Below are 72089 nucleotides of genomic sequence, written 5' to 3'. Positions count from 1 at the left end.
ACTGACTGTCTATGATGGAACACTTGGACTGAACCCAAAGAGAGAGAGAGAGAGAGAGAGAGAGAGAGAGAGAGAGAGAGAGAGAGAGAGAGAGAGAGAGAGAGAGACTTATACAATAAATGAATGCAAGAGACCAATAAAATCCAAAGTCTTATCATAACTATCTATTCACGAGACAGCACCTCTGAGTCAATATGTGGTGGAAATATTCTCCTAGGAGGGAGGATCCGTGAAGGTTTTGTTGGGGGCATGAATAAGAACTTCCATTAATCGTCAATTTAAAACAAAAAGAGGAAGGGTAAGAAGTCACTTGGTCTACTCTGCATGCTGGTCAGAACATGAGGACGTGTGTATGGAATATTTTCTCTTTTTGTGGAGTTCTTTATCTGTCCCTTCCTACACTTGCCTTCCATCGTTTTTATAATTATTCCTCCTTTTATTAAAGTTTCGGTTGCCTCTGAAGAACGATAACAAATATATAGACAGACAAACTAACATATAACTTCACGTATCACCCTGATTTGTGAGGGGCCAGCCACTCACCCTTCATCAGTACTGTAACGTCAGGAGGACCTTCACCGTGTATTAGCTACGCCACCGCCGGCGGATTAAATTCACCAGGACCTAGAACCATTGGGAAGGGAAGAACTACGTGATAACTATTCAAGTGTGTGTGGGTGTGCTCGTGCCGCTACATACATGAATCTTGATGACTTTCCGACGAACTTTTTACTTCAGATACAAATATGATGATCACTGGGGTACTACCGACTCTTATGGGGGATTGTTTGGTAGAGAGACGGAGAGGCAGGCTGGTTGGCCCTCTTAAACTTTGACGACGATGGTTTAAACCTTTGAGGACGATGATTTACTGTGACGGCGATAGTTTAAACCTTTGACGACAATGGTTTAACCCTCCAGGACTCCAAGGGTTAAAGCAGAATATCCCAAAATTAAGTAAAATGATAGTTTCTTTCCTTCGCCGTGTTCAAGATGTTTACATACTTGGGTCTGATGGGTTAGTTTTCGGTGCGCAATATAAAAAACGTAAGAGTTGTTTAAGTATCCCCCCCCTTACCTCACCAGTCAGGCACCCCCATCTCATAACTGTGAAGTGTGAGGGCAAGCACTCATATACTTGCTGTAACTCATACCTGCACCTCATATTTCGCCACACCTCTCACAACACACTCACAGTATTACATATGACCCAAAATTATATTCTTGTTTACTTTGTGTTGCATGACGTCACTAAAACATTCGAAAAAGGATAATAAAATAAAAATAAACTAATATTGAAAGACTGGACGGACGAGATTCATATTTAACATGATTTTCCCTTTGTATTTCAAGAAGGAAAATGAAATTATTCGAAACTGTATTGGAAATGAGTTTAGTAGTTTGGGTTAATATGTTGTTTTATGACGTCATTCAAATATTCCAGTCAGTAAGAAATATTCTCCGGGGTGAGGGCGGGAGGAGGAGGAGGGGCTGTGGTACGCTGCCCTTCACTCCCTCCTTCACAGGCACACATTCTTATAAATTCGCATGTAATTTTTTTCTCTTTCTTGTTAATTAGAGAACTTTTTCTTTATCTTCAGCTGCGACACAAATCTAGATTCTCGAAGATCAGTACAAAGCGTATCTCACTACCTCACTTCGGCTACAATATCAAACTACCTTAATCGTCACTACTAATGGAGATGAGCGAACACATCTACCTAACTTACTTAAACTACGACAAAGGAACTGTTAGTCTACTCTACTGGAAATATAAGATGATGATCCAAATTCCTAACTGAACCTTGGAAACAAATACAGTATATTCTCAATTGCTCTCCTGTTAAAACTACCCCCGTAATCTGACCTAACCTAACCTAACCTAACCCCATAAATGCAGATATAAAACATCTAACTCAAACAAAACTACAGAAACCCCAACCAGAATCACGTCTAAAATAACAGTAAGACTATCGAAACAAGCTGCGTTGTCTTAAACTCTAATTAGGGATGAAAATTGGAGGTACAAATTGCTAAGAGTTGGGGCCAGGGGCGGGGTCGGGGGGTGGGGATGAAGGTGGTGGTGGGGGTGGGAGCAGGGAGGCAGGGGGGTGAGAGGAGCAGCACCTGTACCACACACACACACACAGGTATTCTTCGCACACCTTCCCTCAGCCGACGGTCGGTTAGTTCTCCTCAGCTGGCTGGACATGTTGTTACCTAACCTAAACCTAATGAAGTAATTAGGCTGAGTCACCGACCAACACCGCGTACACATACACCTATACATACATACATGCATACATACACAATCATTAGCCCATTATAACACACACATAACAGACACACAAACACGCCAGGGTCGAGTCTAAGAGGAACCTACATTAAGTTTTCTCCTTAACTGTATGTATGAGAAAGTATGTAATTGATTCAATTAAGTTACGACACAAAGCTGGAAAGCGGGAATGACATTATTGTTTACAGGTTCAGTTAAGAGGTCGTCTTGTCCTCATTAGCGGTGCCAAGATCAGAGAGAGAGGGAGATCCTACACCAACCTCCCAGCGAGTTCCACCATTCGCAATATATCAGTCATCGGCCACCCGCACACCCCCGACAGAGAGCGCGGGTGTGAACAAGTAATTACGGACTGAACACTGACTATCTCACAATACAGGCCGTGAGGTGGAATATCTTCAGGTGTAATGGACAGGTGGGGGGGCTCTAGCTGGTGGTGGGGGGTGGAAGGGGCTTTGGCTGGTGGGGGTGGAGGGGGGCTGTGGTAGGGTGGGGGGGGGTGGGAAGGGCCTGGCTGGTGGGGGTGGAGGGGGGGGAGGTGGCCCCTGGCAGGTGGAAGGGCTTGGCTGGTGGGGGTGGAAGGGGCTCTGCAGGGGGGGGTGGGAAGGGCTCTGGCTGGTGGGGGTGGGGGGGGCCTGTAGGGGGGTGGGAAGGCCCTGGCTGGTGGGGGTGGAGGGGGGCTCTGCAGGTGGGGGTGGGAAGGGCCCTGGCCGGTGGGGGGGGTGGAGGGGGCCTGGTAGGTGGGGTGGAAGGGCCCTGGCTGGTGGGGGTGGAGGGGGGCTCTGGCAAGGGGGGGGGGTGGGAAGGGCCCTGGCTGGTGGGGTGGAGGGGGCTCTGTAGGTGGGGGGTGGGAAGGGCTTTGGCTGGTGGGGTGGAGGGGCCTTGCAGGTGGGGGGTGGGAAGGGCCTGGTTGGTAGGGGTAAGTTTTGATGCTTGTTGATGTACAATATGTAATAATAATAATAATAATAATAATAATAATAATAATAATAATAATAATAATAATAATAATAATAATAATAATCATAACATTGATAATAATAAAAATATTATTAATAATAATATTAATAATAATAATATTAATAATAACATTTACAAGAAATACGAGAAATTGAAAACAGCTGTGAATACATAGCTTTAAGAAGAGGGAGAGGGGGGAGGAGGGGGAGGGGGGAGGAGGACTGGAGAGGGGACGGGGGGAAGGCTCGGTCCATTTATCACAAGTGTCAGGTGGAAACAGCAGGAGCACGCCCACACGCCAGGCCTCAACACCTACCACGCCCTCCTCCCATACCACCCACGATTATCACCACCACCCACACTCACCGCCCACTGAGGCCACCCATGACTACCACCACCACCCACACTCACCCCTACTGAGGCCACCCATGACTACCACCACCACCCACACCACCCCACTGAGGCCACCCATGATTACCACCACCACCACACCACCCCACTGAGGCCACCCATGACTACCACCACCACCACACTCACCCCTACTGAGGCCACCCATGATTATCACCACCACCACCCACACTCACCCCAACTGAGGCCACCCATGACTACCACTCACCACCCACACTCACTCCTACTGAGGCCACCCATGACTACTACCACCACCACCCACTCACCCCTGAAGCCACCCATGACTACCACCACCACCACCCACACCCACCCCTACTGAGGTCACCCACGAGTATTACCACCACCACTCACAACTACCGTCATCACCCACACTTTTCCCCGCCCCACCCATACCTTCATCAGCCCCCTTCATCTATCTATCGAGCTCACCTTAATTACCCCATGTATAATAATTAATAAAGCATGGACGCCCATTGGTTAATTCACAGGTTAGGTAGTCAGTTCTCTCCGATAATTGGCCACCGTCAATGATTCTCCACGCTCATTGGCTGCCTTATTAGGGAGTCTGGGCGCTCATTGGCTGCCTTATTAGGGGGTCTGGAGAGTCATTGGACGGCTCGAGAATTGTCGATGCTGTCTTGACGTTACATTACCAGATTGGCTGTCTCATGATTAACTGGGTTCTTATTGGCCTATACAAATTAGCTAACTTCTCATTGGTCTATACAATAAACTAACTTCTTATTGGTCTAATCACTGAACTTACTACTCACCGTTTGCTACATTTTTCTGGAGTGTCATTGGCTGGATTATTTTTCAAGACTCTCATTGGCTGCTGCACTGAACTGGATTTTTATTGGAAGATAAAATATCTTGGTTTCTCATTGATAAATACTATTTACAAGAGTCTCGGTGACTGCTAATGATCTACATATTCATTGGTTATATCATTCCTGGATGCTCATTGGCTACCTCACTGATTCTGTACACTCATTGGCTAACCGGACCTGACATATCTTAACCTAATCTAACTCAACCTAACTTTACCTAACTTAACCTAACCTAACTTTACCTAACCTAACTCAACCTAATCTAAAATAACTTAATCTAACCTAATTCCTCGCCCCCCACAAGTAGCGTCAGGGTGATTAAGCTTCAGGTAAATAAGTTGGGGTGTATAATCTTCAGGTGATCCATTAAACTGAACATTATCATGCCAGAGTGTCATATCTGAGCGAGTGTCATGTCAGAGAGATATGTCAGGGAGAGTGTATCATGTCTGAGAGTATGTCATATCAGAGAGAGTGTCTGTCAGAGAGAGAGTGTGTCATGTCAGAGAGAGAGTGTCTTGTCAGAGAGAGAGAGAGAGTGTGTCATGTCAGAGAGAGAGTGTGTCATGTCAGAGGAGAGTGGGGTTCGAAGCTCAGAGAGAGAGAGTGCATGCCTGTAGAGGCCATGTCAGAGATATGTCAGGGAGAGTGTATCATGTCTGAGAGTATGTCATATCAGAGAGAGTGTCTTGTCAGAGAGAGAGTGTACATGTCAGAGAGAGAGTGTCTTGTCAGAGAGAGAGAGGAGAGAGTGTGGCTGCGTCAGAGAGAGAGTGTGTTGCGAGAGTGTGTCATGTCTGAGAGAGAGTGTGTCATGTCTGAGAGAGTGTGTCATATCAGAGAGAGTGTCTTGTCAGAGAGAGAGAGAGAGTGTGTCATGTCAGAGAGAGTGTCTTGTCAGAGAGAGAGAGTGTGTCATGTCTGAGAGAGTGTCATGTCAGAGAGAGAGTGTGTCATGTCTGAGTGTCATACTGGCCTATGTTATGTGGTGACTGGAAGACAAAGGAAGGTGAGAAAGGTGACTTAGTATAATGAAATAAAATATACTATAATAAAAGTCGACTATATGAGCAACCCTGTAACCCTCCGTGTGACTATGGCAACACTGGCTACTACCCTTACCTGGTTAACAACCCAATAACCCTCCGTGTAACTATGGCAACACTGGCTACTACCCTTACCTGGTTAACAACCCAATAACCCTCCGTGTGACTATGGCAACACTGGCTACTACCCTTACCTGGTTAACAACCCAATAACCCTCCGTGTGACTATGGCAACACTGGCTACTACCCTTACCTGGTTAACAACCCAATAACCCTCCGTGTGACTATGGCAACACTGGCTACTACCCTTACCTGGTTAACAACCCAATAACCCTCCGTGTGACTATGGCAACACTGGCTACTACCCTTACCTGGTTAACAACCCTGTAACCCTCCGTGTGATTATGGCAACACTGGCTACTACCCTTACCTGGTTAACAACCCAATAACCCTCCGTGTGACTATGGCAACACTGGCTACTACCCTTACCTGGTTAACAACCCTGTAACCCTCCGTGTGACTATGGCAACACTGGCTACTACCCTTACCTGGCCAGATTGACCAGATCTTTACTTTGCTCCTTTTGTTATTACTATTACAAAAACATTTATAATAATAATAATAATAATAATAATAATAATAATAATAATAATAATAATAATAATAATAATAACTTTAACAATAAATACAATAATAATAATAAATTAACAATAATAATGATAATAATAATAATAATAATAATAATAATAATAATAATAATAAATAAACAATAATAATGATAATAATAACAACAATAATAAAAATAATTATAACAATAACAAAAATAATAATAATAGTAATAACAATAATCATACCAACAACAATAATAATGAACCACTATATAACTCAGTAATATTAACCATCAGATCATAAAGCACCAGCTGACATAACTCCCCGTGTTTATAGGTCATCTCCCATGCTACACCTCTAATGCTACACCTCTAATATATAACTCTTTATTGTCTCATATAATGTATCCAGCCTTGTTTGTTTGATGTCTCAGTTTAGTAAGAGGAAAGGGTGTATGTTAGTCTTGTTTGTATAATAATTTAATGTCTCTGTTTAAGTGTGTATAAATATGTCTTTAATCGACCTTTGTTTTGTTTTGGTCAATATTTAATGGTTCAGTTTGTCAGGTAAAAAGTATTTATACGAATCTGTTTTATTTAACTTTTTGGGGTAAAAATAGTCTATGTTATCCATATTTTTAATGTCTAGTTTCTCAGCTTAACAAGTGAGATAGCTTTTTCACATCTTTAAGCTTACGTCTCAACTTAACTGAACCAGATATAATCTTTCTCGTATTTCTGGCAATGAGGAAAACTTCACGTAAGAACCTTTGAGAATCACACTTTGTGTCTCAGCTTAAGTGAACCAGACACAAGCTATTGGAGAAAGTTTAGATCTAGCATTTATCTATCAGCTCCGTTCGTCAACTAGAGAGGTGAGAGGATAGCTCACCTGGGCCACAGTAGCGGACATAATGGAGGGCCACACTTAAACACAGCCCTATTAATGGTCATCTTGAAGCAGAGCCACAGGATAGCTTCACATTTGAAGGCCACGGTGGAGGGTCACACAAGAGGGCCACACTAGAAGGCCACACAAGAGGACCACAGTGAAGGTTCACATTGGAGGACCACACTAGAAGGCCACACAAGAGGACCACACTAGTGGGCCACAGAGAAGGGTCACCGTGGAGGGCCACAGTGGAGGGTCACATTGAAGGGCCACACAGGAAGGCCACAGTGGAGGGTCACACAAGAGGGCTACACAAGAGGGCCACACAAGAGAGCCACAGTAGAAGGCCACAGTGAAGGGCCACACTACATGTCTGGTGGATGATTCAAGGATCATGTCCACAAAATGAACGTCCGCAGCCCACGGCGAACGGCTTCACTTCTCTCTTGTTAACGTTCAACACAGCCGAGGGAGGAACCCGCGCCAAGAACGGCAGGAGATAATGTGGTGATGTAAAGTGAAGAGGAATACTGGAAGAACGGGAGAGAAGGAACGTCACTAACAACCAATCATAGTGAAGAACAACCTTAGCTATCGTTCACCAGGAGAGAGGAACAACGGTGAGAGAACGGTAAGGGATGAAGGTATCTGGGAAAATTGTGAAGAGCAGTGGTGGGTGAGCGAGCTGGACCACCATGAAGGGGCGACGTGTTGCATCAAACTGGCGGCCGCTTGTGACGCCTCGCCCTGAGCCACCCCGCTGCCGGACCTACGATAACATCTCCCTAGTCCTAGCACCTGCCCTGCTCATTATCTCAACAAATTACTAATATTAATGTCTCCTTATATCTCGACGAATATATGTTTTCTTCTAAGTTATTGAAACCTCACAATTGTTACGGAAATTGGCAGATTGATTATAGTTAATTGGCGAGCTAAATAGGTATCAATTAGCATCTCTTCTCACTCAACTAATTGTTTTCATTATCTTAACGAATTATTGATATCGATAACTTTCTTTTGACAACGTATTCGGATAATTTAGTTGTGTTATTGATACTTATAAAACATATCTGACAAGGACGAATTGTTTAGATAATACCCTTATTAATATGCATCATTTAACACATCTCTTTGCTCAACGAATTCATCTCATTACATAGTTTAATTACATATATTATGAGGTCATTATTGGTATGCAAATTGGAAGAATTATTTTTGTTTGGGTTAACTAATTAGGTATTCAGTAGCATCTCTCGTCAAATAAATTTATCTCCTCAACTAATTATATCTTGTTAACTCATATTTGATTAGGTAATTTGTTATCTTACATATATAATTCGTTTAGTAAATAGTTACCAACAAATATCGCTTTTCACCCAACTAATTATATCCATTATCTAATTATTGATATTCACAGATAAGAAAATTAAACGTATTATAATAAGGCATCACTAAACACATAACTCCACTAAACAAATCCTGATAACATCTTTACCAAATAACTAACGCCAATGAAGACTTAGTTATGTAATTTACGTATCAAATAATTAGCAACAAACCACTTTTTTTTTTCACTCAACAAATCCGTTTTCTTCATATCAAGCGAATTGTCGATTGTAATAAATTCATAATTAGTTAAGAATTAGTATGTTTGACTTCAATTATGTACTGATATTATATACATGATTAGTTGGAAAATTGGACGTTAATTAAATAGGTACCAATTACCAGGTATCTCCCTACAAAACTAATTACCCTCAATATCTCGCCTAATGGGTGATAATAATAACTCATCAATGGCATGGAATTAAGTCGATCCTATTACATAATTGGCTTATTCATAGAGACTTATAAATGGATTTTAAAAACTTAGAAAGACTAATTAAGACTTAAAGGCTTTAGAGATGAATTTATAGACTTAGGCACATAGAAAGAGCAAAAAAATAACCTAAACAGATTAATAAAGACTTACCTAGAACTTATAAAACTGAAAAAAATTAATAAGAATTTAAATCTATCAGAAAGAAAAATAAGACCTTGAACACAACTCACCACACATGTTATAAAGTCTCTAACGTCATTCTGTTTATTTTAGTTAAACGTTTTCCTGTTGTAAAGTCACAGACGACATATTTGTCAGTTAACTTTGTGTGGTAGTTTAAGTTTGTGTGTGTGTGTGTGTGTGTGTGTGTGTGTGTGTGTGTGTGTGTGTTTATATAATTATTTCACTTGGAGATTTCAACGGAGTGAGGAAAGGAATCAAACTTATATCTTTTCAGCACGAGCAATGACAAGTGCCTGGCGTTCCTTCCCTTCTACCGCCTGACGTTCCCTGCTACCGCCTGACGTTCCCTGCTACCGCCTGACGTTCCCTGCTACCGTCTGACGTTCCCAATGTCTATATAAGAATCTATAGACCTCGTGGCTTTCTCTTGTACCTCCTGGCGTTCCTTGCTACCGTAAAATAACACGACCATTGAAAATACACCAGGCAGAGGTTCGTCCATGTCCTGCTGTTGTGGTCGCTTACAATACAAACATTAGCAGTCACTCGGAAAACACAATAATTAATCAAAATGCTCAAATCACTTACGTACCTGAGCCAGTGTAGTAAGGATGTGTGGTGAGGGTGTGTGGTGGGGTGTGTGGTGAGGGAGTGTGGTGAGGGTGTGTAGTGAGGGAGTGTGGTGAGGGTGTGTAGTGAGGGAGTGTGGTGAGGGTAGTGGTGGTGATGGTGTTAGGTGCGGATGGTTGGTGATGAAGGTGTGTGATGAGGGTGGGTGAAGAGGGTGTGGCGGGAGTGTGAACACATTAAGATGAGACACATGATAGTGTACCTAAACCACACCCACCCACTACACCCCAGCACCCACCCACTACACCCCCGCACCCACCCACCCCTGCACCCACCCACTACGCCCCAGCACCACCACACCCCCAGCACCCACCCACCACCCCAGCACCCACCCACCACGCCCCAGCACCCACCCACTACACCCCAGCACCCACCCACCCACCACTACACCCCGCACCCCACCCACTGCACCCCAGCACCCACCCACACCCCAGCACCCACCCACTACCCCCCAGCACCCACCCACTACACACCACCGCACCCACCCACACACACCCAGCACCACCACTACCCCAGCACCCACCCACACCACCCACACCCACCCACCACAGCACCCACCCACACCACCCACCCAGCACCCACCCACTACACCCCAGCACCCACCCACTACACCCCAGCACCCACCACACACCACCCACTGCACCCCACACCCACCACTACACCCTACACCCACCCACCCACACCACACCCACCCACCCACACACCCACACCCACCCTACACCTGCACCCCTGCACCACACCTACAGCACCCACCCACACACACCCGCACCCACCCACTACCACCCACACCCACCCACTACACCCCTGCACCCACCCACTACACCCCGCACCCACCCACTACACCACCCCGCACCCACCCACTACACCACCCCAGCACCCACCCACTACACCACCCACTCCCAGGAACAAGTGTGAGTGAATCGCTAAACTGTGGAATGCATATTAGAATACTACTGGATGATCTAAGTCAAAGGGACAATATACGATGATCTCATTTCAGGGACTAGCGACCATAATACCATTGTGGCATAGCACTGCCTTGCCCGTCGGGTAAAATTGTTCAGGTCAGAACCCACCTGTACTGGACGACCTTGCCAGTAGGGGTGAAAATATAGCAGCTTGATTATATGATCCCTGAATGTAATATCAATGTGGTATAGAACTGTGTTGTCTCCCTAATGTAAGCAAACTAATCAGAGTTGCAGGTGAGAGCTCACCTGTACTGGTCGATACTGTCAACAGAGGAACATTGCATTCGCTCTATTATGAGACTGACGACCACAACGCCAATGCGGTTTAACACTGCATTGCCTACCTGTTGTCGGCACACAAATAAGAGCTGCAGGTAAGAGAGCACTTTTACAAACCGACACTTTTAGTAAGAAATAAAATCAAATTTCTATGGTATAGGAAAGTCGACCACGACAACACTATGTTTTACGATGGTAGTCAGTTTAACTGTATGTACGGTAACTGTTTACTTTTAAGACTGTTGACTGTTTATACCTAACTGGTTGTTGTTCTTGTTCCCGAGGTAAACAACCCAGAATAGTGACAGTCAACCAGTTCTTCCAGTTGATAGATTACACGGATACTTTATATAAATATTTACCTTATTAATTTTCCCTGACACCTGACACTTAACACCTGACACCTGACACCTGACACCTGACACCTAACACCTGCCACCTGACACCTAACACCTGACACCTAACACCTGACACCTGACACCTGACACCTGACACCTTGACACCTGACACCTAACACCTGCCACCTGACACCTGACACCTGACACCTAACACCTGACACCTGACACCTAACACCTGACACGTCTAATTTGAAGATAATACATAAAATTTAGTGACTAAGAAAAGGTCATGTTTTATTGTATTTGAACTGTTGGAAGTGTAGTGGTAGATTTAATATAATGATAAACAAGAAACAATATAATGTACTGGTAAATATTTAGGTTTCTTAGAAGTGTTGCCTGTCTGTTGGCCTGTTGTACGGCTTGAGTGGTTCATCCTGTAGATATATATAAGGAAATGTAAACACACACTCACACGCACAAACACACTAAGAGTATTAAATGCCCCCGTGTTCACCCTCACAGCCCCAGCACAAAACAGATAGACAATCCACCTCCCGGTAAGTGGTGGTAGGTGAGGCAGAAGCTGATAACAATCCTCAACAAAAACTGAGGTACCTTCCCAGAACTATGACCCGGATCACAAAGTTTCTTACGTTATAATTTTCCTCCAAGTAACGGGAGCTGTGTGGATACCTAACCTAACCAAACCTTACTTAATTTAACCTAACCTTACCCTAACCTTACCAAACCTAACTCCTTCATCTAACAAGTGTTAGGTGTTATGATACATCTTACTGACTCAACTAAACTACAACATATAAATAACACTGAGACTCAACTAGGTATCTTCTCTTATTCCCCGTCAGGACGAAAAAAAATGACGCTCAGATCTGATCTCAAGACGAGGGGCGGGAGGTGTGTGATACCAGAGCGTTCACTGCCACCGCCGCTGCCCAGGTATCAGGTGCGGGGCGGGTTAGTTGCCTTAGTACCATATCGACTGCCTGATACCATCGCTGTGAGCAGTTCCTGATACTTTATGTCACTGCTGGAAATCAGGCTCCAGACTTTTATTGTTGTGGTCTACAATTCTCAAGGTTCTTTACGGTAATTATCTCCCCACAAGTTTGTACACCATCTGACGCACTCACTAGCTGATTTAAGTAAAGGTAGAATGATGATGGCCACAACGACGTCCAACTTACACTGAGACCTCAATGAAACTATGTGCTGTACGTTCTCTTAACCACAAGTTACGATGAAGAGAACTTATGTACGAATGTTTGATAATTCAGGTCCTTGGCCGCCAGATACCAGCGGGGACATGAACGGCCTTATTTGACGTGTTCCAGAGTCGCTTTAGGGGCTCTGGAACGAGTTTATATCGCACCCTTGTCTAGTACCCCTGGCAGGGTCCTCATGACAGGGGTTACAGGTGTACAAAGGTGTCTGGAGGGGCAGGGCAGGGAGGGGGGGGGGAGGGCGTGGACATACCCCGCCGCTGGGTTGCGCCTGTGATGCCCGGCGCGGGTGGGCATATTTGGCCGCGTCCTACGAGGTGTGTGTTTTGTTGTTCCCAGCGGGGCGTCCAGCGGCGCCTCTGATGGTCGACCCCGGGGCTCCCACACCCATTACTCACAACGCCCACCCCGGAGATCCTACCACCACCACCCCGGAGATCCTACCTCACCACCCCGGAGATCCTACCTGGGAGATCCTACCACCCCGGAGATCCTACCCCACCCCCGGAGATCCTACCCCACCACCCCGGAGATCTACCACCACCATCCCGGAGATCCTACCTCACCACCCCCTACCACATCCCGGAGATCCTACCCCACCACCCCGGAGATCCTACCACCACCACCGGAGATCCTACCCCACCACGGAGATCCTACCCCCACCACCCGGAGATCCTACCTCACCACCCCGGAGATCCTACCACCACCACCCCGGAGATCCTACCACCACCATCCCGGAGATCCTACCCCACCACCCCGGAGATCCTACCACCACCATCCCGGAGATCCTACCCCACCACCGGAGATCCTACCACCATCCCGGAGATCCTACCTCACCACCCCGGAGATCTTACCACCACCATCCCGGAGATCCTACCACCACCACCATCTTCCCACCGCCACCACCACCACCATCTTCCCACCACCACCACCACCACACCACACACCACCACCACCACATCCAATCACCACCACCACCATCCACTACACCACCAGCCACCACCACCATCACCACCCTCTCCCCACCAACACTCACCACCACCACCATCCACTACCACCACCACCACCACCAGCCACCACCACCATCACCACCCTCTCCCCACTACCAACACTCACCACCACTACCACCACCACTCCCACCACCCTCTTCCCACTACACCACCACCACCACTACTACCACCACTACCACCACTCACTACCAACGCTCACCACCCTCTACCCTCCACCACCACACCGCCACCACCCTCCCCCACCACCATCACCACCGCCACCACCACCACCAACACTCACCACCACCACCGCCACCACCACCACCAACACCACCACCACCACCGCCACCACCACCACCAACACTCACCACCACCACCACACCACCACCACCACCGCCACCACCCTCTCCTCCACCACCACCACCATCACCACCACCAACCACCCTCCCATCCACCACCACCACCACCTCCCACCACCACCACCACCACCACCACTAACACCACCACCACCACCGCCACCATCCTCTCCTCCCACCACCACCACCACCACCACCACCGCCACCACCAACCACCAACACTCACCACCACCACCATCCTCTCCTCCACCACCACCACCACCATCACCACCGCCACCACCCTCTCCCTCACCACCACCAACAGTCACCACCACCACCACCATATAATTATATATGTACCACTTATGTCGTATGTATATTGTCAACTTATGACAAAGTTTAAAAAGTACGAAATAGTCACTGAAAAACTTTTATTAAATTACTGAAGTCAAGTCGAGACAACAGTAGTAACAACAATGACAACAGTAGTAACAACAGTAGTAACAACAATGATAACAGTAGTAACAACAATGATAACAGTAGTAACAACACTGACAACAGTAGTAACAACAATGACAACAGTAGTAACAACAATGACAACAGTAGTAACAACAATGACAACAATAGTAACAACAATGACAACAGTAGTAACAGCAGCGACATATATAAAAGTGACTAGTGCTGAAGGCCTGTTGGTGTCACACAGTGTGGATACAACACTGTACTAAGCCTTCTATACACAGTGTGACCACCTTCACCTATCAGGTAGGTACAGTATGTATCCATTTACAGCTGGGTGAATTGGGAGTGCCCCGGGATCGAATGAGCGACCCTGAAGCATTTTCGATGCAATCATTTTGGAAATTAAGAAGTAAAACCAACTACGTTATCAAGGGAATGATACAAATATTTTTGGTGTTCATCATAAGGAGTCTGAGTTATAGCTATGACAGAGAGAGAGAGAGAGAGAGAGAGAGAGAGAGAGACCATAGTGTATACAAACGCCTTATTCTCGACGCTAATTTAAACACTATGGGGTCAGGGGCAGCATGAAGAAGACCATCTTGGTACGAATCTTCCAAGTTCAGTTCTGCCCTTAATATAAAAAACAGCGTCAGCACGAGCGAGCAATCAACAGCGCCTGGCGTTCCCTTCCATCTCCGTTGTGATATACGCTCACAAGAGCCACGCCTTCTGCCAGTAGTGACGTTCTTTTGTGGCACGAAAATTTACGTCATTCTTAAAAGGCCGGTTCAGGTGTTAAGGCTGGCGTGATAATGGTTTGGGATACTGTGTGTCCAGAAGATGTTTGTGTGTATATAGGCTGTGGAATGCTAATATAAGCTGAGGGAGGGTACTTAAGGCTGGCAAAGGGTGGGGAAGGGTAATAGGCCAGGGAGGGTTGATACAAGCTGTTGGTAAAGGCTAGTACAGGCTGGAAAAAGTTAATACAGGCCAAGAAGAATGGTAAAGGCTGGAGAAAGCGAATACATGACCACTACAGGCTAGGGAATGTTGGCACAGGCTGGTACAGGCTGAACAGGCTGGAGGGAAGCCGTCAATAGCAGGCTAAAGGATAAAGGTGACTACAATTCACCATGACGGAGGGGGCCAGGGGGGAGCCGAGCCCTTTATACTGTTAAGTTAGCGTGAACACTCTACCCTCTCTCTCTCTCTCTCTCTCTCTCTCTCTCTCTCTCTCTAATGTTGTGTCAAGATAACTATATACCACGCCTCTGCAAAGGACGTCACAGCTCTGCAACGGACGGCACAGCTTTGCCACGGACACCACAGCTCTACCACGTACGCTATGGCTCTGCTGCCACCGCCCGACCTCTGCTCAACCCTGGGCTCCTCCCCTCTGGCCAATGACGTCATACTAAGCTAAGGGACGAAAGGCAGTGAATGGAAGGGTGAGAGAAGGAGAAGGAGAGGGAGAAAAAGGAGATGGATAAAAAAAGGTAGAAAAAAGAAAGAAAAAAGATAGAATATGAAGAAAAACTAAAGCGATAAAGTACAGAGGTAAAAAAGAGAAAGAAAATGATAGATATAGAGAGAAGTCGGGAAAAACCAATAAATAAAAAAATATCGAGGGAACAGATAAAGAGAGAGAGACAAGAGACGTAAACAGCTGTTAGTGTCTGGGTGTGTGAAGAAGGAACCAGAAGCTGTATGTAGGGGGCCATGATGTGTATGTAGGGGGCCATGATGTGTATGTAGGTGCCATGATGTGTATGTAGGGGGCCATGATGTGTGTATGATGTCTATGTAGGGGCCATGATGTGTATGTAGGGGGGCCATGATGTGTAGTGTATGATGTGTATGTAGGGCCATGATGTAGGTCCCATGCCATGATGTATGTAGGGGGCCATGATGTGTATGGGGGGGCCATGATGTGTATGTAGGGCCATGATGTGAAATATGATGTGTGTAGGGGGCCATGATGTGTATGTAGGGGCCATGATGTGTATGTAGGGGGCCATGATGTGTATGTAGGTGCCATGATGTGTATGTAGGGGCCATGATGTGTATGTAGGGGCCATGATGTGTATGTAGGGGGCCATGATGTGTATGTAGGTGCCATGATGTGTATGTAGTTGCCATGCTGTGTATGTAGGCTTGTAGGGGCAATGATATGTTTGTAGGGGCCAGAGTGTGTATGCAGGGGCCATGATGTGTATGTGGGGGCCAGAGTGTGTATGTGTATGTGGTGCCTTAGATGATAGCTGGAGAATCGTAGATGACAATTGGCAAAAAAATTAAGGTTGAAAGACGTAAAGGAATTTGTTATCTAATAAACATATTGACTCCTTAAGTTTATGATGTCCAATTTTTTTTTAAATTTTACACCTTGATTTTTTTGGAGTCAATATTAAATCTTAATTAAATTATTTGAGCGAATTTTCACAGACAAGGATTTTTTTTTAGCCTCTTTATGGGTTTTTTGGGGTTAATTTCTACATCTTTTTTTTCAGTCATTTGATTTTGGGGTAAAAAATTTCGAGGGAAGAGAAAATAAAAAAAATGATAACTGAGAAATGTTCATTGGTCTGATCCTCAGCACTTCCAAATATCCTTCACGCGGGGGAAGGTTTAATCCGTCAAGTCCGTAAAGATGAACACTCAGGAGGTCGTGTGGGTCATCTTCCTCACACGACGATAAGGCTCAATAGATGATAAAATATTATTACCTCTTTCATTATCTCTCTCTGTATCTTTTTTCTCTTTTTCTTCGTAGCCCCTCGGGGGTAGGTTGTAGCCCCGAGGCTAGGTTGTAGCCCCGGTGGTAAGTTATAGTCCTGGGGGTAGGTTGTAACCCTAGGGGTAGTTTATAGCCCCGAGGCTAGGTTGTAGCACGGGGGTAAGTTATAGTCGTGGGGGTAGGTCGTAGCCCTGGGGGTAGGTTGTAGCCCCGAGGCTAAGTTGTAGCCCCGGGGGTAAGTTATAGTCCTGGGGGTAGGTTGTAACCCTGGGGTAGGTTATAGTCCTGGGGGTAGGTTATAGCCCTGGGGGGGTTGTAGCCCTGGGGGTGCAGCCCTGGGGGTAGGTTGTAGCCCTGGGGTAGGTAGTTGTAGCTGGGGTAAGTTATAGTCCTGGGGGTAGGTTGTAACCCTGGTGTAGGTTATAGCCCTGGGGGTAGGTTATAGCCTGGGGTAGGTTATAGCTCCGGGGGTAGGTTATAGCCCTGGGGTAGTCCCAGGGGTGGGTTATAGCCCTGGGGGTAGGTTGTAGCCTTGGGGGTAGGTTGTAGCCCCAGGGGTTGGTTGTAGCCCCGGGGTAGGTTATAGCCCTGGGGGTAGCCTCGAGGTTTGTAGCCTGGGGGTAGGTTGTAGCCCCGGAGGTAGGTTATAGCCCTGGGGGTAGGTTATAGCCCAGGGGGTAGGTTATAGCCCTGGGGGTAGGTTATAGCCCTGGGGGTAGGTTGTAGCCTGGGGGTAGGTTGTAGCCCTGGGGGTAGGTTGTAGCCCTGGGGGTAGGTTGTAGCCCGAGGGGTAGGTTATAGCACCGGGGCGGGCACGTGGGGGCCGTGGCCGCCATTGGTCCCCTCAGCAGCAGCTGGCGTCGCCATTTTGTGTACATTATGACATTCATCAGTCGGCGGCAACAGTGGTCCTGATGGGCATGAAAATTAATTCACTAGCGGGTCGGCGCCGGTATGGGAAATGCATTAGCTCCTCTCTTCCACAGTCTCTAAAAGTAGGCGAGGCCATAACGTAACGGTGCGCGCGGCTTTGTATCAACCTAAACCAGCTTGGGAAACTCTCCAGCCACGGCAATATAGGCTGTAGGGGGGCCAGGGGTAGAGCCTGGTGTCCCCTGCCAGGCAAAGGGGGGAGCGTAGCGAAATACGTAATCCGTTTACGTCCATAATTCACATGAAAATGACCCTTGGGCCGCGGGGATACAACGTCGCAGCTAGGAGGGTTCAGGAGGGGGGGTAGGGGAGTCGTGACCCCCTCAATGAGGCGAATCAACAAATGAGCATCAGAGTTTGGCACAATGTGGACGACCAGGCGAGGCTACCAGAACCGTCACCACCGCCACACTAGCGGACCAAATTCTGTTCTCCCCGCCTGGGTGAAGGGCGGCACATCCAAATACATCTCTAACTCAACCAGACGAGGAAGATGAGCATTTTACGGTGATGCTTACGCTTATTATCTGGCCGAAATCATTCACTAGACGTAACAAGGTCGTAAGGTAGTTGTGAATGGGTCAGATTTAGTCGCTCCTTGACGACATCTCTCACTAAAACCAGACGAAGAAGATGAGCATTTTACGGTGACGCTTACGCTTGTTATCTGGCTAAATCACTCACGTAACAAGGTAGTTATGAATAGGGGGAGGGGGGGGGGGACAACCAGGCGCTCCTTGACGACGTATTGCATTATAAACACCGCATCGTTATCAATTTTGGCGGGTCGTTTACTATGGCGCCAAGTGTGAGATATATAGTACACCTGAGGTCACGGTGAAGGATAACATAATAATTGATTTACTACATAAACACTGTGTTTATCCTCCACCATACTCTCCCCGATAGACACGGTCGGTCACTTGTTAGTAACACCATTGTTGTTTTATTGGTTCAACACTAAGAGGTACAGATACGAAGGACACAAGTAAATACTGAATACAGATTTAGGACTGATAACAGCACACTTCATTACAAACACAGGTACAGACACAGGTAAAGTTATACATAGTCACCAACTCTTGTGTGAATGAATTCAATGAAAATACTGGACTGATCACAAAAAAAAAACAAAAAAAAAAACAAGAAATTATAAAGATTTACTTTATGAGAAACTAGAAGTATATATGTTAAAATTTACTGGGTATAATAAGTTCAGGTAATAAATAATCATATAATTTAACTTGATAGAGTTATGTTCCACCCGGCCACAGGTCTACTGATAGCACGCACGGATGACGTAATGATGACGTCATTCATCACACTCAGGGATGACGTAATGATTGACGTCATCAATCAACAATTACTGCAGCTCACTTACGTTTATGTTCACTGAATATTGCCAAATGATACTAATTAATCCACGCTTCCTATATGAAATAAATATTAGTGGGTGATTATTATTATTATTTCACGCATTAGCTCTATAGTTAACGTGACTACCAGGCATTAATAATATAACATTACTACATGTATGCGTCAGACTCCAGAAACTCAAAGCTGCATACAGGAGTAGAATATAGTGTTACGGAATACTCACAGTGCAATTTCACGCCATTTTGTCAGTCAAATCTATGTCCAAGTTAAAGGCACTGTACGTATGTGTAATTTCCCTCTGAACCATGATGACGAAATTACACTTAGACTCTAGAACTGATCGACACCGTTCTTAAGCCTTCATTAATTTTAAGAATGTAAAGTACAATATTATAGTTTACTGACTAACACCTGCTGCTTCAAGACGACATAAAGTGGTTGAGGGTTTTTTTTTGGTGTAAGATTAACTGTGTTGAAGTTTTATGAGAATATTCCATCTTTTTCTACTTATTATTAATATACTTTTGTTACTGTATTATTATTATTATCATTAATAATAATAATAACAATAACAATAATAATAATAATAATAATAATAATAATAATAATAATAATAATAATAATAATAATAATAATAATAATAGTAGTAGTAGTAGTAGTAGTAGTAGTAGTAGTAGTAGTAGTAGTAGTAGTAGTAGTATTTCTATTATTACTATTAATATTATTATTTTCGCTATTATTAATATTAATATTAATATTATTATTATTATTATTTTGTCATCAATATTATTAATATTACTTTTACAGTACTGTTTTATTATTATCATCGTTACAAGTGTTATAATTATTATGGAAATTATTTAACTGTTCTCTTTTAACAATTGAACGAGCAACATGAGAAGTCCTAAGGGTGACTAATATTTCAATCTTCTCACTTAACAACAATTAATAAATGAAATTGACACTCTTACACACACACACACATATCTGTGTATGTGTTTTGCTAAATAAGATTAACTGCTTAATAGCTTTAACATCTATGTCCCTTTTCGGAAACTTTTGACTATCATAGACGATCATATAGATAATCATAATACAAATAGCTTCATACCTAACTTAACTTAACCTAACATAACTTAATCTAACTTTAATATACTTTGGGCTATAACATATATAATTGGTTTTCCTATGAAATGAAACAGTAATTTTTACCATTTATGTATCGCAGCTTTAACGTATGTAACACTCCTGGTAATGGATCACAGTTATAAAACAAGTAGTGACTTAAAATGTTTTGTTCCAAGAGTAGATGGTTTGATAAGAATATTTTCGTGTATATTATACATACTGGCATTTTTCTAGTGAATGATCCACCACTTTCACTCAATGTAAAAATGAATATGTAAGTTTAGCAGCCGTGTGTGCTCCCGGCAGATGGGGAGACACAGTCCCTCCTCCACCTTTTAATTTTCATTGATTTAATATTTATAGTAAACAATGGTTAACCCAAATGTATTCAATTTGCTTAAAAAAAATAATAATTCGGGAAAGAGAAGTGTCATTTGTGTTAGTTGTAAAAAGATTCCTGACAAAAGTTCAACAACTTCCAACTTCGTTTGGACTCTCAAAATACATCGTTAGAGGTAAGTTTCACTATGTTTTCGAATGAAACTAACATGAATATTGTAATGAGTTTGAGATGAGAGACAATCAAACAATACGTTTACGAGTGTTAAGATACAAAAAATAAAATAAAAGGACTTGTCGTTAGTTGATATATGGTTTTATTTTAGACTCTAGCCTAACCAAATCTGGTCACTGTCCTCACACCTATGCTAGGTAAAATTACTTCACAAACACTAACATACGAATTAGCCTCGTAACCCGACAGTGGCATATGATTTAGGCTAATTTGCCTATTAATTACATTATGTGACCACACTGCATTGTCACTCATTCACTAATGCACAATATTCTGCTGTACGAATTCACGACATACGTGATGTAGTTAATCAGTGGTGGAAGATTGTCTCTGCTACAAGTTTTGTGATTATTCTTGCCCTTTTTTTTAACGGGATTAGCCCACCAGGGCACAGGTCAATGACCCACATTAGTGCCTAGGGGCAATTAATGTAACATATTACAAAAATTGCAAGTATTTTTTAATGATAGCCACATTTTTGGGTCTGCATTCTAATAGCAGAATTACTTGGAAAGTTATACTAAACAGTAAAAGAATAAATGAAGTAAATAATCAAACGTAAAAAAAAATATTTAACCCACTTTGTAAGAGAACCACATCAAGTATACAGGCTACGAACAACACGAGGCTATCCAAATCACATTCAGTTCAGATATAGTATATTTACAGACTATCAAAAAACGATACAAACTAACGACGATACAAATCATTTCACGAAGAAACGAAGACCATTGAGATAATGTGAAGGTAAATAATCACTCAAGTCTATACAGAAAACTACTAATATTAGGACGCGAGAACATCAATCTTGACTTCTGAAGATTCGTGGGAAAACACATCCAGATATGTTAAATCTTTGACGCTAAACTTCGCCGCCATCTTATTGACGAAATGTATGGTAACGTGAGACATGTGGTGAAAATTTAACTTAATAAACCTATTATAACCTAACCTAACCAAATCTAGTCAAACCTGACTTAACCTAATCAACCCTGATTTATCCTAATCAACCATAACTTTGCCAAATCTACTATAACCTAACCTAACAAAGCTTAACCCTAGCTTAACCCAACCCATCCAAACTTAACACAGTATAACCTAATTTAACCTAACCTTATCAAACCAACCAAAACCTAACTTACTTTATTATCATTTTTATTGTTATTATTTTTATTGTTTTATTTTACTATTATTATTATTATTATAATTATTATTATTATAATTATTATTATTATTATTATTATTATTATTATTATTATTAGTAGTAGTAGTAGTAGTAGTAGTAGTAGTAGTAGTAGTAGTAGTATGTAAATTATGATTATTACTATTAATATTTATTATAATTATTACTGGCTAAAATTCCGATCATAAATAAAAATTTATTTGCGTGGGAACATTTCCTCCTGTCTGACGCCTCACACCAACAGCCAATCGTAATCAATTCCTCATGGCCGGAACACAAATAATTGGTTGAGAATTGTGGGTTGTTGATGACAATGGAGTGTTCGTGATGTTGGCTCCTCTATGCTTATTGGTGCACACAGCGGGACACACACCAACACGCCTTATCCCTGATTATTTTCATTCTTTCTCTTATTACATTTTTTGTCTCACTCACTTCTTCGACCTGTTTGGTTTGTCTACATTGTTTATTATTCGTTGGAATGTTGTCTGCCTCGTTCATTTGCGGTCTTTCTCACACTGTATTTACCATTCTCTTTGTATTTCTCTCACATAAATTAGTTGGAATAAATATTAATCTGAATGATTGCAGAAAGGGCAAACAATTGGTTAAGGTAATGTAAACAAAACAATCAAGTGAAGGACCTGGGTAACACTAAGAGGACACAACACTACACGAACACGCAGCCTACGGTACACTGGAAAAGAAATACAGTGCTTATTTTTAAGTTTCCTTATATTGCTCATAATCTTTTTAAAGTTTTCGGTAATAGCTTAGGTTAGATTTGGTTATGTTAGGTTAGGTTACGTTAGCTTGGTAATTATGAAACGTAAGATTGGCAAACACGAGCTATACAACATATGACATATAACAACCGAATATTTCACTACATATTATGGGTTGTGGTAATGTAACAGAAAATATGGCCACAGCTGTAGCAATAAACACAGATATTAATGGTACGAAATAAAAAGGTGTATTATGTCACAAATCTTACAATTGTTAAATAACCTCTACTAATACAGTACTTACATTCACTGCTGATGCTCCTCCTTTTATTAGTGTTGCTGGTGGCGGGAATTAGTGTCCTACTTGGCTGCGGCTGCGTCTCACATCATTGAACTCTTGATTGTCATCCTTCCCGGAGCTATAACTCACCACAAGTAGTTTTCCCGCCAAATTGATTTGAGCTAATTTCCGAAGTCAAGTCAAGATCCATACTTGATAATGAGAATAGTTACATAGGATAAAATATCAAGCCACGTTAAAATAAACAAATTTGATTTTAGTCTATTTTCTATCACATTTTAGTAAGTGTATATTTTTTATTGATGTTGATAATCCTAAATAACATCTGATATGTTTGTTTGCATTATCAGCGTCGCCTAGTGGTGGTTCTGGTGCCGCCGTCTCTAAGGCAATACTGTATTGCCTTATGTCTACCCTCTATAGATAACATTAGAACTTCAGTAGGATAATGACCAGCAGCGGGTATCATTCTCTATACATTACTGCTGTACAAGGGTCTAAAGAATTCATGAAAGTCTGCTTACCAGTGTACGAAAATGCGCATGTCACACTCCCCCATGAGTAGGTATTGAAAGTACTGTATACAGCAAACGTGGACTTGTTTCCTTTATTAATACCTGACTGCAACTGTGGAGTTTAGAGTGAGATTATAAACGTGTGAGATCATGGCCAGTAAATGTGCAGTGTCAGGTTGCTACTCAAGGGAGATTCTACCTTTCTCAAGTTTCCCAAGAATGAAGAGACGAAAAGGAGAGATGGTTTACCTCTGCAGAAGACAAGATTCATTTAATCTTAACAAGGCAGTAATATGTCGCGTACATTTTAAACGTAGTGCGTTCAAAAGAAATTAAAAATATGAACAACTCGGTTAACTAAAAACTTTAGTGAGAATTAAGGAAAGTTCAATCCCAACACTGCAACATCCTACAATACGAGGTAACTATATATTTTTGTACTAATGTCATGCAAAAAAAATGCTGCAACTCCATTTGTATTATATATGGTACAAGTATATGATGAATTGTGTACAATGAACAAGGATGAGTGAATGTGCTCACTTTAAACTTAAGTCCATCAGCGTAAAATATCTTATTCTTGTTTTTAATTTTATTGCATAGCCTATTCAGATGTTTGTGATTCCTTTCACACTGCAACGCACAAGTTTTGCCCAGTTTATTTTGTCTACAAATCTTCTTCTACTTAACTAAAGTCTCATTTATTTGGCTTCTATACATTGTGTTTATCACATGTAAGCAGTATTATCTGTGTGGTTCCTCTTTACTTTCATTTGTTTGCTTAGTTTATTTTCCTTTATCCAATTGTATATATTTCTACATTCTTGCAGTCGATTGTTATTTTTGTCTACATTCCATAAGCCAATTGTTTTTGTCTACATTTAGCTTATCGTTTTTGTCTACATTTAGCTTATCGTTTTTGTCTACATTTAGCTTATCGTTTTTGTCTACATTTAGCTTATCGTTTTTGTCTACATTTAGCTAATCTTGTTTGTCTGCATTATTTTGTCTAGTTATTTATTTACATTCCTTTAGCCAATTATTTGTTGCTTAAATTCTTTTGAACCACTGTTAACATCTTGCAGTAAACAGCAACCACAGAATTCAGGAAATTCACTACACTCAATCGATAGAACTATTTTTCTATGATCATTTTCTTATATTACATTAGGTTAGGTTGGGTTAGGTAACACTTTTTTTATCAGATTCTTTGGTTGCTGTAATCTGCAATTTTACCACATCTTTTATCTTCTTTAATGAATTGAATACAGAAGAACGGACATGTCACCCCGGAGCGAGGTACACTTTAAGTGTGAGTGAACTTGTGTGTAGTCAGAGTTTAATAGTTTTTTGTCTTACAAAAGGTGGCTCTTCCTCGCCGTCTCTGAGTCATATTTCACGTTAAGAATATCCGCTGTGCTGTTATGTATTGACTCACTATTAATAATCCTTACTTCCTTCCAAGGTACTGCCTCTTGACCATCATCTGTGTTACCTCGCTGATAGAAGCAGTTTGCCACACTATGCCACAGTCTAACAAAGGAAGATATAGCCGCAGTTCGTTGATTGGTGGTCTGCTGAAGGTGAGTGTAATAATGCAGTTATCTACATATATACATGCATAAGATCGTTGAAGTAGACTTGCTACAATAGACGACACAGTACACTTCCTTGGGGCACTGAAAGGTGACTCTGGAGGACAGCCTCTCACTCTGAGCGGCGTGATGGCTAGTCTCTCTGTACTCTGACAGCCATGTTGTGTTCAAGTCCTAACCCCGTCCGTCTGAATGTCAGGTTGTGTGAGGACAGTCTTATGGTGTGATGGTCCTACAGTATGTTTCTTTTTTTTTGCGTTCGTTTTACTTGATCATGTACCCAGTCCATTGCTCCATTCATTTATTTGTTGTTTACATTGCCTTCATGGTACAGTATTTAAAAGACACCGTTTTAATTATCTTCCTTAGTTTATTGTGCAAACAATGCACTTTGTTAACGTTTAATGAGAAACAACTTGACAGGAAATAAATTTGGTGTAGTGTAGTCAGAACACACATTCATCTAAATTCGGTTTATTTCATCAGAATTACAAGTAATACATCAATACACTTATATAACAAGTGGGAAACAAAACCTGTCAACATTTGCATAACAAATGTGAATAACTATGCTGATAACAGATGTGTATGATTATTCTAATGAATAACATCATTATGGGCTTATAACTAAATGGTTACAGAGCAGGGAGGTGTAAAGGTGGTCTGACCTGTGTGTGTCAGAGAGAGGATCTTTTTCGACATCAATCCTCACCTCAGATTTTTTATGTTTAACATGAAGTATAACTTTTATCAATACTGTATATACAAAATTATGAATTAATACTAGCTGGCTACTCTAGACTAGTGTGTGCGTGTAAACTAAGCAACACGTGTTTCATGTTGTTACTGAGGTCAATATTTATAAACAAATTAGCACGTGTTACTCTTATTGTGATCAGTATTTGTAAACAATATAACACGCGTTGATGGTGGTGTGACAAGTATTTATAAACATTCTATACGTGTCGTAGTTGTGATCAATATTTGTAACTAAAAGTACATGTTTTTTCTTGTTGGTACGGTGATGGTGTACATTTGTGGTACACCTGCGTTGTACATCTTCTGTACATAACACCACTGGAGCATCAGTACGTTCATATAAATAGATTATGTACGCTTGAGTTATGTTTTATGGTGCAACAAGCACAAGCAGTTATCACGGAGATGAACTGTGTCTTGTTGTGTGTGAGTGACAGTGGGAGTACCTTGAGTACATTAATACTGGCAAAGTTTTCCTTGCATGTACTGTACATGCAAATTTTTGCACAAAAGCCAACTCTTCCGTACATGTACACGTGCAGAGGAAATATATTACCCACTTCTACATACATGTACATGTTCAGAATAATTTATAAAAAACATTTACAAAGTGTGCAATTTGTATCCATGGATGTACACGTTGAGATAAAGTAACAATGCATAAGGAGAGGTGACTCACTAGACGACGTGACGTAACTTAATTACACTAATATTAACTTTGGCTAAGATCATTACTGACAGCTACAAGGCTCGGCCAGTATACGGAAGACTTATAGTGTCTGTCTGTCTGTTTTTATGTCTGTACAGAATAACACTGACTCGTGGAGGTCTGTACAGCAACAGACAAGAACTCCTATCTGTACATGAGATAAAACAAACTAATATGTACAGGAAAGATGGCCCAAGATGTGCCAGTACAGAACACTAGCTGACTGAGCACTAGCTGGCTGAGCACTAGCTGACTGAACACTAGCTGGCTGAACAATAGCTGGGTGAACACTAGCTGATGGGCGTATACTAGAACACCAGCAATGTGAGCACCAGCCAGGTGATGTGTATTAGATGAACACAAGTAAACACTAGCTAGGTGATGTGCACTAGGTGAACAATAACTAGGTGAATACTAGCTAGGTGAACTATACAAGGTGAACACTAGCAATGTTAGGTGCTAGTTAAGGCACTAATAAAGCAGAATAATAGCTAGTTGACCACTTGGGCGAAGGTAGGTCTGGTGGAGTACTGGGCGGCCACAGTGATGGCGGGGTGGAGTGGGTGTTGGGTGGCGGAGTGGGTGGAGGAGTGGGTGGATCGGTCACACACGCCCCTCTGTCGCCCCTACATGGTTGTTGGCACCACTGAAGGCACTTGTGGACGGGCGTAAGAAAAGGAAGCACGCCCACTATGAAGGTGGTGAAACATTAATTATCAGGGGTGCGGGCTGAGCACGAGAGGACAGTGATGGGCGTCAATGTGTTAATGGAGGGCGTGAGTGGGGAGGGCGGGTGGGCGGGGACTAGTGCACACGCCCACACATAAGACTGGAGGGGTCAGTAAACTGGGGGAAGTAGGCCGGAGGGTAGGCGGCTGGGGTGGAGGGCGTGTGGGCGTGGGTCTTATCTGTCATAGCATGGGCGGGGGCGGGCATGGCATGGCCACCCATGTTGTATCCTTGTCCACCTAAGAGGCCGCCCAGCTGGTCGCCGCCCAGGCTGGAGAATCCAGTGTTCCAGCCGCCCATGGGTGTGGAGCCCATAGTCTTCACAGTGCTCCAGCCGGCCTCCGTGGAGGGCGTTGTTACTCCGGAGTTCATGGTGGGCGTCATAGAGGTCACAGGATACGTCATGGCGGTCATTGGTGTGGTCATGAGGGCGTGGGCGGAGTTATCGGTGGTGAAGGCGGCAGCGCTGGCGTAGTCGTAACCGCCGGAACTCTGCCAGGCACTGGAAGCTGAGGGAGAGAGAGAGGGTTAGTTCTGTATAAGAGTACAGTATTGTCTTAGTTACTGTACAGTCAGTCTTACGTTAGCGACCATATTGACTTTGGATGATCCCTTGTGAGTAAACTTCAATTTAGTAGTTTTGTTTTGTTTCCGGTTTGTTATGAGTATTTTAGTATCTATTAAAATATTTGTGGCCAAACATCAAGCTCTAACACATCATCTATTATGGCTCACAGTTCCCTTATATTTTACACCTAAAGTTTAAAGAGACATAATCCTTGCAAGTGCATTAAAATATTTTGAGATTGGTTTACGTTTACGAAGTTGATAACAAAGTCTGCTGCAGAACTATAGTTTGTTCTCCGCCATTCTCTGACTCACGTGAACGCCGCCATACTTTTTGACAACCTCCAGGAGGAGACAAACACCTTGTTAACATTTTCAATATTTTGTTAATGTTGCAGGAATCATAGGTCACCAGTGATAGTGGGAGAGAGAATGTTGCATTCACTCGTGAGGTCTTACTGCCCGCCCATTAAACTACATCACATTAGGCGTTGAGCTCTTTACATCAATATTACTTTATTTTGCTAAAACATTAACATTCACTGAGCTGCTCAGGCTGTTGTGAGTGTTCATGACCACACACACACACACACACACATATTGTATTGTATTGTGTGTGTGTGTGTGTGTGTGTGTGTGTGTGTGTGTGTGTGGTCATGGATACTCACAACAGCCTCTCCCTCTTACGTCATCATTATCACTTCTTTCTTTTAATAAAATATACATTTTATGGTGGATAATGTTCCACTGTTAAAAGATCTACAAGTATTGTGTTAACAAGAACGAACATTTTCCTTAATGTATCTGTTTTCAGAAAGTTCTCTTAATGTATGCCTAGACACTTACAATGGTAGGCGGCGGCGGCAACAGCTGTGTGGTCGCCTGCGGGAGGGGCGTACTGGTTCATGTAGGAGGAGGCTGCGGCTGTGGGCATAGCAGCTGCAGCTGGCATGGTGGAGGACAACCCTGCTAGCTGCTGGCTGCTCAGGTGCTTCCGTAGACGAGCACGACGATTACTGAACCATACCTGCACCCGCGCCTCTGTCAGTTTGGCTCTAAGGGGAGGAGAGACATGGGGGGGTTAGTACAACGTCTCTTACACCTGTTGAATTACAGTTACCAACCCAGTGAACAACAGTCAGCTCACACCCAGGTCCACAGTCACAGCTGAGTCGACATAAACGACCAGCTCAAAAGACCGGGTCTTCACTTCCACAAGTGTCTCGATAACAAACTTGGGTCTTACGTCACTGTCTGGTGCAGGGTTGGAGTAATGGTATTTGTAATTTAATTGAAATTAATTAATTACAAGAAAATAGGATTTGTAATTTTAATTACAAAAGTTATCAGTTAATTGTAATTATAATTGTAATTTAATTGTAATTGTGAACTCAGTCCCCCGATTAAATTTTCAAATCAATCGCCATCATGACCATTGGACCAGTGATTCAGGGACTTAAACATTCACTGAAACATCTTAGATCTGGGTCTTCCAGCAACAGCCAATTGCAGCACTGTGAACCTTTGGCTAGAGTCTTGCTGGACTCTGTGAAGAAAAGGTTTGGTGGGCCCATTCGTAGAAATGAGGGATGTTAGAGCAGCGGTTTTTCTGGATCCCAGGTTCAAACTGGACTGGCTGTCGTCACAGGAGCAGAAGGTCCAGCAGGTACTGATTGATATCAAGGAAATGTTGGAAGCATCGGAGGCAGTTCAGGAGAGGTCAACAGAGGAAAATGACAAAGATGATCTAGCAGAAGGATTACCTGAATCAAAAAGACCCAGACTTTTCTCCTTCATACCACCATCTTCAACTAGGCCACAAAATCAACGAGCATGACATTTTCAAGCAATCCAATGTTCTACTGGAAAGAAGTGTCCCCAACTTTGCACCCACTGAAGAACCTGTCAAGGGAGCTGATGGGGTGTACTGCAACATCTGCTCCATCCCAGCGAGTTTTCAACATTGCTGGAAATTATTTCACAGCCAACAGGGCCCAACTTGGTGTCGCTTCTTTCCGGCCATTGTTAATGATAAAGTGTAATGGTGAATTATTTGAAAAACTCCCAGCTTTGTAAATATTATGTGTAACTTGCAGTATGCATGGACTGCACTGGAATCTTGATAGCCTATGTCTGCTTTTTTTCACAATAGTTTTAAGTGAAACATATTCATCAATACGGATTTAGCCCTTATAGCTAGACAGCATGACGGTTTTTTTTTCAGAGTGAGCTAGCATGTGGAAACTTGTAATTGTAATTATAATTGAACTTTTGATTTTCAAATTGTAGTTGTAATGTAACTGAACATTTGAAATGTAATTGTAATTGTAATTAAAAATTCAGGCAAGTATTTGTATTCGTGATTGTAATAGATTTAAAACGGTGTAATTGGTCCAACCCTGGTCTGGTGTTGTGTGGTGCTGCCGCCTTGTGTCGCGTGAGTAAACTAGTGGAAGATCTTGGTCGTGGCCACAGTAGTTCTGTCATAATCAAATCTTCCGTTTTCAAGGAAGAGCCAGAGTCGCAATATGACGATTTGTTTCAGTTTTATTTCTGATCGATATTTGTTAAAGTACTTTCATGATGATATGTCTTTATGATGTCTTATTGTAATACTTGAAATGACTGACACTAATAATCACGAGCAGCTGTATGTTGTGTTAGTGACGATCATATGATAAGTATTTTAGATCTATATAAGGAAATAACACCCGAAGGCTTTTATTATTGTCATCATGAAGGTAAAATTATTCTTCATCGGAAAGAATTTGTGCTGTATTTTTTACTTAAAAGGCTATTCACCTTAATAACACGTATGTCAATAGTTCATTTGTCTCTGGCAGCATTTTACTATAATATATAGTAACATAACAAAACATAACTTACAAATATATAGAAATTAACACACCTATGAAATATACAGTATACAGTGACACCTCTGTTTAACGGACTATATGGAGAGGAAAGTCCGTTATATCGAGGATCCGTTAGATATGAAACTCCCATCTAACGGTGTATATGGAAAGTCCGTTATATGGAGGTTTAACTGTGCGTGTGACAAATTATAACTGTAAAAGAAGCATAAAAAATAACCGGAAAAAACCCAAACATTTCATCCATTTAATTAAGTCTGCGCGGAATGTTAAGTCGCGATAGGGCCGACGAACTAAGTTCTCGCAAAAATAAGATCATATGTTGTGAAGCCTGTCCTGGGATGAGAGATGTCAAAACGCTTGGTTTGTTGGCAAGTGCTGACATTTGCCAACTGAGAACACGTCACGGCTTGTAGTCAGTGCGCCTCTGGCAGCTGTGAGGGGAATATTTATTGTGCGGGTTCCCGTGCCATGTGGCCATGTTTTGTCAAGTTTAAGGTGCATTAACCCGACATAGTGGCCATCAGAGATGTCCAGGAGGGTTACTACAAGAGACGATATTGCAGCAGTGATTGCATTGTACAAAGCGAACCATGTACTGAGAGAAATATCGGCTCAGACTGGTGTGGCATTACGAGTTGTTCAAAATCTTGTCAAACGTTTCCGTGACCTTGGAGAGGACGAGTTACCAGCTCCATTACCTAAGTCTGGTAGGCCTAAATTATTGTCTCCACGGACACTTAAGGTTATTTCTCGACAAGTTCGGTCCAATCCCTCACTCACAGCACGTGAAGTGAAAGAGAGAAACCCCCGTCTTTTGAGTCACGTCTCGTTACGTTGTGTTCAACAAGCCCTGCACGATGACCTGGGATTTAAGAGCTTTCGTGCCCGCCGTAAACCTCTGTTGACAAAGAGACAGAAGGAAAATAGAGTGAAATTTTGCAAGAAATATGAAGTGTGGGATTTAGAGACATGGAGGAGTGTATTATGGTCGGATGAGGTTACGTTTTCTGTGACTGGGAGTAATGGAGGGAGGGTGTACCGCCCCCATCACTCAGACGCGCACCTCCCACAGTACACTGTAAAGACTGTTAAGCACCCTGCCTCGCTTATGGTTTGGGCTTCCTTTACGTATTATGGTTTTGGTGAACTAGTAATCCTCCCTAAGAACCAGATGATGAATCAGTACAACTATCTTGAACTGCTCTGATTTCTTACCTGCATCATTTGATAAAGCTAAGGCAAGCCTTTTCATGCAGGACGGTACCCCATGCCACACTGCTAAAAGTGTCATACAGTGGCTCAAAGACTGTGAGGTACCTTTCTTTAATGACTGGCTTGGCAGTAGCCCAGATCTTAACCAAATAGAAAATTTGTGGTCCATTGTTAAGCGTCGTCTGCGCGACGCTGACACATCATCAATCCCGAAGCTAGAGGCAGCCATCAAGGATACCTGGGCTAACTGGCCACCTGACCTCTTGATAAACCTTGCTGACAGTTTTCCTCGAAGGCTAAAAGACTGTCTGAAGCGCAGAGGAAACACTGCAAAGTATTAATTGAAGTGGTAAGTGTTACTTGACTTTATTTATATAACATAATCGTAAATATCAATATTTTTTCAGCACACGACCTAACATTCCGCGCAGACTATAGGCGAACTTTCTACCTTCCACCTAAAAAGTGTAAACTTCAATAGTGGGAGTGGGTTTGTCATACTCAACAGTGGTGAGTAATACGACTTTTTTTTATCATTAAATTGACAAAATATACAACATCGCTCCCAATCTTGTTTTTAAATCTATTTCCTCAACTTAACCTCGAAACGCGGTCAAAATTGGGTGATTTACAGACAAAACGTATACAAAAACATTTCACGCCCCAGCCACTGTACCACAACCACTACCACAACCACTACCACAACTACTGTACCACAACCACTACCACAACCACTACCACAACTACTGTACCACAACCACTGTACCACAACCACTGGACCACAACCACTGTACCACAACCACTGTACCACACAACAACACTACTGTACCACAACCACTGGACCACAACCACTAGACCACAACCACAACCACTGGACCACAACCACTGTACCACACAACCACTACCAACAACCACTGTACCACAACCACTGGACCACAACCACTGTACCACAACCACTGTACCACAACCACTGTACCACAACCACTGGACCACAACCATTGTACCACAACCACTGTACCACAACCATTGCACCACAACCACTGTACCTCAACCACTGTACCTCAACCACTGTATCTCAACCACTGTATCTCAACCACTGTACCACAACCATTGCACCACAACCACTGTACCTCAACCACTGTATCTCAACCACTGTATCTCAACCACTGTACTGTCACCTGTCGTTCACTATACAACCACTTTGGCTCCATCCCGCCCGGGAATCGAGTCTACGACCTTTTAACATGGAGGGGAGTCTACTAACCACTACACCTTGGGGAAAATCCACACATGAGTACTCCTTACAGAAGACACACGAAGCTCTTGGTTACTGTACTGACCCGGTAGACAGCTGAGAGAGAGTGACGTAGACTGACAGAAACAGAGACACGTGAGTTAGGATAAAGGCAGATGCAGAGAGAGAGAGAGACTCACTTTTGAGCTAATTCCTCCCTCGTGTACACGTCTGGGTACTGCGTCTTCTCGAAGGACCGCTCCAGTACCTCCAGCTGTTCCGCCGTGAAGGTCGTCCTCGAGCGACGCTGTTTGCGCTTGAGTGGGATCCCTGGCTCGCTCTCGATGTCACTCTCGTCGCTGCCTCCACCACCTGGGGGAGAAGGATGAGTTGGGTGAGAGATAAGGTGTGTGGGGTGAGGGGGGAAGTAAGAGATGAGAGGGGGTGTGAAAGGTGAGAGGAATGTGTGTAGATATGGAAAAGTGAGTGGGATGAGAGAGAAACAAAAAGTGAAAGGGATGACAAAGGGGTATTATTGCCTAATTATAAGATAATTTTCATCTATTACATTACCGGCAGAAACGTATAATAACGGAAATAGCATATCCAACATTTTCTCTATATTCTTCCATTAATCTTCCTTTATCGCCTGCCTCACCTCCAATACTGCGTGTCTCCTGCGTCTCATTCATAAATATTTCATGGGCATGCGTTCCCGTACACGTCACGCGGCCAATCAAAAGCGTTTTTGTTTTTGAAACCATTTGAAATGATTTTGGGTTTAATTCGCGGTATATTTGGCCCAATCAAATTTGAGTTTTATTTTAGGTCTCTCGTATTTTGAAATTCAAGTTCAGTTCCGACCATGGAAGTCTGCGATGGGTGTCACTTAAATTATATGGAGCTGATTGCGATTTTTTGGGGAAAAAAAAGAAGCTATAGCTTTTTTTCGATCGCATGGTGTTCTTCCAACCTCAGTAAAGTGTACTAAGAGCAAGACTGAATGTAAATATCGCAAAGACCAACATACAGTATGTGGCGTTGTGTAAGAATCTCAGAATCCAACGACGAACAAGAACCAGGCCAATAAGGTAAGAAATATGTGATTCCATCATATGGTGAGAGTCAGTTAGGTTAGGTTAGGTTTGGTTTTTGTTTTCTAGTGTTTTTTGGTGCATTTTGCCATGATTTTTTTTCGGAAAACGTAAAACGAAAAAAAAATCGATAAAAAAATCCGGCCAATTTCCGCCAGAAATGAAGGTCATATTCGGTTTAAACACACACACATACACTAGAAAAATATGTTTTTGACTTTCTAACAGAGAACGGTGTGACAATGCAAATTTACCGAAAAAAGGGTGAATGGGAGAGTGAGTGGTTAGTGGCGGAAGAGTGAATGGGGGAGAGAGAGGATAAGTAAGAGGTGTAAGAGGGGAGAAGATAAGAGGGTGTGGGAGAGAGGGAAGGGATAAGAGAGAGAAGGAAATTAAAGAAAGAAACCAGACTAAAAACGAGAGAGAGAGACACCGGTGTGATATATTAAACTAAAGAGATCAAAAGACAGACTATAGCATTGCAGAACATAGCATTTCACTAAACCTTCCATCTATACAGCAACTGGATACTTCCTCTAAATCCTCAGTTAAGGGATGAAAAAAAATTAGGGATTTTCAAGACTAGAGTTTGGTGTCATTGTCCAGAGTGACGAGGCAGCAAGTCTCAAACCTTGCCCTGGCCTCGACTTTATTGAGAAATATAAACCTTCTATTCTCGACTTTAAAACTTCTAAGTAATGAGTATAAAACATTTGTCTATATTTCTCACTCATAATTTTTATGTAAGAATCACAGCGATTTTTTTTGGTGGTTTTTGTGAAAATTATTGGATAGTCTAGATAGGTGTTATGACATACGAACACTAAAATTTGTTCAGTTTTTCACGGCTCGAAACTTGTCGGTAATGAAAGAAACAGCGAGATTTTGTGAACCTTCTCCATGTTTTCTGCCGATAAGGATCAGTCTTTAGTTCTCCACACACACACACACACACACACACCTAGGCGTGAATTTGACTTAACTGGTTCTTATAATACGACAATATATTCTTATACGACAATATATTCTTAACGACGCACCTTTAAACTCCAACTGTCTCACTTAAATTACAATATCGAATTCACAGTAGCAGTGCAATATGGCCTCCAAACTCCCCCATTGGCAGTTACCTTATCCTCAGCCCCCCCCCCTCAAGATATATATATATATATATATATATATATATATATATATATATATATATATATATATATATATATATATATATATATATATATATATATATATATATATATATATATATATATATACATAAATGGTGTTCTAAGATCTGGGACCATTAATTACATTGAAGGGCAGCAGCGTGATTGGTCAACAATTTCCCTTCCGCCCGCCAGAGTTGAGAGATGAGTGTATAGGCCTAGAGTGAGTAGTTCACTGTCTACCAGATGAACCATGACAACTAACTGTGTGGTGGGTGGTACTGCCTCACTACCACCGCCATAACTACTAAGACAATCACCAGCACTACCACAACAACTAAGACAATCACCACCACTACCACAACTACTAAGACAATCAACACCAGTACTATAACTACCATAACTACTGAGACAGCATCACTACCATAACTACTGAGACAGCATCACTACCATAACTACTGAGACAGCATCACTACCATAACTACTGAGACAGCACCACTACCATAACTACTGAGACAGCATCACTACCATAACTACTGAGACAGCATCACTACCATAACTACTGATCACTACCATAACTACTGAGACAGCATCACTACCATAACTACAGCATGAACTACTGTGAGACAGCATCACTACTGAGACAGCATCACTACTAACTACTGAGACAGCATCACTACCATAACTATTGAGACAGCATCACTACCATAACTACTGTGAGACAGCATCACTACCATAACTACTGAGACAGCACCACTACCATAACTACTGAGACAGCATCACTACCATAACTACTGAGACAGCATCACTACCATAACTACTGAGACAGCATCACTACCATAACTACTGTGAGACAGCATCACTACCATAACTACTGAGACAGCATCACTACCATAACTACTGAGACAGCATCACTACCATAACTATTGAGACAGCATCACTACCATAGCTACTGAGACAGCATCACTACCATAACGACTGAGACAGCATCACTACCATAACTACTGAGACAGCATCACTACCATAACTACTGAGACAGCATCACTACCATAACTACTAAGACAGTACCACTACCATAACTTCCATTACCATAACTACTAAGACAATCAACACCACTACCACTAGCATAATTAATATAACAACACCACTACTACAACCACCACTACCATAACTACCATTACCATAATTACTAAGACAATCAACACCACTACCACTACAATAAGACCATCATCACCACCACTACCACGACCATAACTACTTTTACCACCCCCACTACAAGCTCGACCATTACTACTACTACTACTACCGCTACTACTACTACAGCCTTTACTATCAACACCACCATCATTACCATCAACACTACCATTATCACTCTCATCACCACTACTACCACTATCGCTATGACTACCACCACAACAACCACAACTACCACCATCCCAAGTTAACAGCCAGGTCAAAGATACGCGACAACTCTTGTCTCATTCAAATTACGCCACAACAAACATGGCGTCACTGTTACACCAACACTCAACAGCACCTCGCTGAGTTCTGTGTACCTCAGGCCAAGACCTCCTCACTGCTCACCTCAAGTCGTCAACCAGCAGGTGAGAGCACGAGTGAGGAGGGAGGGTGGTAGACGGCACCTGTATACTGTGGCCAGGGAGATGCATGCATGGTGTGTGGCCTTGGTGGTGTGTGGTCATGGTGGAAGTGTGGTAAGGAAGGTAGTGGCGACGTGGTAAGGAAGGTAGTGGCGACGTGGTTAGGTTAGGTAGTGGCGACGTGGTTAGGAGGGTAGAGACATGGTTAAGGAGGTGACGGTGTGGCCAAGGAGGTGGTGTGGTCAGGGAGGTGGTGTGGCCAGGTAGGTGGCAAGGCTAAGATAATAATGATGTGACCAGAGAAATAATAATATATGGTCAAGGAGATGAGGCGGCTTGACTATAGAGAAATACTGTGGGTAAGGTGGTATAGTGTGTGGCCAGGGAGATGGTATGGCCAGGATGGGTGGCTGCCCCCTCCCCCTCCCCACACACATAATTTATGACATGTTAACTACCTGGTGACCCTCAGTGACCCCCCAGTGACCCCCAGTCTTCATCACGGGTTCCTCCCTTATCTCCTCTACATTACTGTACAACAATTACCCTTCTTCCCTAAATGGTAATATAGTCTAACTTGCACTATTTAGCTACATTACAAGACTAACAGCTAAAATGGCTATCAAATTACCCAAATACGCTATTATGACTATTAGTATTGTTTCTCACTTACGGGGAAAAGATAACGAACGCATTACTGAAACTATGACTGAAGCAGCTTAAGATGTGATAAGTAATATATATATATATATATATATATATATATATATATATATATATATATATATATATATATATATATATATATATATATATATATATATATATATATATATATATATATATATATATATACATATATATTGTTCATGGATTATCAAGTACACATTAACGTAGTATCGTAGTCATGTAATTAATATATTTTTAGATACAGATAATACAGCTTCTCAGTTAGTTTAGAAGATGTTTGGAGTGTTTCATGAATACAAGGCCTGACGACACTTGTGGTACAGCACACTGAACATTAAGCCTTCTGTAAATAATGATCTTGGTCAAAACGACACTCGACCTCCTTCACTTCCCCAGGTACCCACTCGTGGCTAAATGAACTGCGGATGTCCTGCCTTGAACCAACGCCCAATACAACAGGAGGTGAGCACTACAACCACTCGGCCACCACAGTAATGAGTCACTATAAAATATGCACCGCCGTTACTGGAGCATTCTCTTGTGTTTCGTCCACCTTAAGACTTCCCTTGTGGCTTTTGTCCTATTGGCTGTTGTGCGGTGGGATGCTCTCTGGGTTTATGGTATCAGTGGGAAGCTGTCCACAAGGATATTGTCCAATATTAAATTGTCCACAAGGATATTGTCCACTACAGAATTACCCATTGGGAATTTGACCAAAGGAAAATTATCCATAAGAATTTGTATGCTGGAAATTAATCTGGAAGTATTTTGTCCGAGTCCTGACGAACCTTAAGTAGTTTTGTCCAGGACATTGTAGGAGACACGAGCGTCAGGAGAGAGAGAGAAAGACAGATTTTTTTTTCAATACTAAATCCTATTAAACATTGTATTTGCAGCGAGGAAACATTTATCTGTGTGTGTGTGTGTGTGTGTGTGTGTGTGTGTGTGTGTGTGTGTAGCAAGGCTTCTCAAGGTCTCGGGGATATCTCAGACGAGGAAATAAGAACAAAATAGAGCGAGAGAGAATTACGTGGAATAAAACTTCTTTGTTTTTTTTTCCAGCCAGCAGAACTTTTCTCCCCAGCTCACGTGAGTGGTGGGGTGAAACTGTGGTGTGGTGGGAAAATACTACTGTGTCTGCTGTTTGTCTGTGTTGTGTTAGGTCTCTTGTTTGTTAGCACACGTGTCGTGTCTGTGTGGGAAGGTGGTCGTGGAGTGAGAGCGTGCAGTGATCATGGTGCGTGGGCGTGGAAGCCGGTTGGGGGCGTCTCTCATTATGCCCAGATCGTGTAAGTATTAACGTCACCTTTGCTTTACACAGCTAAACATCCTTATTTTACCCCATGACACTTTACTCCCCGCTCACCACCGCGCCGCCTCCTTAACCTACCCCGATGAGGTCCCTGGCGTCCCTCGACGTCTAGGGTGGTCCTGCGGCGGTCTAGCGTGGCTAATGTTGTGTTCTAGGGTGTCCAGTGTGGTCCTGTGGTGGTCTAGGGTGTCCAGTGTGGTCCTGTGGTGGTCTAGGGTGTCCAGTGTGGTCCTGTTGTGGTCTAGGGTGTCCAGTGTGGTCCTGTTGTGGTCTAGGGTGTCCAGTGTGGTCCTGTGGTGGTCTAGGGTGTCCAGTGTGGTCCTATGGCGGTCTAGGGTGTCCAGTGTGGTCCTGTTGTGGTCTAGGGTGTCCAGTGTGGTCCTGTTGTGGTCTAGGGTGTCCAGTGTGGTCCTGTGGTGGTCTAGGGTGTCCAGTGTGGTCCTGTTGTGGTCTAGGGTGTGCAGTGTGGTCCTGTGGTGGTCTAGGTGTCCAGTGTGGTCCTGTTGTGGTTTAGGTGTGCAGTGTGGTCTGTGGTGGTCTGGCGTCCAGTGTCCTGTTGTCTAGGGCGTCCAGTGTGGTCCTGTTGTGGTCTAGGGCGTCCAGTGTGGTCCTGTGGTGGTCTAGGGCGTCCAGTGTGGTCCTGTTGTGGTCTAGGGCGTCCAGTGTGGTCCTGTGGTGGTCTAGGCGTCCCGTGTGGTCCTGTTGTGGTCTAGGGCGTCCAGTGTGGTCCTGTGGTGGTCTAGGTCGTCCAGTGTGTCCTGTGGTGGTCTAGGGCGTCCAGTGTGTCCTGTTGTGGTCTAGGGCGTCCAATGTGGTCCTGTGGTGGTCTAGGGTGTCCCGTGTGGTCCTGTGGTGGTCTAGGGCGTCCAGTGTGGTCCTGTTGTGGTCTAGGGCGTCCAGTGTGGTCCTGTTGGTGGGTAGGTGTCCTAGGGTGTCCAGTGTGGTCCTGTGGTGGTCTAGGGCGTCCAGTGTGGTCCTGTTGTGGTCTAGGTGTCCAGTGTGGTCCTGTTGTGGTCTAGGGCGTCCAGTGTGGTCCTGTTGTGGTCTAGGGTGTCCAGTGTGGTCCTGTGGTGGTCTAGGGTGTCCAGTGTGTCCTGTGGTGGTCTAGGGTGTCCAGTGTGTGTCCTGTGGCGGTCTAGGGTGTCCAGTGTGGTCCTGTGGTGGTCTAGGGTGTCCAGTGTGGTCCTGTTGTGGTCTAGGGTGTCCAGTGTGGTCCTGTTGTGGTCTAGGGCGTCCAGTGTGGTCCTGTTGTGTCAGGGGTGTCTAGTGTGTGTCCTGTGGTGGTCTAGGGTGTCCAGTGTGGTCCTGGGGTGTCCAGTGTGGTCCTGTTGTGGTCTAGGGTGTCCAGTGTGGTCCTGTGGTGGTCTAGGTGTCCAGTGTGGTCCTGTTGTGGTCTAGGGTGTCCAGTGTGGTCCTGTTGTGGTCTAGGGCGTCCACTGTGGTCCTGTTGTGTCTAGGGTGTCCAGTGTGGTCCTGTGGCGGTCTAGGGTGTCCAGTGTGTCTGTGTGGTCTAGGGCGTCAGTGTGGTCCTGTTGTGGTCTAGGGTGTCCAGTGTGGTCCTGTTGTGGTCTAGGGCGTCCAGTGTGGTCCTGTTGTGGTCTAGGGTGTCCAGTGTGGTCCTGTGGTGGTCTAGGGTGTCCAGTGTGGTCCTGTTGTGGTCTAGGGTGTCAGTGTGGTCCTGTGGTGGTCTAGGGTGTCCAGTGTGGTCCTGTTGTGGTCTAGGGTGTCCAGTGTGGTCCTGTGGTGGTCTAGGGAGGTCCAGTGTGGTCCTGTTGTGGTCTAGGGTGTCCAGTGTGGTCCTGTTGTGGTCTAGGGTGTCCAGTGTGGTCCTGTGGCGGTCTAGGGTGTCTAGTGTGGCCCCCGGCGTCCTCTGGTGTGCACGATAGATCCCCATGTGTTGTGTATTCACGAAACATCACGTGTGTCTCGCATCTATGTATTTGACCAAGAAACAGTGGGAGACGCGGTGAGTGGTTACGCTGTTTCAAGTTAACCTGACGACTGTATAATGACACACACGAGTCAGGTTCCTGCAGCAAATTCCTTAGTCTAGAAGTTACATATCCAGTCTTATGTGTCTCATCCTCATCGTCTATCTCATCCAGTTACGTCATACAGCATCTTGATTGTTATGTGAACTACGTCAACTACAGTCGATTGAAAAAGGCGTCTGACGATCGTAACTGAACTCTGATTTCCAGATTTGAACGTTCATTTCTCCCTCCCTCCCTCCCCCCTTCCTCTCTCCCTCCTTCCTTCATTCCTCTCTCCTTCTCTCGCCGAATACTGAAGAATTAGTGTTATAGCTACGTCGTCAGTGGACCTTGTCTAGAGTCAGCCAATAATATGTCCTTCTACCAGGCGCACAGGAGGAACCTCTCACAACAATGGAGGACGTTCACCACCGACTATATGAGCAACACTTACTGACAACTATAGACTTAACACTTGACCCAAAATTCGTAAAAATAAAAACTCAAGAATTAGGTAAAAAAAACGAAAAAAACGAACGAAGTCAACTCACCTGGACATGAATTTATTAGCTACCACCTGGACAAGAGGAGACATAACACACCCGTCATGACATCTCTACCAGTGTGTGTGAGAGTAAGAGCAGTGACTGGGGGACTATGGGGGCAGTGTGTGGAGGACTATGGGGGCAGTGTGTGGGGGACTATGGAGGCAGTGTGTGGGGGGACTATGGGGGCAGTGTGGGGGGACTATGGAGGCAGTGTGGAGGACTATGGGGGCAGTGTGGGGGGACTATGGAGCAGTGTGTGGGGGACTATGGGGCAGTGTGTGGAGGACTATGGGGGGCAGTGTGGGGGGACTATGGAGGCAGTGTGTGGCTATGGGGCAGTGTGGAGGACTATGGGGGGTGTGTGGAGGGGACTATGGAGGCAGTGTGTGGGGGACTATGGGGGCGGTGTGTGGAGGACTATGGGGGCAGTGTGGAGGACTATGGGGGCAGTGTGTGGGGACTAGTGTGTGGGGACCAGGTGGGGGATTATGGGGGCAGTGTGTGGAGGACTATGGGGCAGTGTGTGGGGGACTGGAGGCGTGTGTGGGGGACTATGGGGGCAGTGTGGTGGGACTATGGGGGCAGTGTGGGGACTATGGAGGCAGTGTGTGGAGGACTATGGGGGCAGTGTGTGGGGGACTATGGAGGCAGTGTGTGGGGACTATGGGGGCAGTGTGTGGGGATTATGGGGGCAGTGTGGGGGACTATGGGGGCAGTGTGTGGGGGACTATGGGGGCAGTGTGTGGGGGACTATGGAGGCAGTGTATAAGGACAGTAGGACACTCACCCAAGATACCGTCGATGCTGTGGTCCTTCCTTGGGTCGTCGTCCCTCTTCCCGCCCCTCAGGATCCTACTGATGGAGCTGACAGAAGGCGCCGTCACCTTGTCCACTACGCCCTCCTGACGAAGAAGAACCCGGAAAGGTGATGAGGACCGGAAGTGAAGGATCATAGTTATGTTGATGGACAGTTATCTCACTTAACCCTTTGAGTCCTGAAGGGCGGTGTGTTATCGTCTTCAAAGGGTTAAGTCACCATTGTCAAAGGGTTCAATCATTGTCAGTAAAGGGTTAAATGATCGTCTTAAAAGGATTAAGTCATCATCGTCAAAGGGTTAAATCATTGTCGTAAAAGGCTTCAATCATCGTCATTAAAGGGTTAAATTATCGTCATCAAAGGGTTAAAATATCGTCAGTAAAGGGTTAAATCATCGTCATCAAAGGGTTAAATTATCGTCATCAATGGGTAAATCATCGACATCAGAGGGTTAAATCCTCATCATCAGAGGGTTAAAATATCGTCAGTAAAGGGTTAAATCATCGTCATCAGAGTGTTAAATCTTCGTCATCAAAGGGTTAAATCATCGTCGTCAGAGGATTAAATCATCGTCATCAAAGGGTTAAAACATCGTCATTAAAGGGTTAAATCATCGTCATCAGAGTGTTAAATCATCGTCATCAAAGGGTTAAAACATCGTCATTAAAGGGTTAAATCATCGTCATTAAAGGGTTAAATCATCGTCATCAGAGTGTTAAATCATCGTTATTAAAGGGTTAAATCATCGTCATCAGAGTGTTAAATCATCGTCATCAAAGGGTTAAAACATCGTCATTAAAGGGTTAAATCATCGACATTAAAGGGTTAAATCATCGTCATCAGAGTGTTAAATCATCGTCATTAAAGGGTTAAATCATCGTCATCAGAGTGTTAAATCATCGTCATTAAAGGGTTAAATCATCGTCATCAGAGTGTTAAATCATCGACATCAGAGTGTTAAATCATCGTCATCAAAGGGTTAAAACATCGTCATCAAAGGGTTAAAATATCATCATTAAAGGGTTAAATCATCGTCATCAGAGTGTTAAATCATCGTCATCAAAGGGTTAAAACATCGTCATTAAAGGGTTAAATCATCGTCATCAGAGTGTTAAATCATCGTCATCAAAGGGTTAAAACATCGTCATTAAAGGGTTAAATCATCGTCATCAGAGTGTTAAATCATCGTCATTAAAGGGTTAAATCATCGTCATCAGAGTGTTAAATCATCGTCATCAGAGTGTTAAATCATCGTCATTAAAGGGTTAAATCATCGTCATCAGAGTGTTAAATCATCGTCATCAGAGTGTTAAATCATCGTCATCAAAGGGTTAAATCATCGTCATTAAAGGGTTAAATCATCGTCATCAGAGTGTTAAATCATCGTCATCAGAGTGTTAAATCATCGTCATTAAAGGGTTAAAATATCGTCATCAGAGTGTTAAATCATCGTCATTAAAGGGTTAAATCATCGTCATTAAAGGGTTAAATCATCGTCATTAAAGGGTTAAATCATCGTCATCAAAGGGTTAAATCATCGTCATCAGAGTGTTAAATCATCGTCATTAAAGGGTTAAAATATCGTCATTAAAGGGTTAAATCATCGTCATCAGAGTGTTAAATCATCGCCATCAGAGTGTTAAATCATCGTCATCAAAGGGTTAAAATGTCGTCAGTAAAGGGTTAAATCATCGTCATCAGAGTGTTAAATCATCGTCATCAAAGGATTAAGCTAAATCTTAAACTGATTTCAACTGGTGTGTCAATATTATCTACGTGTTTATATATAACTAAATCATGTAATTTAGGTTAACTTTTTTATTTTAATTCTAATGAGATCTCTTCCTAAGCTTCTCATAATGACACTGTATTTACTGAAACGCTTGGCAGGAGAAATATATTAATTCTGATTAATCAAAGCACGAGACTGATTTAGTTAAGAGAACGTATCTATGACCGTTCCAACCTTCTCTACACACACACACACACACACACACACACACACACACTGGCTTGCTGGCGGCTTCAGAACTTCGCCCTCACTACCTTCCTGACACCGTCGACCCTTCTGGCTGACGCTTTGTGGTCGCTGACGGGGATGTGACAAGTCCCCCGCCCACACCCGCTGTCAGGGGGAACCATCACGCCTGCACCCACCACCCACTACCAACAATGTGGTTAATTGTGGCGGAAGATTAAGCCGATGATAGTACTAATGTGACCCCTTATTGTGGCAGTGGATTAGTGGGGTATCTCTCTCTCTCTCTCTCTCTCTCTCTCTCTCTCTCTCTCTCTCTCTCTCTCTCTCTCTCTCTCTCTCTCTCCAAAGATTCTTACAAATGGATTTGTTGAGCAGCCTGGTCAGACCATTTTAAATACATTGTCACATTGCCAGATCCTGCCAAATTCAATCATATCCTACCAAGCTCTGTAAGACCGTGTCAAACTCTGTCGGACACTTCCAAACTCCAAGACCGTCGAAATCTGTCGGACCCTGTTGAACTTTGTCTCACCCTGTCGAACTCCTACCAGCACCGTCATGTCCCCGAGGACCTCCATGCCGGGGACAGCCACCACCCACACACAACTCGTTAATCCCTGTCTTCGATATATAAATCCCCCCTAAACTTGACTTTTTAATCACCCTTAATCCTATCTGGTTGCGACTGGTGGTGGCCGAGAGCTTAGAGTCTCCGGTGTCCATCAAGACGTGGTCGACCACTGGACTCGAAAATGGCTACATTATGTCTTCAGCTTCCGTGTGTCTCTGTAAAAGGTGCGTCCTACTGCTGATCGTCTGTCTGGGGCTCTCTCTCTCAATCTACCCTGCCGCCCCCCCCCCCCTCACATCGCAGAATTGATCACCAGACGGAACTCTTTCATCTCTGATGTGATCAAACACAGTTTGTTGCTTTAGTTTCTTTTACGATTTTCACTTATTCTACAACAAAAGAAACTGACCTTGAACACAGGTACCGATCAGGCAGTACTTTGTCTATTAACTTTGATAGATTCTAATCTCAAATTAATTTCTATATTTATAATTATTATATAATAAGTAGATTTTGAAGATTCCAAACGCGTCATCCTCACGTTTATTTTATAAAGTCCGTGAAACCTTAAATAAGGTTAATAATCATGATCACTTACGTGGAAAGTCTTACACCGGAAGTCGTAAAGCATTAAGTATATTCGTATAGAGGCGATAATCTGGCCACAACACTGATGACCTGTGACCTGGGACGCTCGTCCTAAATACTACAGTGATGATCCGTCCCTAGAGACCCACCTGGCCTGACCTATTAGTACAGGTGAGCGGTGATTGACCCTCTACCTCACCTCTTTCCCGCCTTTCAGTAATGCTTGTTAACTTTCATTAGTATTGGTCGTTAGATGTTGATCTCATTTAAGCAACAAGTCGGTGCCTCCTCCTCTTACAGATGTTCTCTTACACACAGGTGAGTCATTACCCCGGAAGACTGCCACAACCCTCCCCCCCCCCGACACACACACACACACACAACCTTACAGAGTCTTACCTTAGTGAATCATCCTCCCCTTCCCTGCATACACGTAGAATTCCAACTATACATACGTACACACACACACGCGCACGAGTCCTCCCCCTCAACAAGAGACTGGAGTCTTACCTTGATGAGTCTGCTCCCCCCATAGACAGGTCCTCCTCCGTCAACAAGAGACTGGAGTCTTACCTTGATGAGTCTGCTCCCCCCATACACAGGTCCTCCTCCGTCAACAAGAGACTGGAGTCTTACCTTGATGAATCTGCTCCCCCCATACACAGGTCCTCCTCCGTCAACAAGAGACTGGAGTCTTACCTTGATGAATCTGCTCCCCCCATACACAGGTCCTCCTCCGTCAACAAGAGACTGGAGTCTTACCTTGATGAGTCTGCTCCCCCCATACACAGGTCCTCCTCCGTCAACAAGAGACTGGGGTCTTACCTTGATGAATCTGCTCCCCCCATACACACGTCCTCCTCCGTCAACAAGAGACTGGGGTCTTACCTTGATGAGTCTATCTCTGATCTCCCAGGAGAACACACCAGGATTCTCTTTCTTGTATTCGTCGATACGTTTCTCAATATCTGGGGTGGTCACCTTAGGCTTGGAGCCGCCGATGACGCCTGGCCTGATAGAGCCGGTCTCCTGGTAGCGGTTGAGGATCTTGGAGACACAGCCGTGGGAGACGCGCAGCTGGCGGGAGATGACGCACGGACGCACGCCCGCCGCCGCCATCTCTACGATCTTGAGGCGAATGTGGTTGGGTAGAGGGCGACCATTGATGAACACGCCGCCCAGCTGGTTCACGCGGCCCTGACCTGTACAAACACCACCAGCTGTCTTCAGGGTTAGGCAGTGGGACCTCCCTGACCTAACCTAACCTAACCTTACTTAACTTAATAGAATTTAACCTAACCTCACAACCTAACAGAATTCACCACAACCAATGAATATATTACAGCATAAAGAAACTTCAGCTGCAGGTATTTTGTTGTTAGTTATTTGGGATATACGATTTTATCCAGCGGATTTTCCCCCAGTTAAAAAATATTAATCATTATAATTATAACATTATAATGATAATTATAATATAGATAATAATAACAATAATAATAATAATAATAATAATAATAATAATAATAATAATAATAATAATAAGCTAAAATAGCTTAACTTATAAATATGTCTTTAATCATTTTATATCATAAATAACTAATGACAACTTTGGATCAATTATTTCTCGTCCAAGTAATCTTCATTCTGGACCAAGTTGTCATAAGTGAGTAAAATTATTTTCACTGTCGATGGCCGTCACTTACACATACTCTTAATGAAAAGAAGAAATTGTTTAAAATCTGAGCTAAATTGTTAAGTCTTCGATAGTAACACAGTTGTTTTAAATGTAAGGCCAATTATTGTAAAGCTTGGCCAAATTATCCATCTTTAACTTAAACTGACTCATTAACCAATGTACTTCCTCGAGTTTGTTGACATTATATTCGGAAGAAAATATTTTTTCTTTAAAATAAATCGTCGTAAAAATTTGTTCACTACAAATGGATATCATGGAATCTGTTGACCACTTGAGAGAGAGAGAGAGAGTGTGTGTGTGAGTGTGAGAGACAGGGAGAGAGAGAGAGAGTGTGTGTGAGTGTGAGAGACAGGGAGAGAGCGTCACTGCTGTTGTATACATTATAAATTTTGTCTGCGTTTCGTTAGGTAAATATTCTCCTTTACTGACATAATTGATAATGGTTTTTCCCGAGAGGGACATTTTCTTTCTAGCGGGACCTCAAATTCTGGGTATGATATTTGTCCTCAGTTTTTTATTTATTTGACAATTAATTTATCATTTTAGCAAAGTTTCCCGGATGTTGATTCGCTTTAACGATAACATACAGATCCGCCTCACCTGTCTGTCTACCTGTCAGTTTAGGTCATTATGCACACTGCTAATACTCACTTTACCAATCGACAGATAATTCCGTATAAAGCTACACAAAAAATATGATGATTTAGCGTAAATTATCGGATCGATTTGCTGAAATCCGTCAGGTGAACAGCGATGGGGCTTCCGGCATTGGGTGTAAGTGTGTCAATACCACTGAGAAAAAGAGATAAATAACCGTATTTATCCACCGCCGTCTTCCTTCTGTGTGTCTCAGTATCTACGTCTTCCTTCTGTGTGTCTCAGTATCTATGTCTTCCTTCTGTGTGTCTCAGTATCTATGTCTTCCTTCTGTGTGTCTCAGTATCTACGTCTTCCTTCTGTGTGTCTCAGTATCTACGTCTTCCTTCTGTGTGTCTCAGTATCTATGTCTTCCTTATGTGTGTCTCAGTATCTATGTCTTCCTTATGTGTGTCTCAGTATCTATGTCTTCCTTCTGTGTGTCTCAGTATCTATGTCTTCCTTCCGTGTGTCTCATTATCTGTCTTCCTTCTGTGTGTCTCATTATCTGTCTTCCTTCTGTGTGTCTCATTATCTGTCTTCCTTCCGTGTGTCTCATTATCTGTCTTCCTTCTGTGTGTCTCATTATCTGTCTTCCTTCTGTGTGTCTCATTATCTGTCTTCCTTCCGTGTGTCTCATTATCTGTCTTCCTTCCGTGTGTCTCATTATCTACGTCCATGATTGATAAACGTTGTAACCCGTTGACTTTGTTATGTTATCACTGCACAGAGTTATGACCTATTGACCTTAGTTGTGTGAGGCACAGTAGGGGTTTACTTGACCAGGCCATACCTTGATGGTCACCCTTTACAGACTTGGATGCTTCTACAGTACATATAACACTCACCTTAAGAGACAAATAGGTGTACTGTATTGAAGTTGGGTTTTTATTTATCGGTATCTAGATACACTGGGCGTTTTTCGCGGTATTTACAGTACTAGAGAATAGCTAGGCTAGGTTAGGTCTTGGCTAGGTATGATGTAGGTCTTGGCTATATCTGAGGTACGTCTTGGTTAGGTCTGAGGTAGGTCTTGGCTTGGTCTGAAGTAAGTCAGGGTTTTGTTTAGGTCTGCTTTAAGTCCTGGGCTGAAGTATAGTTGAAGGCAACAACTTTACAATATATATTACTGTGTACCTGTATGCTTACACCTGTACTTGTGTCGCGAACTTTTAATAAACTCACTGACTGTACATGACTCCAGGAAGGTGTAGTTGGAATTAATGTTATGATCACGGCTATAATTGTGGGTTATTATTATCCCGCGCTTGAGGTACAGATTATCCGGGTTTGGGATGATGGAGTGGTATTAGTCTGTCTGTCAGTCTGTGTTGACACCGGAAGTACACCCAGCTGGTCGCCTAATACCGAATATTATCGTTGTATAATGCTTTATTTGTACATGAAAAACTTCCATCGTGTTATATTTGTACATGCAAAGTGGTAATTTAGTTGGGTGGTTGGCGGGTCACACCTCCCACTCACTAACCTTCCTTTGGTTAAATTTTCTCCCCAAACTGAAGATTTATCAACGTATCTGATTTACTCACTGAAGCTATAATACAAAATTAGTGCCAAAAATGTCCTTTTCTGAGAGTAGAGTATAACGTCATGATGTGTGTTTTCTGGTGGTTATATTTTACGGTCTATGAAAAAAAATATTAGCGCAGGAACCTCTGAGAGTGAGTGTTTCCTGCAGGGTTTTCCTGTGTGATGGCGGGAACAGCCTGCATGTAGCGGTAATTGGCCACGCATGAAGAGTTCCTATGATAAGTGGGCACCAGCACTGATGGCTGCGGAATATACACACTCCCACGGAAATATAAACAAAAAACGAGCGGAACCTGACCTACCCTAACCTACAGCAAGTAGAGGATACAACTTGACTTCCAGCTGTAATTATCTCCTTTCCCCTGTTCCCTGATCTACCATAATAAAACACTAGGGGGAGAGGGAGAGGTGAGATAAAAATATACGTCAGAACCTACTTATTCACACGGACATTTCAGCTATAGAGATTAACATTAACTAATCTAAAGAAAGTTCAACATTAACTAACACTAATAGCAATAATAACTGACGTCACACTAATACTAAAAACAACCTCAACAAGTAATTTATTAACTCCAAATTATTCTATTATATGTCTCGCGACAGATCTAATAACGATAATTTATGAACTAAACACCTGGTAAAACACAAACTACCTCTAATAATAAACACTAATTAAAGATCACATGTCTATATACTGTCTCACATTACAACTAAAACTGTACTTCTACAGTATATGTTGTTGACCTTAGACTCAATTTAATCCTTATAAAAATTAAATAAAAAAAAGAAGATAAATCTGGTTGCACTGGACTAAGGTATAAGCCTACCAAAGTGTATAACTAATGGGCTCACAATTATGATCAAGTGTTAATTATGTGTAAGAAAAGTGAAGCAAGGTGGGCTAAAAATGTGAAGTAAATAATTGACACCTGAGCTAGACCAACCGACCTAAACATTTATAAACTATAAAACTGGTCATATTAACTGATAGATACTCAAGAACACAAGTCTCAAGGAAGAGCTGAAGTATAATAATTGTTGTAGATTATTACGTCCTACCTCACATAAGGTAACTAACTTCAGGTTTATCAGGATTATAAATACCTGAGACGGACCCCAAGAGAGAGACCAAATAATATTTATATACACACCTAATGTGTGGCCAATAAAATCTTTACCTTTGATAAGTAATATATAAATTATGTGAGCTCCTCTAATATTACTTAAGATCTTCAATACACTGTTGGAGACTTACCCTGAAACGGATAGCCGGTGAAGATAGGCCTAATAGTCATGTTGTCAACCCGCGTCGCGCACTGTTATCTCCAGTAACAAGTGTTGTACACTGTCACAGCGTAGTTATGCCAGTCCGTGTGACCACTGGTGACACCCTCACCTTGTTGACTCGTTAACAAGCTAGACACTGTTCGCAGAACCTTGTATGGTCTACGCCACCCACAAACTCAGGTGTCAAACTACAAGGCGGTACACTAGAACCTACACTTTTTGGCCTCCCAGACTCCGCCCATCGCCCGACTTTCTATTGGCTGGTTCTCACGGCGGTCTCTTTGATGCTTGGCTGGGAGGCTGTGATTGGTGTGGCGGGTGTGAAGGAGGTGATAGGGGAGGCGGGGCCTTCCTAGTCGACAACGTGGGGGGCATCGTCGCTGGTCGGCGCCACATTCCTTCTTCTCACAAGGCTATGGATATCACCAGGATTTATTTATGCACTTCCATTGTTAATGATATTTTAGTATTTTAACTTTCTGCCCTGCCAAATATTTTCTCTTGAAGTACTTTCAAGTTTTTTCCTCTCAAGAAGAAGGCGTCTTGTCTTGTCTTGTCTTGGCTTTCAAGCTAATGTCTGCAGCATCAAGATTAAATAATTTCACGGACATAAATCTATCTACGTAAAACTCTAACTCTAATTTGACAAATTTCATGAAAAATATCTGCAGGTATCAGGAGGATGAAATGACTGCGGGGAAACTAAAACCAAGTACAGTATATCATTTAGGTAAAACATCTATTGTGTACTTGTGTACTTGTGTGCAAGAGTACTACAGTACAAAACAGTACAGGCCAGGAACTCTGGTCACTGGCAGTATTTCATCTGTTGTATCTCTAAGCTTTTACCCTCACACAACCCCACCATCAGCCTGTACTCACTGCCCAACTTACCCACTAAATAAGTAAACACAGCCCAACCTCACATGCCATTACAGTCACCAACAGAACATGGACACCAAATGTTTCTTAAAATTGCTTATGTTGTGTCTTTATCTTAATTAACTTTATATTAACTTTGTGCTAGATTTTACTCGTACAAAGTCTGACAGCAGTTCATGAGTCATACCTGAGAGAGACTTGTTTACTGACAAAGGCGCAGCTGTGTCCATTGATATTGGTATTGGAACAGTTTATTTAGCTAGAAGAAGACAGATACAGAGTCGATAATAATAACAATATTAACAATGATGAGCCAGTTGAGAACCTGAGCTCTCTTGGAGGCACCTGATATACAGTATACTGTACACATAATATGGTGGTAGTAAGAACATATCAGAATGTTACCCCCTTAATGGACGGCTCCGAAGGTTGATTAGAAAAAAAGGCCGTGTATACTTCCCTTTAACTGAAACACTAACCAGTTAGTACTGTCAATGAGAAATAAAGTCTGGGACTAAGAGAGACATCCCCTGGTCACTATAGTCACTGGGCAAGGCCGCTGTACATAAGGGTGAACCATCATCACTAACTACCTCGATACACACACTCCCATCCATGCACTCGTCACTACAGTCACAAATACTCAGTCAAATTTATACTTATACGCTGCACACTTCATAAGTGATACAGTAATACATATGAAACCTCACCGTAATTACAGGAAATACATAAAACACGAATTATATAAAAAACGAAACACACGTGAGTTATATTGTGACCACTGTGTGTGTGTGTGTGTGTGTGTGTGTGTGTGTGTGTGTGTAATAATAATAATTATTATTATTATTATTATTAACGGCTTATTGAAAGAGCATGGCAGCCGGAAGGCTTAAAATATACAGGTGCATAATTGGGGAATGGGTCTCTTGATTGACAAATAATATACAAGTAACATAAGTGATACAAATATGATATATAATAACTAGGTGGGGAGGTCATACTATAGGGCATTTCAACATAGTGACAGTGCAAAAAGGTAAGATTGGCTGGGCGTGAATACACTGGTTGATTAAGATGGTTGGGACTGGGCTGTTCTTATAGCGACCAGTACGTGCTCGTGTGGGCTGTGTGTGTGTGTGTGTTTCAGCTGTGCACATATGTTAGTGTATGTATTTTAATTCCGTATGCATGTACACACAGACAAACGTAAACCTTTACACACACATGCACACATTAAAGAACTAATAAGGGAAGCGCGCCATCGTTTGGTAAACAGAACAATTTGTTTATGAAGCTTCAGACTCAAAGAGCTCCGAGATTCAATGTATTGTACATATACCTGTGCAGTACGGTACTACACCAGGTCGGAGTTTACCAACTGTTGTCCGAGATCGTACACGAACATCATTGTGTGCATTATGCAGGTGTACAGTACGTACAGTCGGCCACAAAAGTCCTCCAACCTTCCCGTGCCTTCCTAAACCGAAGCTGTTTCAACCCCTGTGTCATTATACTGCAATCTGTGGTTCAGCTTCCAAACTCCATGGACGTTTGTTGTGAGTCCTTTAACTTTCCTCTCTGTGTCTGTTGTTGACTGTTGAGCTTATGAATGCTATGTATTCTCAGTGCACACTCCATTGCTGACTGGTGTACTGTTAAGCCTTTACAAAACAGTCAAAGCAAACGTATTTGGGGTAAGTTGTGAGCTATTGGAACAATCTGCCAGTGGTGTGACGACGCCGTGCCAATGTAAGCTCATTGAAGACCAGAACTTAACCAACACTGGCGCAAGTACAGATACATCTAGAGCTAGTACATGGCCGGTACTGGCCAATGTGTAACAAAGATGAGACCGACCAAGAGTCTAGCTGACCGATTAGTGGCGAAGAGGATCAAGTAAATTAAAGTAAGGCAAAGAAAGTAATCCTGGATATATACACAGGAGACACTCATACTGTATATAAGAACATAAAAATGGAGGAAACTGCAGCGGACCTATTGGCCCATATACTGGGCAGTCCCATTTACACCCAACCCTTATCGCTTATATATCCATCCAACCTATGTTTGAAGCTATCCAGCGTATTTGAGTTAATGATGATGTTTGGTAACTTGTTCCACTCGTCTACTACTCTATTTACAAAACAATGCTTACCTATTTCGCGCTTAAATCTAAATGTGTCTAATTTATAAACATTGTTACGAGTTCGCTCCTGGTTAGATAGTTTGAGTACATATTATTAAGTAGAACCTAACCTGACGTACAGTACAAATTTTTGAGGCTATTCAAGTTTATCACCGCTACAATCACCTCCTCCTCCACTTAAGGATTAGCGTCAAGGATCACTTAAAACATCTGCTTGAGGGATAATTTGTCTGTGACTCCGACCACTCGAGGATTAGTAGATAATCTTTCGGATAATCACTGATTGGTCCCTAATCCTTAAGCTGAATGATGATGTGTCATTGTCATAGTGTTTTTGTCCTGGAGATCATTTCATTGTTTTGGTGATGATGTGCCCTGGTGTGTCGTAGTGATGGTGTGTCGTAGTGATGGTGTGTCGTAGAGATGGTGAGTCTTAGTGATGGTGTGTCCAGGTGACGGTGTGTCCTGGTGACGGTGTGTCCAGGTGACGGTGTGTCCTGGTAACAGTGTGTCTAGGTGACGGTGTGTCCAGGTGACGGTGTGTGCTGGTGACAGTGTGTCCTGGTAACAGTGTGTCCAGGTGATGGTGTGTCCAGGTGACGGTGTTTCCTGGTAACAGTGTGTCCTGGTGACGGTGTGTCCTGGTGACGGTGTGTCCTGGTAACAGTGTGTCCTGGTGACGGTGTGTCCAGGTGATGGTGTGTCAGGTGACGGTGTGTGCTGGTGACAGTGTGTCCAGGTGATGGTGTGTCCTGGTAACAGTGTGTCAGGTGATGGTGTGTCCAGGTGACGGTGTTTCCTGGTAACAGTGTGTCCTGGTGACGGTGTGTCCTGGTGACGGTGTGTCCTGGTAACAGTGTGTCCAGGTGATGGTGTGTCAGGTGACGGTGTGTCCTGGTAACAGTGTGTCCTGGTGACGGTGTGTGCTGGTGACAGTGTGTCCAGGTGATGGTGTGTCCTGGTGACAGTGTGTCAGGTGACGGTGTGTCCTGGTGATGGTGTGTCCTGGTGACGTGTCCAGGTGATGGTGTGTCAGGTGACGGTGTGTCCTGGTGACGGTGTGTCCAGGTGACGGTGTGTGCTGGTGACAGTGTGTCCTGGTAACAGTGTGTCCAGGTGATGGTGTCCAGGTGACGGTGTTTCCTGGTAACAGTGTGTCCTGGTGACGGTGTGTCCTGGTGACGGTGTGTCCTGGTAACAGTGTGTCCTGGTGACGGTGTCCAGGTGATGGTGTGTCCAGGTGACGGTGTGTGTTGGTGACAGTGTGTCCTGGTGACGGTGTCCAGGTGATGGTGTGTCCAGGTGACGGTGTGTGTTGGTGACAGTGTGTCCTGGTGACGGTGTGTGCTGATGACAGTGTGTCCTGGTGACGGTGTGTCCTGGTGACGGTGTGTCCTGGTGACGGTGTGTCCTGGTGAGTTGTGTCCTGGTGGCGGTGTGTGCTGGTGACAGTGTGTCCTGGTGACGGTGTGTGCTGATGACAGTGTGTGCTGGTGACAATGTGTCCTGGTGACGGTGTGTCCTGGTGACGGTGTGTGCTGGTGACAGTGTGTCCTGGTGACAGTGTATCCTGGTGACGGTGTGTCCAGGTGACGGTGTGTCCTGGTGACGGTGTGTGCTGGTGACAGTGTGTCCTGGTGAAGTTGTGTCCTGGTGGCGGTGTGTGCTGGTGACAGTGTATCCTGGTGACGGTGTGTCCAGATGACGGTGTGTCCTGGTGACGGTGTGTGCTGGTGACAGTGTGTCCTGGTGACAGTGTGTCCAGGTGATGGTGTGTCCAGGTGACGGTGTGTCCTGGTGACGGTGTGTCCTGGTAACAGTGAGTGCTGGTGACAGTGTGTCCAGGTGATGGGTGTGTCCTGGTGACAGTGTGTCCAGGTGACGGTGTGTCCTGGTGATGGTGTGTCCTGGTGACGGTGTGGTGCCAGGTGAGGTGTCGGTGACGGTGTGTCCAGGTGACGGTGTGTGCTGGTGACAGTGTGTCCTGGTGACAGTGTGTCCAGGTGACCGTGTTTCCTGGTAACAGTGTGTCCAGGTGATGGTGTGTCCAGGTGACGGTGTGTCCTGGTAACAGTGTGTCTAGGTGACGGTGTGTCCAGGTGACGGTGTGTGCTGGTGACAGTGTGTCCTGGTAACAGTGTGTCCAGGTGATGGTGTGTCCAGGTGACGGTGTTTCCTGGTAACAGTGTGTCCTGGTGACGGTGTGTCCTGGTGTGTGTCCTGGTAACAGTGTGTCCTGGTGACGGTGTGTCCAGGTGATGGTGTGTCAGGTGACGGTGTGTGCTGATGACAGTGTGTCCTGGTGACGGTGTGTGCTGATGACAGTGTGTCCTGGTGACGGTGTGTCCTGGTGACGGTGTGTCCTGGTGAAGTTGTGTCCTGGTGGCGGTGTGTCGGTGGCGGTGTGTCCTGGTGGCGGTGTGTGCTGGTGACAGTGTGTCCTGGTGACGGTGTGTGCTGATGACAGTGTGTGCTGGTGACAATGTGTCCTGGTGACGGTGTGTCCTGGTGAAGTTGTGTCCTGGTGTGTGTGTGGTGACAGTGTGTCCTGGTGACAGTGTATCCTGGTGAAGGTGTGTCCAGGTGACGGTGTGTCCTGGTGACGGTGTGTCCTGGTGACGGTGTGTGTGACAATGTGTCCTGGTGACGGTGTGTCCTGGTGACGGTGTGTCCTGGTGGCGGTGTGTGCTGGTGACAGTGTGTCTTGGTGACAGTGTATCCTGGTGACGGTGTGTCCAGGTGACGGGTGTGTCCTGGTGACGGTGTGTGCTGGTGACAATGTGTCCTGGTGACGGTGTGTCCTGGTGACGGTGTGTCCTGGTGGCGGTGTGTGCTGGTGACAGTGTGTCCTGGTGACAGTGTATCCTGGTGATGGTGTGTCCTGGTGACAGTGTGTCCAGGTGACGCTGTGTCCTGGTGACGGTGTGTCCTGGTGACGAGGACAACATTGAGGCACAACTTAGTAAAGAGGAGACAATAGCTGCCACCCTCTACACACAATGTTATCCTCGCCCAAATAATATTATTTTAATGGTATAGATCAACACATAACTTTAAACGTTTTTGTTTTTAATAATATTTCTAGTATGAGTTTTAGCTGTGTGTTGTATCGGCCGTTACTTACATTAAAATTTAACTTTTTCTGCTGTAACTGATACTATTGTAAATGTCATACACGAGGGATATTTTTTGGCTTTTATTCAACAAATCTTACTCTATTCTTAACGTGATTTATGGAATAGCGTTTTTAGCGTAAGGGATTTTTTAAAACTATATTTCGGTTTAACGCTGCAGCCATTTGTTGATTCTTGGTCTATCTCTTGTTGAAGGGGAAGTTATGGATGCTGAACCTTTCGCAGTTACCCTAAATTATATTTCCTTATTTGAAATGAAATAAATGAACAATTAACAGACATACAGTCATGCGTTTTGTACCAACTTGGTGCTCAACTCTTATACGCTTTCTTGATCTATCCATAGACTTCCATATGGTTAAGTCAGGTCGGGTTAGGTCAGGTCAGGTTAAGTTTGGTTTGGTATGGTTAGGTCAGGTCGGGTTAGGTTAGATCAGGTCAGGTCAGGTTAAGTTTGGTTAGGTTAGGTTATGTCAGGTTAGGTCAGGTTGGGTTAGGATAGGTCAGGTTTGGTTAGGTTAGGTAAGGTCAGCTTAGGTTATGTGAGGTTAGGTTAGGTTAGGTCAGGTCAGGTTAGGTCAGATCAGGTTAGGCTTACTGTTGCTGGTTCTTGCAATGTATAACTGGTAATCGATTTCAGGCCAAAAGTTTCGAGCAAAATAGAGCCACAGTCACGTTGATGACAAACACATTTATGGGTGTGATGGTGAGAGTGACCTGACCTGTGTGCTGGTTAGAGTATAGACCTGTGATGATGATCTTCGAAGACTCTCCGCCCCCTGGGTCAAATCCTTCCCTCCCCAGTACGTATCATCGCCCCCCAACTTCCCCAGGGAGTGAAGACGTTGGTACTTCATCCCCTACTTCTCCTCCCTTAATACCCCCTCCGCTTGTCTAATACCCCCTCCTTCTCCTCTCACTATTACCTTATCCATGTATTCTCAACATTCGTGAACGAGTTTGCAAGATACACGTGCCTTCCGTGACCTGTAAATGTGACAACTTCTGAACACGTTGGAATGATTTTCCTTTAACGTACCTGGTTGATAATTGACACTATTCGATTAATTATACAACGGGATTAAGGGACTTCATAATTATATCACTTGATCGACTTTAGGTCAACACATGGAAGCGACATCTAGTGTTTTTCTTCGAACTATTGATAAGAGAAGTTACCAGGGACAGTCTTAGCGGAATTTCCAAGATATTGAGTGAGAGTTATATATGTGATCTTATATACTTATTTCGGAATCAAATACAGTACATGCCAACCTTAGGAAAAGACTGTCCAATAGCCTTTATTCCCAAAGGTTACTGTGCCTCACTTTGTCTCTCGTAACTGGATACTTAAGGGCAAATCTTGTTGTCTCACTTAACCAATGATGACAAAAATGGTGACATAATTAAACTGAGAGAGACTGCCTAACTTGTGTATTCTGTCATTACATCCTGACCTTAAGTGGCAGATACAACACATGCTATGGCCTTTAGACGGACAGACCTACCAGGGATAGAGGCACTCCCCCGGGGACGGCCCATCAAAGGTATAAACATCCTGGTCATGATAGCTGTCAGTCCCTCGTCTCCGCCCACCGTCCTATCCTGGTCAGGTAACTTAAGACCTACTTCAGTATCTTTTAAACCAGGCACTAGAACCAAACGTAACCTAACCTAGCACCAACAGCACATCTCCGCCTTCCTCCCACTAACACCCACAGCACACCTCCACCTTCCTCCCACTAACACCCACAGCACACCTCCACCTTCCTCCCACTAACACCCACAGCACACCTCCACCTTCCTCCCACTAACACCCACAGCACACTCCACCTTCCTCCCACTAACACCCACAGCACACCTCCACCTTCCTCCCACTAACACCCACAGCACATCTCCACCTTCCTCCCACTAACACCCACAGCACACCTCCACCTTCCTCCCACTAACACCCACACCTTCCTCCCACTAACACCACAGCACACCTCCACCTTCCTCCCACCTAACACCCACAGCACACCTCCACCTTCCTCCCACTAACACCCACAGCACACCTCCACCTTCCTCCCACTAACACCCACAGCACACCTCCACCTTCCTCCCACTAACACCCACAGCACACCTCCACCTTCCTCCCACTAACACCCACAGCACACCTCCACCTTCCCTCACCCACTAACAACACCACAGCACACCTCCACCTTCCTCCCACCAACACCCACAGCACACCTCCACCTTCCTCCCACCACCCACAGCACCTCCACCTTCCTCCCACTAACACCCACAGCACACCTCCACCTTCCTCCCACTAACACCCACAGCACACCTCCACCTTCCTCCCACTAACACCCACAGCACACCTCCACCTTCCTCCCACTAACACCCACAGCACACCTCCACCTTCCCTCCACTAACACCCTCGGCATACCATTTGAGTCGTGACTGATAAGATGAGATAAACGATGGAGGTAACTATAACTGCTCCCCTGAGGAACACAAGAGAAATTTTTGGCAAATTGCAATGTAAACAAGAGCACGTTCTCACCTGACGCCCCTACCTAACACCTCTACCTCACACTCCCCCTTTCCCCTTGTTCCCCGTAGATGTCGAGGGGGGAGGTTGAGGCGGTGATACGGAAATGTTCAATTAGGTTTTGTGAACATTAGAGTCGGAGCATTAGTCGCCTTGTTATTAACACGCTAATCCAGAGTGACAGCCCTCCCCCCCCCTCCCCCAGCTCCTTCTGGAGGGTCGTGAGGAACACAGAAGAGGACGAGGGGAGGGGGCGGGAGGTGTGAAGGGTGAGGATGGGGAATGATGTACTCGTATTTATTGTAGGAGCAGAAATCTCTTGGTGTGTGTGTGTGTGTGTGTGGAAGAGAGAGAGAGAGAGAGTCTCCGGAAGTCAAAGAGGTGTCATACTACACAAGCTTCAAAGTGCCGTCCCATAGAAGCATGGTTACCCGCTAGGGACCGTGTGGATAACATTAGAACATAAGGAAATAAGGAGTCTGCAATAGGCCGGTTGGCCTGTGCATGGCAGCTCCTGTTGAGAGTTACTACCACTCTCTATCATCCATGAATCTATCTAGCCTCCTTTTAAAACTTTCCGGCGTTCCAGCACTTACTACAAAGTTGCTAAGCTTGTTCCACTCGTCTACCACCCTATTTGTGAACCAGTTTCTTCCTATCTCCCTCCTAAATCTAAACTTACCCAACTTAAATCCGTTGCTACGAGTCCTATCCTGATCGGATATTATAAGAACTTTATCTATATCTCCTTTACTGATTCTTTTCACCCACTTAAATACTTCTATCATATCTTCCCGCACTCTTCGTCTTTCTAGGGAATGCAAGTTTAGTTTCTTTAATCTATCTTGATATGGAAGGTTTCTAAGTCCCGGAAACATTTTCGTCATTCTTCGCTGCACCGACTCCAGTGAATTGATAACTATTCTATAATAAGGGCACCAGAACTGAAAAGCATAATCGAGGTGCGGCCTGACTAGCGCAAGATATAGTTGCAATATGATACCAAGAGACCTTGGTGGATACAACACACTAAGTCTTTGGTACACAAAGACACAACGTGGCCATCACCTTCATTTCTCCAACTGTAAAGTTTGGTACCCGTTTACTGCTGGGTGGACATGGGGTGTGCCCCGTAATCAAACTAGATAGCGTTAGGATAGGAGGCAAATGCTTTATCCAATCAGCCACCGCTCTACTGTAACGTACGGTCATTTGAACACATATTGGCGAACTTGTATCAACTCTTCAAATGGCAGCAATATGAATAAAAATATAAGAGGAAAAAATTGCATTGTTCTTTTTAATGTTGATTATGTCATCCTGTTGATACACATTCAAGAGCGGACGCAGACGTTACTCGGCGAACGTCGTCCACAATCTGGGATATTTCTTGACACAAGATAATTAAGTCCTCACACGTGTAAAATATTTGACAACCACAGCTCAGAGGATTAATATGTGTGTGTGTGTGTGTGTGTGTGTGTGTGTGTGTGTGTGTGTGTGTGTGTGTGTGTACGCTGTTGGTAAATGATTATTATTATTATTATTATTATTATTATTATTATTATTATTATTATAGCATTTAATAATGATTTTATCTGGCGTGAAACACTAAACATCCAGAGCTCAATAAGAAGTAAATCAAGAGCGAACCATAAGATGGTCAAGGCGAGAACCTAATTACGAGGGTCAAGTGTGATGGTACCAGCTGGTAGACAACTCATTTGTAAATCATTAGGAGCTTGACCTCACCTGATACTCTAGTTAATATGTATCATTCCTTCCTGGGGGACGCACCTGAGGCTGGGGGACACACCTGAGACTGGGGACACACCTGAGGCTGGGGACACACCTGAGACTGGGGGACACACCTGAGGCTGGGGACACACCTGAGGCTGGAGGACACACCTGAGACTGGGGGACACACCTGAGGCTGGGGACACACCTGAGACTGGGGGACCACCTGAGACTGGGGACACACCTGAGGCTGGGGGACACACCTGAGACTGGGGACGCACCTGAGGCTGGGGGACACACCTGAGACTGGGGACACACCTGAGGCTGGGGGACACACCTGAGACTGGGGACGCACCTGAGGCTGGGGACACACCTGAGACTGGGGGACACACCTGGGGCTGGGGGGGACACACCTGAGACTGGGGGACACACCTGAGACTGGGGACACACCTGAGACTGGGGGACGCACCTGAGGCTGGGGGACACACCTGAGACTGGGGGACACACCTGAGGCTGGGGACGCACCTGGGCTGGGGGACACACCTGAGACTGGGGGACGCACCTGGGCTGGGGACACCTGAGACTGGGGGACGCACCTGAGGCTGGGGGACACACCTGAGACTGGGGACACACCTGAGACTGGGGGACGCACCTGAGGCTGGGGGACACACCTGAGACTGGGGGACGCACCTGAGGCTGGGGACACACCTGAGACTGGGGACGCACCTGAGGCTGGGGGACACACCTGGGCTGGGGGGGGACACACCTGAGGCTGGGGGACACACCTGAGGCTGGGGACACACCTGAGGCTGGGGACACACCTGAGGCTGGGGACACACCTGAGGCTGGGGACACACCTGAGGCTGGGGGACACACCCTGGGGACACACCTGAGACTGGGGGACGCACCTGAGGCTGGGGACACACCTGAGACTGGGGGACGCACCTGAGGCTGGGGGACACACCTGAGACTGGGGGACACACCTGAGGCTGGGGGACACACCTGAGACTGGGGGACACACCTGAGGCTGGGGGACACACCTGAGGCTGGGGACACACCTGAGGCTGGGGGACACACCTGAGGCTGGGGACACACCTGAGGCTACACCTGAGGCTGGAGGAACACACCTGAGACTGGGGGACACACCTGAGGCTGGGGACACACCTGAGGCTGGAGGACACACCTGAGACTGGGGACACACCTGAGGCTGGAGGAACACACCTGAGACTGGGGACACACCTGAGGCTGGGGGACACACCTGAGGCTGGAGGACACCTGAGACTGGGGGACACACCTGAGGCTGGAGGACACACCTGAGACTGGGGACACACCTGAGGCTGGAGGAACACACCTGAGACTGGGGGACACACCCTGGGGACACAAGGAGGACACACCTGAGACTGGGGACACACCTGAGGCTGGGGGACACACCTGAGGACACACCTGGACTGGGGGAGGCTGAGGACACACCTGAGACTGGGGACACACCTGAGGCTGGGGGACACACCCTGGGGACACACCTGAGGCTGGAGGAACACACCTGAGACTGGGACACACCTGGAGGCTGGGGGACACACCTGAGGCTGGAGGACACACCTGAGACTGGGGACACACCTGAGGCTGAGGAACACACCTGAGACTGGGGACACACCTGAGGCTGGGGGACACACCTGAGGCTGGAGGACACACCTGAGACTGGGGGACACACATGAGGCTGGAGGACACACCCTGACACCTGGACTGGACACACCTGAGGCTGGGACACACACCCGAGGCTTAACTTACTAAAGCAAATTCTACACACAGACAGAAAGGTGGACGAGGGGGAGGAGGAGAAAGTGGAAGAGGGGGAGGAGGAGAAAGTGGAAGAGGAGTTAGGTGAAGGAGGAAAAAGTTCGAGAGGAGGAGTGTGGAGTAGGATAAGGATGTAGGGGGATAAAGATCAAAGATGGGAGGAGGGAGAAGAGGAGGTGGTGGGCAGGAGTATGTGAGTTGGTGTCGGGAGGCGGGGAGGGGAGGGGGTGTGGCTAGAGTGGAGAAGGACGGGGGTGTTGGTAGAGTGGAGAAGGATTGGGGGGGGGTAGTGAGGAGGACTGGGACGGATGGGGAGGAGGGAGGGGGGGGTCGCAGGTAGCCGAGCAGATCAAAGGAGCCGCCGTCACCCGCGCCACACCTCATCCCCCCTCTCCCCCTTGCACCTGACTACCACCTCCTCCCCTCTCCACACTCCTCCTCCTGCACCTTGGCGGGCGGGCCACCCACCTTACAGCCTCGCATGATACTCGCCACAATTTTACAACGTTTTCGATTAAATTATAACTTACCAACCTCAAATTTTGCCGCCCAACAACAGCCGCTGCCTCACCTCCCTCTCTTCTCAAGTTACTGTATCGTCGCGGTTTTTCGATGGCTCCTTCCATACGCAGGCACAGGCTTATATATCTACACTATATACCCAACGCACCCAGGCCCGTTTGTCTTTCATATGCGAGTATACCCTTCCGCATATCCCTCATATATGTATCTATTGTAGGTACATCCATCATATAGATCCCTATATATCTCCTATAGGCACGATTATCTCCCTTAAAGGCATATATCCTTCGTTTAGGCACATATATCCTTCGTATAGGCACATACTGTAAATAGCTGCCAGCCATGCGCGCATATATTCCCCCTTTGAGTCTTTATCCTTCGTGCAGGAGCCGATATCCTTTCTACATACACAATTATCCCTTTGAATCTCCTATATCCCTCGTATAGGCACGTATATCTTAAGTAGAGATTTCGTAGATTCCTCCTATAGACGCATATATCCCACATTATGAGTGAATATTTAATGTGGACAAATGTAAAGTACTTAGTCGAGATGTAAACAGAGAAGCCAGATATCAGATGAACAACGTTGATATAGAGAAATCCGACTGTGAGAAAGATTTAGGAGTAATGATAAGTAGGAATCTTAAACCAAGACAGCAATGTGTATTTGCTCGAAACAAGGCTAACAAAGTAATTGGATTCATACAAAGGAGTGTTAGTTACAAAACTAGCGAGGTTATATTGCGCTTGTGAGACCTCGCTTGGATTATGCAGTTCAGTTCTGGTCACCGTACTACAGAAAGGATATATAATCCTAGAAAGCATTCAAAGGAGGATGGCAAGACTAATCCCGGGCATTAGGAACCTTGAGTAAAAAGACAGATTGAAGCATTCTGAATTTGCACTCCCTCGAGAGACGTAGAGTGAGGGTTATATGATCGAGGTGTATAAATGGAAGTCAGGGTTAAACAAAGGTGATATAACAAAGGTACTTAAACTATCCAAACAGGAGCGAGCTCGTAGCAATGGTATTAAATTAGACAAACTTAGATTTAGGTGCATGATAGGTAAACATTGGTTTGGAAATAGAGTAGTGGATAAGTGGAACAAGTTACCAAACATCATCGTTAACTTGAATAAGCTGGGTAGCTTGAAATATAAATTGGATGGATATATGAGCGATAGGAGTTGGGTGTTGCCTAGTATGGCCACTTTCCTCCAGTGTTCCTCACACAGCCATGCTTATTTCTCAAATAGGTTCGTATATCCAAAATGCAGAAGCTTATAATTATACTGAAACTCGCTCCTTTTACCTTTCATATACACCTGTAAATTCGACACAGATAAACATAGCTCATGTAAAGTCGTATATCCCTCATAGAGATGCATATTTCCCTCATTGAATCGACTGTATTCCTCATAAGCGTTTATATCCCACATACAGGTACACACATCCAAGCACATGCACTACTCATATAGCGTCACTATCCGTATTCTAAGCGATCATCAGAGTTGAGTGTTTTTATTACATAGACGCCATATCTCTTATTTTGGCGTCTAAATCCGTTATAAGCCTATATCCTTATTATTTATGACATCTTATTAATTGCACCTGTACCCCTATTATTGGAGTCAATATCCCTATTAATTGCGGCTATATCACTATTAATTATGACATTCCTTTTAATTGCATCTGTACCCCTATTATTGAAGTCAATATCCCTATTAATTACGCCATTATCCCTATTAATTGCACCTACATTCCTATTCTTTGCGCCAATATCCCTATTAGTTACTCCTATGTCCCTATCATTTGCGCCAATATCCCTATTATTTGCGCCTATATTCCTACATTTGCGTCTATATTCCTACATTTGCGCCGATATCCCTTTTAGTTGCGCCTATATCCTTATTATTTGCGCCAATATTCCTCTAAATTGCGCCTATATTCCTACATTTGTGCCAATATCCCTATTACTTGAGCCTATATCCTTATTATTTGCGCCAGTATCCCTATTAGTTGCGCCTATATCCCCATCATACATATTTTATATCGACGTGGGACGTGTACAATATTTCACGTAGGTACATTTGTGTTGCGTGTGCAGAAACGTTTATTGTTCACATAGGCGAAAATCCCTCGAATTTGGTGTTTTTTGTGTGAGTAAAGAAGATGGTGGTGTGGCAGCGGTTCTCGACTTGTTGAGTGATGACGTGCAGTAAGTATATCACCCATGCTTATATCAGTCCACAGCTGCACGATGGCTCAATCCATACCATCACCATCATTATCTTCATTATCATTCATTAGCCTGTATGATCCACTAGAGCAGTGGTTCTTAACCTTTTTACTACCACGCCCCCTCTAGGAATTGGTCCTTCCCTACACGCCCCCCCTTGCATCTATGAATAAAATTCCCTCCCAGATTTTAAAGAAAAATGAAAAATATTGTGTTTTTAGTCTTTTTATTGAGTATAAATTAGTGAGATACGTGACACTGCTTCTTAGCTACTAGATCTTGAATGCGTGGTTGAATGCCAGAGAGTGCACAACGTAAATTCCCTTCAACGTTTAGCCTGTTTCTGTACTTGGTCTTGACAGCAACGAGCGTGGAAAATGCAGCTTCACAAAGATACGTGGATCCGAACATAGTAGTTAGAATCCGAAGAGCCTGATGTGAGATCAGAGGGTAAACAGGAAGGTACTTGACCCAGAACGTCTCAAGATCCAGTTCTTTGAGGTCTTCCTTAGCTGTGGAGTTGAACTTCAACTCAAGAAACTCCTCTTGCACTTCATCCGAAACATCAGCTACTTCACGTTGAAATGGGTTCCTCGTGAATTTACAGGCTTCACGCTTCTCAACTATCTCTGGGAAGTATCTGATGAATTCTGTTTTCAAGTCAGTTAGATGAGTGATTATTTGTTTCTTTAACTCAGAATCAAGGTAACCGTGAACGAGAGCAGAATCCAAGTTACTAAAACTGGCTGTATTTCCCTGGTGGATTCGACACTTCCAGAGGTCGAGTTTGGCCATGAAGGTTCGAATGGTGTCGTGGTGCATGATGATGTTGATGTTTTCCCCTTGTAGTTTAAGGTTGAGAGCATTCAACGCTTCGAAGATGTCCACCAGGTAAGCTAGAGATAGCTGAAAGCCTTCAGACTGGAACTTGTCATGGAGATCTGCCTTCTGCTTCGAATCAAGAAATATTGCTACTTCTTCTTGCAGTTCATAAAGCCGTCCAAGCATGTTCCCCTTTGATAGCCATCGTACGTTCGTGTGAAAAAGCAAGGTTTCATGTTCAGATTCCATATCCTTACACAGCAGTTTGAAGAGACGACTGTTTAAGGCTCCAGCTTTGATAAAGTCGACTACCTTGACAGCCACGTTCAGGACATCCCTCATTTCAGCAGGTAAAGTTCTAGATACTAAGGATTCCCGATGAAGTATGCAGTGTGTACCTACAACAGACGGATTTTTTTCTTTCACCATTGTAATGAATCCAGACTGCAGACTAAGCATGGCTGGAGCTCCATCAGTGCACACCCCTACCAGCGAGTCCCACGAAAGTTGGTTTTCCTGAAAGAAGTTTGATACATCATGAAAAATAGTTGCTTCTGTTGTACAACTTTCCATGGGGTGACAGAACAGCATTTCCTCTTTTACACTGTTGCCTGACACGAAACGAGCATACATCAGTAGCTGAGAACACTGAGCGATGTCAGTTGTTTCGTCACACTGGATGGGAAAAACAGGAGAATCTCGTACTCGGTCGAGAATTTGATCTTTGATGTCTTGAGACAATTCATCGATCCTTCCCTTGACTATATCGTTTGATAGTGAAATTTGGGAAAGCTTGTTTGCACTATCTTTTCCCAGAACGAGTTCTGCTGCACGGAGTATGCTTGGTTTTATGAGAAACTCTCCGATGTTATGGCTCTTCTTGCTCTTTGCAATCAACATGGCGATCTCATAGGAAGCCTCAACAACCTTTGAAGTTTGTTGCCGAAATGGCCCACTGCCGTCCAACTTAACTTGCTTCAAAGAGTGTCTTTTTGTTTCAAAGAATGCCTTGGGCTTGTCAGCTAGAGCAGGATGTGTTGTCCTCAAGTGGCGTTCCAAGCGTGTGGGCCGCATTCCATCATTGCTCAGAGTCTTGTAACATATCACACACTGGGGGACCTCTGTGTCACCCTTTTAGAGAGACACGAATCCAAATCGAATATATTCGTCAAGATATTTCCGCTTCTTTGCACTCATTGCGAATTATTTGATGTGCAGTGGACAACACAAATGTGTGAACAAAACATAAGGCACGTGTAAGGTAAGATAAACATCACCACGTGCTCCTGAACACCACATCATCATGATAATCACAACCACATGATCAATAACAAACATATGATCGTAAAGTTCGTAAACACTACAAGTGACTACAATCATACGTGATCATAAACACCACCATATCATTAACAAACACTACATGATCATAAACACCACATGATTATTAACAAACATCAACGATCACAACATGATCATAAGCACCACTACATGATCATAAACACCACCATATCATTAACAAACACCACATGATCATAAACACCACATGATTATTAACAAACATCAACGATCACAACATGATCATAAGCACCAGTACATGATCATAAACACCACCATATCATTAACAAACACCACATGATCATAAACACCACATGATTATTAACAAACATCAATGATCACAACATGATCATAAGCACCACTACATGATCATAAACACCACCATATCATTAACAAACACCACATGATCATAAACACCACATGATTATTAACAAACATCAACGATCACAACATGATCATAAGCACCAGTACATGATCATAAACACCACCATATCATTAACAAACACCACATGATCATAAACACCACATGATTATTAACAAACATCAATGATCACAACATGATCATAAGCACCACTACATGATCATAAACACCACCATATCATTAACAAACACCACATGATCATAAACACCACATGATTATTAACAAGCATCAATGATCACAACATGATCATAAGCACCACTACATGATCATAAACACCACATGATTATTAACAAACACCACATGATCATAAACACCACCATATCATTAACAAACACCACATGATCATAAACACCACATGATTATTAACAAGCATCAACGATCACAACATGATCATAAGCACCACTACATGATCATCAACACCACCACATAATTATTAAGTAAATATTAACAAACACCACAACATTATAGTAAACACATCATGATCATAAACACATGATTATTAAGAAACAAATCAATATCATCACAAATACAACTTTATCATAACCACCTGTTACCACCACATGATTTTAAGCACCACCAACTTCTGATAAAAATACAAACGGAATTCAAAACTTGCGAATAACAAACAGAGCAACACATGCGTGTTCACTATTCACCAATAAACTTATGGCTGCTTACTATTTTTAGGTAAATATAACAACTGGGACAAAACATACCTCAACAGTTTTAACTGAATAAATGTGAGAGAAGAGGAATTATTGCCACGGACGTGTGCAGAAGACTGGGAGAGAACGGGGCTCACCAGTCACCAACGAGCAGTATACAGGTCCAGGACGAGTTAACCCCCCCCCCCCATGGGTTTCGAGGGATAGGGAGGGGGTCAATAAGTACAGAAAATGGTAAGCCCTAAGTAAAAAAAGTAGCCTATAGAAAACTAAAGTTATAAGGCGATGCTTTTGCATTTTTTCATAAACTTCTCAATATTAGCCCACGCTCTTGTTAAGAAAATAAAAACTATAATTATAATTAGAGAAATTCTTACTTTTTCCCGAGGGCTTGCGCCCCGCCCCCCCCTGGAAATTACTGGCGCCCCCCCCAGGTTAAGAACCACTGCACTAGAGGATCAATTTCCTACTTCATCATCATTATCATCGACCTGTACGAATCCATGGTTGGAATGAAGCCCTCCTCTGTGTGCTCATAACATTTATAACTCCCTGCTTGTTGACCGCCTCCAAGTGTTCCCTGAAGAATGCAGTGATGGGTAGGGAAACACCAGGTAACACTGAAGTCCATTTATTCGGATAGGAGAAATACAAGTGGTGACTTGCGTGTGCCATGCACAGCCCACAGAGTCAGACTGAGACTGCCTTGCCATATGGCAGCCTCGGGGCAATGGTGCCACATAACACGTGCAGTGTTGCCACGTAATTATATACATAGATGCTACTCGGCACAGTAGCTTATTTACAAGGTTGCTACTTGGCACAGTAGCATAGATACACAACCTACAGTAACGTCGACCAAAATGAGTCTATATACATAGTCCAACAGACACGTATGTCAACACATGACAAACTGTATTTTCCCTGGTACTAATAGGTAAGGTAAACTCGGGTAATTTATCAGAGTCCAGGTAACGATGGCAATTAAGAGATAAAAATATGTTAGTAAATAAATGAAGGATGGTCAGAAGCAAGAAAAACGCAAACACATATGAATATCTGGATGGTAAAATATGAACGCATTCCAGGCCGAAAAAGCCGTTAAGTCTTGAATACTTTCGAGTTTGACAGGAACTGTTCAGGAGATTAATGACTTTCTTAAATAGACAACTGACACTAACTAAACTATAAAAATCGGATTCCCTGAGGTTTGGGCGACAAAATAATATAACTTCTGTTGCGATCGGAAATTCAGGATACTCCCACGAACGACATAAAATGTGCCACTCTAGCTGGCAAACTCGACACTCACTTACTTGACAAGGTTTGCTAACAATGAAGCTTTCAACACCACTCACAATGGATCATGAATGTTCCAACTGTAAACAGACATATATCTAGGTTGCCTCACCAATTACAACCACAGTTGCAATTTCAAATTATGTCATTACTAAGGAATAATGAAGTCTCGGGTACATTCAAGATTGAGAGAAAGCGGAGAACTCAGGCGTCCTGAAGCGATGAGAAAACGGACTCTTCAGATGGGGAACTTCAATAAGAAAGCATAGCTACATGTTTTGTGGGCTATTGCGCGTAATATGAATCGTCTGATTTTACGTTAACTGATGTGTATGACCGTGGTCATTACACAGCTGACGGAGGAAACATGACGGATTTTACTCGTAGCAACGGATTTAAGTTGGATAAGTTTAGGTTTAGGAGGGAGATAGGAAGGAACTGGTTCACAAATAGGGTGGTTTGGAACAAGCTTAGCAACTTTGTTATAAGTGATGGAACCTGGAGGGTTTTAAAAGGAGGCTAGATAGATTCATGAATGATAGAGAGTGGTAGTAACTCTCGACATGAGCTGCCATGCACAGGCCAACCGGCCAATTGCAGACTCCTTATGTTCTTATGCTCTTGGCGGTGGGTTATGTGTATACCTTCGTCAGCCAGTGCCCTACCAACTGAGTATTTCACCCCTGCTCTGTGTGTGTGAAGACGTGTATAGAGTGTATGAGTTACTCTACCCTTACACACACTCTAGAGAGTGTTGTGACGGCACCGAGTGTGAGCTCTTTCAAGACAAGACTTGACCAACACTGGAGCGGGTTCAGGTACATTCAGGAACCTGTGCATGCCCAGTATTTGCCAACAGTGCGTGACAGAGACGTGACCTATCGCCCGGGCGGCTAACAAGCCGATCAGTGGAGAAGAGGATAAAAGAGAAAAAAAAAGAGAAAAACTGTCTCGTTACCAACACTGAATTCCTGACATGAACCCTTAACATTATTACTAGTTAACCGTAATAAAAAAACACGCAATTAACATCAGTACAAGATGACGTCATGTAAAATCCGCTAATTAGAACGCAGGATGGCAGTGACGTGCTTCCCTTTTTATGTAATTCTTGACGCCGGTGATCTATAGCCATAACGCCGTCACCGTTTAATTAATTAGCATCGAATACACTTGCAAAGTTGTGATAATTACAGAAAAAATGTGTCCTCAAAAAACAAGTCAAAATAAAACTGCGTATCATCAGTCATTAGTGTTTTGTGTGTGTGTGTGTGTGTGTGTGTGTGTGATCTACTTATACGTATTTATTAAGATGATGATAAATGAACGTGGAGGAGGTGGTGTGTGGACTGCCTCTCCTCCCTCCACCTATCTTGACTTTCGCGTTTATGATCATTTTCGTGTTTTATTTATTGATTTTATTTTATTTATTTGTTTTCGTCTTCGTTAAAATCTACTACAAAGTAATTTAAATCTCGCATAGTAACGGTAATATATGAGTGATAAGATAATTATTGAATTGTTGTTTAAGTACCGTAAAGAGTCGTTCAGTGCTTGTTTGATAGTTCGCTTGTTTGTTTCTTTATTAC

At 44.0% G+C, this 72089-nt stretch overlaps 2 protein-coding genes across 4 annotated transcripts; both read right to left on the bottom strand.

Annotated features, from left to right (window-relative positions):
- Window positions 1-25843: 25843 nt before the first annotated feature.
- LOC121871999 (protein gooseberry-neuro-like) lies at window positions 25844-51279 on the bottom strand. Of its 3 annotated transcripts, none has more exons than XM_042374620.1 (6): window positions 50936-51279; window positions 46683-47014; window positions 42625-42739; window positions 33657-33828; window positions 28981-29189; window positions 25844-28076 (listed from the first exon to the last, which is right to left on the bottom strand). In XM_042374620.1, the coding sequence occupies exons 1-6, from the start codon at window positions 50973-50975 to the stop codon at window positions 27643-27645; spliced, it is 1302 nt and encodes a 433-aa protein (XP_042230554.1). In that variant the 5' UTR covers window positions 50976-51279; the 3' UTR covers window positions 25844-27642. The 3 variants fall into 3 exon arrangements, with proteins under 3 accessions (XP_042230554.1, XP_042230556.1, XP_042230555.1); XM_042374622.1 differs by having other exon boundaries at window positions 46776-47014; XM_042374621.1 differs by having other exon boundaries at window positions 46683-46996.
- Window positions 51280-54428: 3149 nt separating this feature from the next.
- LOC121871969 (mucin-2-like) lies at window positions 54429-67854 on the bottom strand. The gene is made up of 5 exons (XM_042374590.1): window positions 67412-67854; window positions 62639-63155; window positions 61681-62149; window positions 55319-56924; window positions 54429-54636 (listed from the first exon to the last, which is right to left on the bottom strand). Exons 1-5 carry the CDS (start codon window positions 67852-67854, stop codon window positions 54429-54431), a joined length of 3243 nt encoding a protein of 1080 aa, XP_042230524.1.
- Window positions 67855-72089: the final 4235 nt, after the last annotated feature.

Source organism: Homarus americanus, unplaced genomic scaffold (genome assembly GCF_018991925.1).
Source record: "Homarus americanus isolate GMGI-L3 unplaced genomic scaffold, GMGI_Hamer_2.0 scaffold51476, whole genome shotgun sequence".
Classification (NCBI taxonomy): Eukaryota; Metazoa; Arthropoda; class Malacostraca; order Decapoda; family Nephropidae; genus Homarus; species Homarus americanus.
The sequence above is the reverse complement of the archived record's forward strand: the minus strand, read 5'-3'. Positions and strand labels throughout refer to the sequence as shown.

Bases quoted from the DNA above. Each gene is read 5' to 3' on its own strand.
- LOC121871969 (XM_042374590.1), bottom strand. From the start codon at position 67,854: ATGCGGCCCACACGCTTGGAACGCCACTTGAGGACAACACATCCTGCT. The intron at 56,925-61,680 runs GTGCGTCCCCAG...CCTCGTCACCAG, and splicing joins GGTGTGTCCCCCAGCCTCAG to GACACACCGTCACCAGGACA. The intron at 54,637-55,318 runs GTCACCAACACA...CACCGTCACCAG, and splicing joins CACCGTCACCAGGACACACT to GACACACCGTCACCAGGACA.
- LOC121871999 (XM_042374620.1), bottom strand. From the start codon at position 50,975: ATGACTATTAGGCCTATCTTCACCGGCTATCCGTTTCAGG. The intron at 42,740-46,682 runs GTAAGACCCCAG...CTTCTTCGTCAG, and splicing joins TCAGAGATAGACTCATCAAG to GAGGGCGTAGTGGACAAGGT. The intron at 28,077-28,980 runs GTAAGTGTCTAG...TCTCTCCCTCAG, and splicing joins TGCCGCCGCCGCCTACCATT to CTTCCAGTGCCTGGCAGAGT.